Genomic DNA, 72,089 nt, shown 5'->3' on the forward strand with positions numbered 1-72,089 from the left:
TATTTACATAATAGAATACTACTCAGCAGTAAAAAACAATAACATCTTGAAATTTGCATGCAAATGGATTGAACTATCAGAAACCATCCTGAGTGAGATTACCCGGACCCAGATAGATAAACATGGTATGTACTCACTCATAAGATGATATTAAATATAAAGCAAAAGATAACTAGCCTATAGTCCATGATCCCAGAGGAGTTAGGTAACAAGGAAAAACCTAACAGAGATCTACATGGATCCCACTGTAAAGGGTAAACAGACACAAATCTCCTGAAAATATTGGGAGTATGGAAGTAGGAGAAGGGAGGGTGGAAGGAGAGGAAATAAGAGAACATAAGAGAATGAGATTCCCAAGAAGAGGGAAGGACAGAGAGGGAGAGAGAGGAAAGAAATATCTTGATTGAGAGAGCCATCAAAGGCCTAGCAAGAACCATGGCACCAGGAAAATTGTCAGGAATCTACAAGCATGACCCCAGCTAAGACTCTAAGGGACAGTGGCAAGGGCGCCTAAACTGGCCTCCCCTTGTAATCAGATTGATGACTACTATAATAATTATCATAGAACCTTCATCCAGCAACTGGTGGAAGCACATGCAGAGATCTATAGCAAAGTGTAGGGCCCGGGTCTGCCCTTGTTCCTGGGGCTCATCTTGAGGACAGTTTCTGGTCAGATGACTAAGCATCCTGTTTGTTCCTGTGCTCCCTCTGCCCCGCCTGGTGATTTGCTGTAGGGCATTGTTGACTCTATTGTTGGTATGGTAATTTCCCACCTGCCTAGGTGGAAGTCCTTGTGCAGCAGTTAGATATGGTAATTTCCCACCTGCCTGGGTGGAATTCCTTGGGCAGGAGTAGGGTATATAAGATTTTCCCCAAGGCTAAATAAACCGCATTCTGCTGATCTCCTTCCGAATGACCCAGGTCTCTTTGTGTGTTCTTTCAATCTCCAGGCCCTTGTCCGACTCCTGTAAGGTACAGTGGCGCGCGAACTGTACCGAGGGGGTAACACAGAATCGGGTGTTACAGCAAAGTACTTGGCTGAGCTTCCAGAGACCAGCCCCAAAAGATGGAGGAGTGAAAGACCATGGTGGTGATACACACAGAAACAGCTAGTGAGAGCTCACTGACTCTGGCCTGGTAACAAGGGAATCTGCATAGGACAAACCTAGGACCATTGAATGCTAGGGACAGTTGTGAAGCTTGGACACTCTGTGGGGCTACTGTCAATGGAGCCAGAATTTATCCCTAGTACTTGAACTGGTGTCTGAGAGCACATTCTCTTTGGAAGAATACTTTGCTCAGCCTAGATATAGGGGGAAGAGTGTGGTTTTGCCTCGAAGTGAAGTGTCAGGCTTTGTTGACTCCCCATAGGAAGCCTTACCCTTCCTGAGGAGTGAATGGGGGTAGGGGAAAGGGCAGAGAGCAAGGGTGTGAGGAAGTGGGAACAAGGATAGCTATGTAAAATGAGAAAAGAGTATACTAAAAAAATTTCTTGATAAAAAAGTTTTATGCTTTTCTCTCCCCATCTCCCCTTGGCCCCGTCCCACCCCACCCCCAAGTTCCCAATTTTTGCCCAGCTATCTCGTCTACTTCCAATATCCAGGAGGATTACTATATGTTTTTCTTTGGGTTCACCTTCATATTATCTTCTCAAGGATCCCAAATTATAGGCTTGATGTCCTTTAATTATGGCTAGAAACCGATTATGAGTGAGTACATCTCATGTTCATCTTTTTGGATCTGGGTTACCTCACTCAGAATAGTGTTTTCTATTTCCATCTATTTGCATGCAAAATTCAAGATGTCATTGTTTTTTACCACTGAGTAGTATTCTAACATGTATATATTCCACAGTTTCTTCATCCATTCTTCCACTGAAGGGAATCTAGGGAGATGAGGAGAGAAAAGCGTGAAGGGGAGAATGGGGAGAGCTCGGGGGAATGGGATGCTTGGGATACAAGAAGGGTGGATATGGGAGCAGGGAAGCATATATTTTAATTAAGGGAGCCATCTGAGGGTTGTCAAGAGACTTGACTCTAGAGGGGTTCCCGGGTTTCCAGGGAGATGCTCCCTTTAGTTCCTTGGGCAGCTGAGGAGAGGGAGCCTGAAAAGGCCAGTTCCTATAGCCATACTGATGAATTTCTTGCATATCACCATAGAACCTCCACCTGGCAATGGATGAAGAAAATGACTGAGCCCCACATTGGAGCACCGGACTGAGCTCCCAAGGTCCTGATGAGGAGCAGAAGGAGGGAGAACATGAGAAAGAAAGTCAGGACCGTGAGGGGTACGTTCACCCATGGAGACGGTGGGACAGAACTAACAGGAGATCACCAACTCCAGTTGGAATGGGACTGATGGAACATGCGACCAAACCGGACTCTCTGAATGTGGCCGATGGTGGAGGCTGACTGAAAAGCCAAGGACAATGGAGCTGGGCTTTGATTCTTCTGCATGGATGGGCTCTGTGGGAGCCTTGTCAGCTTGGTTGATCACCTTCCTGGACCTGGGCGGAGTTGGGAGGACCTTGGTCTTAACATAGAGTAGGGAACCCTGATGGCTCCTTGGCCTGGAGAGGGAGGGAGGGGGATATGGGTGGAGGGGACGGGAGGGAAGGGGGAGGAAGAGGGAAGGAGATGGAAATTTTTAAATAAAAAAAAAAATAAACCATGAAAAAAGAAGTTTTAAAAAGAGCCTTAAGGTAGAAGAACTTCTTTTTTTTTTTTTTTTTTTGTTTTTTTTTTTGTTTTGTTTTGTTTTGTTTTTGTTTTTGTTTTTCAAGACAGGGTTTCTCTGTAGCTTTGGAGCCTGTCCTGGAACTAGCTCTTGTAGACCAGGCTGGTCTCGAACTCACAGAGATCCACCTGCCTCTGCCTCCTGAGTGCTGGGATTAAAGGCGTGTGCCACCACCGCCTGGTTATGGTAGAAGAACTTCTTAGCAGAGTTCTATAGAATCTATCTCTACCCTTCATGGCACAGTTTTCAAGATTTCAATCTGCATTTTGTGATCCATTTCCTTTTTCCCCACTAAATTCAGTCTTACCACATGTGCAAGAGTAGAGCCATGGTGCAGTTAGGTGAAAAGAAGTATTCTGTCCATTAATAAAGGCAACACCCGCACTGTGGCCTTGAAGCAGGCGTGTTCTCTGCTGCTTCTTCCCTTGCTTGGGCTCCCAGAGCAGGCAGGTGCATTTTCTCCTTACTTGATCTACAGAATCCAGTCTCCTTTTCCTTAGAGAACGAGTCAACAGGATTAAGACACCCTTGATGCACCTAGGTCAGTTTTCTTTATATTTGGTGGTAACACCTCTCAGATAACAGTAAAAGATTTTCTGTGAGGATGGTTTTGGGGGCTGAAGAATTTCAGTGCTTTTGTGCCTTCTCTCTTTAGAAGTATTTCTGGAAATGTAACTGTACCTTGGAGATGCTGGCCCAGTGCTCTTTTGGGGCTGGACATTGTACAAGATAACGAAATAAACAAACTACATATCTTCAGGGCATTTTTGTTTTCATATAAAGCTGTAACAAAGAAAGGAGACGAGACGGCAGACTCCTGCAGTAATTAAGCTTTGCAAGAAGGCTCTGGCTTTGCACAACTCGCTGCAAACATATTAGAGAGGGTCTGATGCAGAGACAAGTGCCAGGCCCCGTAACTCGAGAGCATATGCATTATCTCAGCCTGGGAAATGAAAATAAAAGCAGCGGCATTAATCAGACCTCTAATCAGTGAGCTACACAATAAGGTTGATCTCACCTTATTCAGTTAGAAAAGCTCACATGGAGGCAATATCCAAGCAGTCACCATATTCATACTGATTATATCAGGAAAAATGAGGGTAATGATTCAGTCTTGGCAGCTGTGGTGTTCTCTTGTAAGAGAAACTAATAAAGGGACAGTAAATCTTGATATACTTATCACATTTGGGCTGTCAGGAGTATATAATCTTCTCCAGAGTTTCTTGGAATGTTCAGTACAGCATATTTCATTGTGCTGGGTCCCTGCTCCCTTTCTTAGAGCATTGCCTAATGGAACAAAACTTCAAATTCACAGAAGAGCAAGAGATCATTGCTGCATAAACAATATATTCATTATAAAGTTTCCAAAGATCCTCAGAGGGTCACACATTCTTGCAGGTATATACTAAAACTCAAATTTAATTGATTTAGAGGAAAAGTATCATATTTATGAAAACACATGTAATGAATTTTATGATGTGCCAAAATATGTTTTTAACTCAAAACCTACCATCCAACACCCTTTCATATGATACTGAGAAAATAGAAGAGGAAAGATTATTCCTATTTAACCAAATGCAGAAAACAAGAAATGTGCTTGTGTTGTATGATATGTGTTTATGTCTGCAAAATGTTGATTTTAAAGGCTGGTACTGCTGCAGATTCAAGTATTATTTGTCACTGCATAGCATGGTGAGGAAGAACAGACATAATTCCTCCTATCAATGTCCTTGAGAGTGATTGGTTGCTAATTATCAGTTTTTCTAAGGATACCAATAAGGTAGAATCAGGAACTGCCTTTTGAGGTGCATTACTTTTCAGTTTCTGCATATCTACTTGCAGAGATTATGTTCTACAGAGCTCAAGTTTTTTTTTTCATATAAAACAATTCTAATTTAATATAATTTGGGGGCATTTAATATCATGTGGTCCAGTCAGAGTACCCTGTGTTCCTTCTCTACCAGATCTCCTCCTCCCTCCTCTCTTTTCCTCCCTCCAGAGCTCAAGTTTTTTCATCACTATTGGTGGTCACTTCTCGATAAGTTTCTCACTAGAGAACTTGGGTCATTTCTCGTTCTGCCTCTTAAGTGCCTACCTGAGCTGTCCTAACCTAACCCTCAAGCTTTATCACTAGGTCCCTCTGTCTCATGCTTTCTAAAATGAGAAGTAAATCATCCAAAGTTATCTTTTCTAAGAAATATATGCTATTTTATTAGGGGTGGGATTATGCTTTCCTTAAGTTTTTAATTTATATTCTATATGACATGTCTTCTCTTTTAAATAATAAATTAGGTAGTACATGTGCTGCGTCTGTGGGCTGCTGTCACAAAAGCAGAGCACTGAAGATGGGGACTACTAGCACTGTCAGGAATCCTCTGAGTTTTAGTTTAATCTTCTGAATAAGAAACGTGCAAGGTCTTGAACCAAGAACTAAACTCCAACTCAATGAATCCCTGTGACTTCAGCAAGGCCCTTAATGGTTTACAAAGAAGAAATAAAGTTTGAAACATATTTCATCGTGTGCAAGTAAAAAAAAAAAAACTGTGATATGTGATACAGCTGAATGCTGCAAACATGAAATTAAATGATGGGATGGAATTTTTTCTATGCAGCAGGCTGTAGGAGTTGATATGAGGCTGTGAACAGGCCTCACTGGTCAGCGTCCTTGGACCTGCTTCTGTTTAAGATGTCCAGGAGACCACCAGAGTACTGAGCAGGGTGACTATTATTATCTACACAGAGTATTCTCACAGATATCCCATCGCTTTCTCTCATCTACATATATTTTTTTCCTGACTGCTCTACCTTCACTAAAGTTTTTTTTTATCCAAAATCAGTTTCTGCCCACTGCCATTCCATGTTTAATTTTATGATTAACAATTGTCATCTCCTTTTATTGTTGTTTTTATTGTTGTTTTTTACCCAATCTAACTGTTCATCTTTCTACTGTCTAATATCCATTCTAAACTATTAAGTTTTATTAAAAAGCATAAGATACATGCATTTCTCTTAAACTAAGTATTTAGTGATATATTTAGATTATAGTCGATTGAGCCTATAATTTGTGATCCTAGAGAAGCTAAATAAGAAGGTGAACCTAAAGAAAAACATAGTTATCTTCCTGGATATTGGAAGTAGACAAGATTGCCAGGCAAAAATTGGGAACTTGGGGGTGGGGTGGAATGGGGGTAAGGGGAGATGGGGAGAGAAAAGTGTGAAGGGGAGGATGGGGAGAGCTTGGGGGAATGGGATGGTTGGGATAAAGGAAGGGTGGATATGGGAGCAGGGAAGTATATATCTTAATTAAGGGAGCCATTTTAGGGTTGGCAAGAGACTTGACTCTAGAGGGGTTCCCAGGTGTCCAGGGAGATGTCACCAGCTAGTTCCTTGGGCAGCTGAGGAGAGGGAGCCTGAAATGGCCCGATCCTATAGCCATACTGATCAATATCTTGCATATTACCATAGAACCTTCATCTGGCAATGGATGGAGATAGAGACAGAGCCCTATATTGGAGCACCAGACTGAGATCCCAACGTCCAAATGAGGAGCAGAAGGAAGGAGAACATGAGCAAGTAAGTCAGGACTGCTAGGGGTGCACCCACCCACTGAGATGGTGGGACTGATCTAATGGGAGCTCACCAAGGCCAGCTGGACTGGGACTGCAAAAACATGGGATAAAACTTGACTCCCAGAACATGGCAGACAATGAGGGCTGTTAAGAAGCCAAGGACAATGGCACTGGGTTTTGATCCTACTGCACTTACTGGCTTTGGGGGGGGAGGGGGCGGAAGGGGCTAGCCTGTTTGGATGCTCACCTTCCTAGACCTGGATGGAGGGGGGAGGACCTTGGACTTCACACAGGGCACTTCGGACTAGAGAGGGAGGAGGAGGGGAGTAGGGGGAGTGGGAGGGAAATGGGAGGCGGGGAGGAGGCAGAATTTTTTTTTGTTTTATTCGAGACAGGGTTTCTTCTGTAGCTTTTGGAGACTGTCCCGGAACTAGCTCTTGTAGCCCAGGTTGTCCTTGAACTCACAGAGATCTGCCTGCCTCTGCCTCCCAAGTGCTGGGATTAAAGGTGTGTGCCACCACAGCCCGGCTGAGGCAGAAATTTTTAATTAAAGATAATAATAATAAATAGAAGTTCACTACAAGTGAACACAAACACACAGAAAAAAAAAGAAATCAAAACCTAATGTTTTGTTCTAGGAAGATGTTTAATTGTATGCTCAGTAGAGTTGACAGATACCACTTATCTGAATGTGCCCCCTTTATGCCAGTGTAGCTTTAAAACTATAGAGGTGTGACCTTACCCCTTTGATAGTCATATCTCCATATATATCTTCGTTGAGCTTATGTTGGCAGAAAGATGTACCTTGTATGAAGAACTTCAGAGAAATGCAAACATATATAGTCTATTTGTTAACAGGTCTATTCAATATTGTAAAATTATATAAGACATTGATTTTTAAAATTCAAGGAGGTCAGTCCTGGCACAGATAATATGAAGTTGTAGTGTCTTCAGCATGTAAGCGCTTCTTAACACTTCCTACTCATGTGCATAGTTGGCTATTCCATGTTGAACATCCCGTCGGGTCCAACAACAACAACAACAAAAAAAACCTACATTATCCCACTAAAATGTAAAGGATGGGTTTCTGCTGTCCTGGTTAGTCTTGGGTGTCTGTTCTCTTTTTACATAAATACAGTCTTAGTATTGATTAATCAAGGTAAAAACTGGTTATGTTCACTCATTCTGAAAAAATTTCAATTGCATACAGGATATGCAGACGAGAAGAGGCTGAGATTCTACGCATTTCAAAATTTCTGAGTATTTGCATAGATTATGGAAACTACAGTAGAAACATTTTCTAGAGTTTAAACTAGAAATGGTAGCTCAAAAAAATAAAGCTAGTGTTCTGCTTTATTAATAGAATCATGTGTCACGTCTAGGCAGAACACTGTCTAGGTAGGTATCCTCAGCCTCTGAGAATTAACACAGATTGGTACAATTCAGGCATAATTGTTTCCATAAGAGCTTCAGAGATATGCCAGGCAAAGTTCAGAATATGTTGGAGAGAGGAATATTTTTCCTCCAACTGCCACTGGCCACAAATATTAACAAGTGTGTATAAAATATTCTATAAAGAGCATCTGACATCTATAAATACGGTATATTTTCTAAAAGCACATACTGCATTATAAGACTAAGTATGAGACCCAATAAGCTTCATAAAATTCCAAATATAGTCATGAACAGTGAGGTTAGAAATCGAGCATATTTGTGTTGATCCACATTTTATGTCATTTTAAATTTCTTATTTTATTCTTTCTTATGACATATTCACATGACACATTTTCTGTATCTAATAGAAAACTGTATTCATTTGATAGCTAAAGAAAAACTACAGATGCAAAAATATATTTTGAGACTTTTCAAAATTTAAGTGAAACAATAATGTTAAATTTTTCTTCATTTTGCAACCATATTTGTTCGTGAGTTATAATTCATCTAATTTTGCCAGTATTGTAAGCTGCTCTGCTTCATTTTACAGGGCATATTTGAGGAGCCTGTTTCTTTCTTTTTTTTTAACACAATTTTGTTTTGTTTGATACTTATGTGTTTAATCATCATTGCTTCTGGCTATTGTTGCTTTTCATGTATTTTAATACTTTAATCAATGGTAATTTTATTGGTACTTGTACCCTGAGGCTATTGAAAGTGGAGGGTGCAATTTTATAAATATACAATTGAATATATAATTGAAAGAAAGAAAACTAAAACAGATGTGCAGGCAGACAACATGGGCAATGAAGGGGAAGATCCTCCAGATCTGGACAAAAGGATACTTTACAGACAAGTGTCCACAGTGTAGTATTGGTTTGAAGTTGATTCAGACTCTGTTCTTTGTTTTTGCACCTAAATTTTATCTCTTGCATCTTGAAAATATCACATCATTCAAATTCAACTGAGGCAATAGCAAAAACTATATTCTCTTGGATATGTCCCCACATATGGTTTATGGATATCTTTTTTTTTCTACTTGTATACTTAATTATATTAAATACAATACCTCAATTTCTATTTGATCATATACCTCTCTGTTTATGACTAAATTTAAAACTTTTTTTCTTTTCTGTATGTTTAATCTTCTTAATCTCAAATATTTCAGAAACTCTTGTGGATTCCTGAACATTTCCTCTAACAGCAGGTTTCTCCCTAACCCCATAATGGCTCCTTCTATCAAGGTATCTCATTCATTGTTCCCCCCTCCATCATTCCCCTTATCAAATTAGTGACTACCCTAATGGTCATCATTGAATCATTGAATCAAGTTTGTATGACAGACCTTGTTAAGTACCCTAGGAAGGCTTTACCCCCTCTGAGGAGTGGATGGGGATGAGGAGAATGGGAGGTGGGGGTAGAAAGGAGAGGGAGGGGGATCTGGGGTTGGTTTGTAAAATGAAAAGTAAATGTTTTCAATAAAAATTATGAAAAAAATGACTCAGAAACTCAAGGGCAGATACAATTTCAGCTTGTTTTTTGATTGATTCCTTGGGAGAACATAGCTTTGCTTCTTAAACTACATGGGAAAATACTGGTGGAACTGACCGGCCACCAATGCATCTTAATATTTCCAAATCTTTAAATGATTTACTTATCACTGTGTTCCATTTTCTTACTCTTTGGCGTCCTGAGTAATTCTAGTGTCTCATATTACTGTTTCATTAATGGGAACTCCAAAGTCACAAGTCACAACAGTCCATGCAAAAGCTTCAGTCACTGAGCTCAGGGATGTCTTAGAATCTAAAAAATAATACCTTACATCTCAAGCATTTTTCTCAGATACTCCCATCTTATTCACTATAGAAGTGTATTTATTATATTATATAAATTATACATGTATGGAGGACTATGAATTTCCGAATTTGCTTATGTTCTTCCCCAACTTCTAGGGACAAAAGAAGACTTCTTGGTAACTCAGGGCTTTCTAACATTTGGGTGATCTGATTTGCTCTAGATGATGAAGCGTGGCGGTCGGGCAGCAATGGGAAATAATGAAAACCAGCCTTATCCGAATTAATCAGCTTTAATAAAGGAAGGAAAATGGGGTAAGCTTACAGAGCCAAGGTTCCAGTGAAGAGCAGGGAAACCAGAAGGGAGGGGCTTACCAAAACCCGGTTCTTTTAAAGGTATTCCCAACCCCCACCCCCACCCCCGCCCTGGAGTGGCCACGCCCCTCAGACAAGGGATTGGTCAGCCTCCCCAACAAAATGATCATGAGTTTGGAAGTAGACTTGTGAACCGTCGGGCAGAAATAACCCGATGAAGATAGAAGGTTCCATCCTCTGCCAATTTGATGAAACTTGTTTTTCTCTTAATGGCTCCACTTAAAGCAGCAGGAAGCAAAGGTTCATCAGAAGCAGGTACTTAGACAAGAATGAGGGTTTGATGCGGACAGCTCTATTAAAACCTCCCTATTGAAACAGAGCTTCCCGGAGCTTAAGAGCCCATTGCTGCAGACGGCAAGACCCATCTCCAAAAGCAACAAACCCTTCAGCTCTTGGAAAAGGGGCTGCATCTAGCAAACCTCCTTAAATAGATGAGCGATCCCTAGCATCTAATGGACAGTTACTTCATTCTTCAGAGTTTTAAGCATCTGATAAATGGAGAAATTAAGGTTTAAAAAAAAACTGAGCAAATCACTGAAGCAGATTACAGTCATGTATTGGTAAATGACTTTGGGTTTTAAACACTTTCAGTAGTACTTACTTTGAATGTTGAAAAATAAATATAAAGCTAACTGCCATATAGTATTTGTTATTTTCACCTTAGTTTCAAGATACATGAAGTATACCAATGTTATGAGTCATCATTTTATTATATACTAGTTTAGTTTATGCAATTTATTGAAATCAAGGAATATGGTACATATATTATTCGAATCAGTGTACCTATATTAACTAGTCCCCCATCTGGGTTGCATCTCAAATAGGGAAGCTGCACAATGCTAAAATAAATTTATATGGAACTTAGGTAAAAATTCAGATGTGACAAATTTTTGAGATGACTTATTTGTCTATCATGTTGTACAATTTAAGAGTCTAGGAAAGACAAATATATAGTTAAAGTGTTACAAGTTCATTTATTATTTTTGATATAATAAATATCAAAGCTGTATAGCAGGGAAACATAGAAAGGTCCTCAAGTCGTCATCTGCCACCTCAGGTTATGGATGACTGAGGAATGCAGACCCATAGCTTAAAGAATTTGAATTTTTACTTTATAGTGAACACAGAAAACACCTGTCTCCATTTGTGTGGTAACACAAATAGAGATGAATTCTCAGTTTTGAGAGTTGATACAAATGAGATCAAATACAGGGCACTTTCAGAACCAATACAATAACAAACTCTAAAAGCACATTCACTCCCCCACCTTATCCTCAATAACCCCCAAGAAGTCAGGATGAGTCTCTCTGTTCCATGTAGACAGGAAATTAAGAAACAGAAGAACAGACATCCCTGAACTAATGTCTGAGAACCTTAGATTTTAACTATAAAAATTCAAGGAGAAACTCCACAAATGTTATAAAACTGTGTATTACTTAAAGATCTATTTGTTTCACTGTCAGTCTTTTTTTTCTTCTTAGTATAAGAACCATTATAACGAAACCAGATCTGTCCCTAAGATTTTTAGATTCTGAGCTAATATAAAATCGTTCTATTAATCCCTCTTCTCAGCGCCATCCCAGAGGTTGGTATTGATGGCAGAGCTCCTGTCTGGATATGGGAATGAACCCCGGAGGACAGTGCCTGTCATTACAAAGTTGCCATCTGTCTTTTTTTGATATCTGCTGTGCTGAAGTCAGCCTCAGCATTTCCCTATCATTTCAATGACAGCTCATGGTAAGATAAACTCACCATGATAAGATAAATGGCAACTTTTTAATGAAAACCACTATGTGTGAACTGCTTGGTTGGGCTACAGTTCTTCAAAGTGCATCTCATACCTTATTCCCTAATATCAAAACCAATGACCTATTCTTCAAAGGATTTTCTTTTCAGTTCTATAGCATACATGATTTAGAAAGCCCTCCCTCTTCATCCTTTAATATCCTCTCAGATGGGATCTTGACTGACCCAACAACCTTAATAACATAGAGCAAATTTCTATTTGCTTGCCCAAAACATTGTTTGCCCAAAACACAAAGATACATTTTTTTGCAGTATCTGAAAAATCATATTTTAAGAGGATGGCAAAGTAAACTAATAACTGATTGTATTTCTGGGGATTATTTTCCTCCTTGCAAGATAAATATGTCCTGAAAAGTGGTAAACTACTCCTAATTAAACACAAATCTATTGTGACTGATGACATCAAGTACCAACCAATCTTTTTTCTCCTACTAGTCAAAAAAAGATGTGTAGTTCAGTTACATTAAAGCAAACCTGTTACCAGTATTGTAACGTTGTTGGGTTAGTGTAAATATGTTTCACTAAAGTCTATCCTAATTGCCATGGGAGAATTTGAATATTTGCATTTGGGAGGTTAAAAATGACCTTGGAGCTAGCCAAAGTAATTGGAGAACAGTTCCTAATTTGTAAGCATTATATCCTGAAACATTAACAAATATAATTATGGTAAGCTCACATTACCAACTGTTTTCACTTGCAGCCATCTGAAATTCTTCTTTCTGAATTCTTAATTATCCTTACTGACTTCAGACAGATCAGAAGATCAAGATCAAATATGTTAGGAATTTCCTAAGGCCTTGGAGTCATGACTATGAGCATAGATTTCAAGAGAAGATGGATAATGTGGATTAAATGACTTTATTAGAGGCATGTTTAACCTTAGATTTAATATTTCCAATATTTTATAAATTTGGAAGTGGATATGGGAGAGAGAAGAAGATGGGAAGGGGAAAGAGGAGTGGAGGAAACCATGGTTAGGATGTATTGTATGAGTCAAGAATTTATATTTAATAACATTTAAAATATATTAGAGATATCTGTTGCTTCTTATTATTGTTTTTCTAAAATTGGCAAGTCTAAGTTACATTGGGCTAATTTACATTTCCACTGAGTCCAGAGCTTTTGTTTTGTTTAAGATTTATTTTGCCATGGTTGTCTCTTTGAGAGAATTCTTTCTGCGTTGGCTGTGTAAGACATAATTATACTCATTGAAGAATAGCTTATTGAGTATCTAACCTATGTAGGCACTGATTTGAGTTAGGAGAATTCAACATATTTGTACTCATGTTAACCACATTTCTTCTTACGATTTGTAAAAATTGAAGGGTCTAGAGAACAGTAATGCCAGAAAACAATAAAGCATTATACAAAAGCTGGAGGTTTGAAATGGAAGTGAATAGCTTCTCTCTACACTCAGAGGTGGTACCACTTTTGTAAAAACTTGATAAAAATGTTCAGATATGGAACTTCCACTAAGAAGAACAACTATATACAAACACTGAGCAACTTCCCAGATGTAAGACAGGAAGGGATTCCTTACAGATACAATATTGTCAATAAAGGTAAAATGTTACCAGACATTACAAATCAGTAGGTAGGACTGAGATTATTCATGCCATGAAGAACATGCAAGAGTTTTAAACTACTTCTTAAAAAGATGCTATGAATTTTAAGCATGGGGTAGTAGATGTTACTTAAATGCCAGATGATGGGTGAAAAGTACACCACACAGGCACAAAAGTAGATATACAAAACAAAAGAAAGGTTTTTTTAAATTGAAATGGTTTTCAGTGATGATTATGATTTTTATAGAAGAAGGATTATCTTAGAAGTAGAGGGAGTCAATAAATATAAAAGACACTGAAGGGTAGGGTTAATTAAATTGGCTGAGAGATAAGATAATTGGCACAGTGATGTAAAGAAAGGCAATAAAGCATGTCTTGTGTATGAGCAAACACTGAGTGAAAAAGTCTACAATTTGGAGGGAATATTTAGAGTAAAAATGCTGTGGGTTTTTTTTTTGTTCTGTTATTTTTTTTACAAAACACCTTTTCTTTGGGCACAACTTCATAACATACCCAAATCTATGGGACACTATGAAAGCAGTGCTAAGAAGAGAGTAGAGAAATTTCATACTATCAACTTAACAGCTTACCTGAAAGCTCTAGAACAAAAAGAAGCAGACTCATCCAAGAGGAGTACATGACAGGAAATAATCAAATTGGGGGCTGAAATTATTAAAATTAAAAGAAAACAGTACAAATAATCAATGAAAAGAGCTGGTTCTTTGAGAAAATTAACAAGACAAACAAACCCTTATCCACACTAATCAAAAGGCATAGAGAGAACATACAAATTAACAAAATAAGAAATGTAAAGGGGGGCATAACAAGAGAAAGGGAAGAAATTCAAAGAATCACTAGGTCATACTATGAAAACTAAACTCCACAAAATTGGGATATGTAAAAGAAATGGACAATTTTCTGGATAAGTACCACAAACCAATATTAAATCAAGAACAGATGAAAAATGTAAATAGACATATAACTTACCAGAAAATAGAAGCAATTATAAAAGTCTCCCAAACAAAAAAAAAAGCCCAGAGCCTGATGGTTTCAGAGCAAAATTCTACTAGATCTTCAAAGAAGACTAATTTGTACACTCTCTCTAACTCTCTATCATCATATTTCTTTCATTGCTGTCTCATTCTATCCCACCCCCATCTCCACCATCCTCCTCCCTCATGTTCTCATCCCCATTATCTCACCTTTACTGCTCCCTCACTCCCAGTTTAGCCTGGAGATCGCATCTATTTCCTATTATGAGTGAGTACATACCATGTTTGTCTTTCTGGGTCTGGGATAATTCACTCAGGATGATTTTTTTTCTAGTTCCATACATTTGCGTGCAAATTTCAAGTTGTCTTTATTTTCAGCACAGTAATACTTTATTGTGTAAATGTATTACATTTTTTTTAAACCATTCTTTGGTTGAGGTTGGTTCCAGGTTCTGGCTATTACAAACAATGTTGGTATAAACATATTTGAGCAAGTATCCTTGTGGTGTGATTGAGCCTCCTTTGAGTATATGCCCAAGAGTGGTAATGTTAGGTCTTGAGGTAGATTGATTCCCAATTTTCTGATAAACCTCCATACCGATTTCCAACCTTCTTTGTCATTGGGAAAATGCAAATCAAAATGACTCTGAGATACCATCTTATGCCTGTCAGAATGGCTAACATGAAAAAAACTAAAGACAACCTACATTGGAAAGGATATGACATAAGAGATGGGAGTGGAAACTTATACAGCCACTTTGAAAATCAGGTGGTTTCTTTGAGAAAAGTTCTTTGTTTCTTTTTAATTTAATTCTGTATGAAATTTTAGATGCATGAATAAATATTGTAGGCAATTGGACATATAAGCATTGAAGGATGAAATTCCACATTAGAAATGTTAACGGAAGATGCATGTTTGCCAGGTAAATGATATAGGATTGTGAAGGCATTCAGATAAAGGCCATTTGAGTTAAGAATGAGAAAGAGACACAAGAGGAACTAAGGAATAGTGGTCAATAAAATGCAAAGAAGAACAAAAGAGTGACTTTGAAAAACTGCAATATTATTTTTCATACCAGGACTTACTCATTATGTCAACTAGAATTAGAAAGTCAATTGAAGGGAGAATGAAAAGTGACCAGCAAGATTTAACCAGTCAATATTTTATTTATGAACAGTCATATACACAACTTGCTCAAACAAATGTCCATGAGTCTACATTCCAGAGCTTGTTGTACAATTTTCAACAGCAAATGGCAAAAATCTTAGTTTTTTTTTATACAACTGATAAACTGAATTCCTTAAGGAATCTTACTATATACCTCATCAATGCATATGTTTATTATTTTCTTTGCCTCAAAATATAACTCCAACCCAACAGCAAATGCTTAAAACTGAAATACCTGTCTTTCAGGAGTGTAACCCTGTTGACTGAGGTTTCTCTTCTGCCTGGTCCTACGGACATTTATCCCTAAAGAAACACACAGAGGTCTACATTAATTATGAACTGATTGGCTTATTAGCTCAGGCTTCTTATTAACTCTTATAATTTATATTAGCACATAATTCTTGGCTGTGTTTGCCATTTGTCTTGGCAGTCACATCTTGCTTCCTTCGTGTCTAGATGATGACTGCAGACTGACCTTCCTCTTCCCACAATTCTCCTGTTCTCATTGTTCTGCCTCTACTTCCTGCCTGGTTGCACTGTCTATACTTTCTTCCTGGCTACTGGCCATTCATCATTTTATTAAACAAGCAAAATAAACAAATCTTTACACGATACAATTATCTTTTAATTAATGGGATCCATAAAAAAGTAATATATATCATTAAAATGGTAAATGAAACAGGAAAAAATAAATCTTTTATTTTTCTCTCCAAATAAAACCAAGGGCTTTTATAGTATTCAACTCAACAATAGCTATGTTTACAAAAGAAGTTAGTAACCCATGTCAGTCTCTAAGATTTTCTTGACAGCAATGGCTTTATAGATGACCTTTTTTATAGTCATCAAATTTGACATTCTTTGCCCATGTACTTTTTTTGTCAATTATGACTCTGGATCTCTGTAGCAAACAAATTCAAAATTCTCACGCAATTGTAATAGAAGTTATTAAAAACTGGCCCACTTTCAAACATTTTCTTTGATTTTGGTGTTTGTTTCATTGGTGAATCTTGAGCAGTGGCATCCATTTTAGTTAATCATTTTTCCCTTTTCATGGGCAGAATAAGAGCTTGATTTTGAATAATTGTAACAAATTGAATTTCACCATCATTATATGGTGCTTCTCATGGCTGTCATGTATCTGTGGTATTAAAGAGTCTTGAGAGTTGCTGGGCCAGCAGATTGAACAAACATTGTATCTTAGAACATGCTATGAGGTATGACAAATTCCTATTTCTCGTTTTTTTTTTTTTCTTCTGGAAGTCAGACACAGTTATCTCAGGAATTCTAGGAGAAAACTAAGGAATTTGTATTTACAAATTTATTTTATTTTCATTATAGCCACTCCTCTGTGTGTTTCTGTCTCTATCTTGCTCTGTCTTTATTCTCTCTCTCTCTCTCTCTCTCTCTCTCTCTCTCTCTCTCTCTCTGTGTGTGTGTGTGTGTGTGTAAGCATCTGTGTCTGCATCTCTCTCTCTAATATATATATATATATATATATATATATATATATATATATATATATACAAGTGCATTTTCCCACTAAGTCCAGATCACAATGTCATATAACCTAGAGCTGTAGTCACAGATTTGGGGATGAGGACTTGACCTGGGTCCTCTGTAGGAGTACTAAGGCCCTTTACTTATCAGTCATCTCTGCAACTCCCAGGGATATACATTTTTCACAATCAGTACAAAGGACAGTTTATCTCAATATAAGTAATTCTGGGTCAATACATTAATATACCACGTTTCACAGAAAATAATATTTCAAATTTTGGAAGGTGAAGAAGGTGAAGTCAACTGTTTTTTAAATAACAAAATTCCCATATTTGACAATAGACCACACAGTAGTATAGAAAACTATTTTATGTATGTATCAATAAAACTTGCAGACAGATACACAAACCTAAATGCTTATTAATACATGGGTTAATATGTATTACTTCACTTTCCACATTATGTGTGTATTATGGCTATCATCTTATTCAATAGTATGACTTCTAACCCCTTGGCACAATACCTTATATTGAGCAGCAATATGGAGAAACAATGTAGATCTTTAAATGTCATCTGTAAGGCTAGATGGATGACTGCAGTGATTGAGAAAATATACTGTTCATTCAGACAACCTGAATTTGCTTTCCAGCATGTTGATCAAGGGGCTCACAACCCTGTCTAACTCTTGCTCTGGGATATCAACAACTTTAGCGACAAAGGGAGCCTACATATTGCGTCCACAAACCTCTATGCATATGCATACACATAATTAAAAGAAATATAAATAAATGTTAAAAATAAAATATAAACATAAAAACATCATGTATCTTTCTCTGTAATTGACTAATATATATTAACAACTATTTTGTACAACTACAGTTAATTATACAAAATATGTATTTTTATATGTTTTTGTTTTAGACGTGGTATTGAGCAACATATCAATAACATAGCTCCTAAATTTTACCACCACAAAAAGGAGAGAATTTCATTTAAGTAAAAATCTTAAAAGATGGTCTATGCCATATTACAGAAGACTATTTAAGCTGAAAAGAAAGACGTTTTAAAACACAGAAACTGGCCATCCTGTGCTTCTGATATTCTTTGTAGATGTTTTTATCTTATTTTCTTCCTTCATCTTTTCTTCCTTCCTTCACAATTTAATTTCTTTCGTTTCAAGTACCACTGTCATTTTAGTTACAGAGGCTGATCTTCTAGCGGAAGTAGAAAGTGAGTAGCAGACGGCTTCATCTAATAACTCCACCTCTACTCCTAAGCTGTGCTTTTCTCTGGAGTCTTCTGAGATCTAGTTCTCTTCTTCTACAATATAACTCTGCCATGGTAAGCTACTCAGTCGTATATATGGGGACATTCATGAGAATAAACCATTATTAAAGTTGTTCCCATAGAGAAATATGTATAATCTTAAATTCTCAACTACTTTCTACCAGGTGCGTAGGAATTTATAGATAGGAATGATGGAAGGTGTCATGTCTTATGACTTCTGAGGATGTGAACAGAAGCAAAAGGGGATGGTCTCAAGAATATAATGTGACTCTTCTTCTCAACACTAATTGTTAGGGTCCAAATGGCTTTCATAAACCATGAGATTTGAAAGCAGTTGTGTTCACATAATGGAAGAACAGACTTACCATTCACATTGATTTATGGGCCTTGTTGTGCTTTTTTGTGGTCAACTGTGACTTTTTCTCGTCTTCCTGGAATACTATAATCACTGTTTCTGACTTCATTTGGCAGTTATTCCGGAAGCATGGCAGGATTAGTTTAAATCAATAGAGAGGTTATTCCCCACCTTGGCCATCATGTAGGCTGCTGCAACCTCTAAGGCATTGCTCTCTAAAGAAAGTTCTTAGGAGGTATTTGTTTCACCTTTGCTTAATTAAGCATGATTCAGTCACAGAATCAAAAGTCTGAGCACTGGATATTGATATGTAAAATTGGAATGTTAACACTGAGTTCTTCTCTCAATTTTTTTTACTGTGATATAAATTTTCCATACTGCCAATATAATCATAGCACATCATAGGAGTTTACTAGATGATGATTAATCATTTAAATTATGTATTAAGTTAAAAGTCAAAGGGAAATTACAATTACCCTAAGAAAAAAGTCAGAATATAAGTTTCATTTAAAACAATGTTTATGACTCTCTTCCATCCCTATGTCCCTTCCAGCAAGGGCAAATACATTATGCAGTTTGACAAGCAACTGGAATCTCTTAAGCAGAAAGGCAATGTGCTTCCTTATTACAAACAACTGTGTTGAGAGAGGAATGCAGTGAAGTCAGAATGATGATTACTGGAAAGAACAATGGCAGCATCTTCTAATTCAGGGTTTAGAATGATTTGTAAAGCTTGGAAATTCTTGACTAAGTGACACACCAGATATCTTCTTAAGCTAACCTGATATTAGTTCACCAGAGGTCTCAAGGTTGTGGCTACTTTGAGGAAGTTTTTGGCAGACCCTACTCCCAAAAATTAGTTTGGAAAATGCACTTCACCTGTGAAAAAGAGAGCTAGAAAAGAGGCCAGGAGAGACAAAATTATATTTTCTTATTAAAGAGACTCTGGTAACTATAGAACTTGTTGAAAAATAATGGTACCAACAATATCAATCATAGCACCGAGTGTTTTTTTCAAGGAAGTCTTCTTAAATAATGTAAGTATGACGTAAACAAGTACTTCTGAAACTCCACTCACAGAGAAATGCAAACGTGGGATGCTCACGTGCAGTTTCTCTTTTCTCCCAGTCAAAGTTGATAGTAGAGCCTCCTCCTCCACGCCACCTCCTTCCTGCTATGGAATAACAAAGCTTCATTTCAGAGACAGCTGATGTTAATAAAATTAGCCAGTCACACACTGAAGCATTTATTGAGAGCCTCCGGTTGTACATTTCCAGATCCCAGTTGAGAAAGGAAACCACCTGTAGACCTATGAAAAGAGCACCAAAACTGCTAGGACAGCACAATTTTTTTTTCTAGCATCATCTCTTCTGGGAAGCATTACCCTCCTGTGCTCTTCCAGACCATTGATTCCATTCTGAACCCATAAAAAAGAGATTATAAATCAAGAGAAGGAGGTACTAGTAAAATATGGGTGGTTTATAAGTTATTTTGTGAACAAAATTGAGACCATTAGGACTCCTGAGAAGCTTTCAACCTCCAATCATTTTCTCCATAACTAATTTTTTGTCTGCTTTAGAGAGTAGCATGACTTTTTACAGCACTGTCATACACTAGAATTCTAAAGCATCATACAGGCTGTGCTTACTTATTGTTTCCTTCCTGGGCATCTTACAAACATGCCACCAGCTTTCTTCTGACATTTCCCCAGGGTGTGTCCTACTCTCTCTCTCTCTCTCTCTCTCTCTCTCTCTCTATATATATATATATATATATATATATATATATACAAAGTGAAGCAATGTAATAAAAAGTGGCATGAGTCTTCACTCAGTATTCCTAGATCCCAATCTTACTTAGATTTCTATTTATTTTTATAGCCTAAGGGTAAAATGGCTTGATGGAGATGAAGCTCAGTTTCCCTGCAATGCTAAGACAAATGTAAAGCAAGCACAGGAGTCTTATGGGATGCTGCACAAAAAAAAAAAATGAGATTGTATAAGCAAAACACTTTAAAACTTGAAACCACTTACTTATGAATGGAAAATCAAAATCTTTGACTTCCCTCTTTTCATTATCTTATGATTTTCATATCTTTTCAGTGGTTTCATAAACCCCATTGTCTTATTCTAAATAATTTCATATAAATTTATGAATATATATAAATGTATCACACACATACAAATACCTATATGTGTGATACATTTATATATTATATTTTTATGTGCTACATATATTGTACATATATACATACAAAATATCGATGTATGTGATATGTGGGTATATATGTGATATATATCCACATATTTACATACACACTCTCTCTCTCTCTCTCTCTCTCTCTCTCTAACACACACACACACACACACACACACACACACACACAGTAGCATTTCCTTATTTCTTGGGTGTTTCAAACATCAGTAGTTTCTCCAGCCTAGCAATCATACTGTTTTCTTTGTACTAGCTCTTGAATTTCTGTCTGGAACCACATCTTTTCATGTCCGTGTAAGTTCTGAAGTCCCCAGAGGTCATTTATAAGTATATCCAGGTGTTTGTGATATGTGTAATTAATATGTGATTAATGTAATCTAAGCCATTCACTTCTGCAATTCTTTTAAGTTTACTCGCTGGTTCAGAGCTTGACGCACAGTAATACATCAGCCGAAAATTTGGAGGCCCTATTGCTGCTTTTGTCCTAGGAATTGTGTGTCCTTGAGAACTTCTGGCACTATGTTCTGACTAAGCTCAATATGAGTGTGATAACTAAGGGCACCAGCTTTTCAGACCCAAAGCATGAAAATAGAATTAGATTTTGAAGAGTGGTTTTCAAACCTTTGCATTTGAGCCTATTTCAGTTAGGGTTTCTATTGCTATGATAAAACACTGACCAAAAGCAAGTTGGTCATCTAATAGTTATATATATATATACTGGGGGAGATCAGGCTAGGAACTCCATGTAAGCACTTAAGCAAAGGCCGCAGATAAACTTTGTTTACTTACTTGCCTCTGATGATTTGCTTGGTTTGGTTTTCTGTACCAAGCAGGACCACCTCCCAGTCCACCCACGGTAGGATGGTCTTTCCTCTATCAGCAATATCAAGGATATGATCAACAGGTATATCTCTAGGCTAACCCACATGCCAATCTTGTGAAAGCATATTCTCAATTCTCATATTTAGGTTTCCTCTTCCTAAGCAATTCTAAGTTGTATAAAATTGTCAAAAAATAGTTTGTATACAACCCTTCCAGTAACATTCTATTTTATCTCAGTTTTAAATGTGGGAGTTATGGTTGTTCAAAATCACACAATATTGAAGGAGGACTGTGTCTCCCAACCCAAAGGCTTAACTTTCTTATAGAGTAAGATCTGTTTCTAAATCCCATTCATGTAAAAGAGGCAAGACGATTACATGAGCAACGTAATTTTTGAATGTCCTTGAATATGTTACACGAGTTCTGCCCTTGATAAGAAAGCTTCACTAAAAAACTGAAAAGAGACCACAGGACAGAAATTAGACTTCTGTGAAGATGGAGATTTCCATAATGGGAAGGAGAGAGAAATTTATCTTGAGCCTACAACACTCAGAGATGGCACTATCTACAACTTGTCCCCAAACAACTTATTTTCAAGGTTTGCTTGCTTTACTAATTTAGCTACCCTACTAAAATTGTCAGAGATTGTAATAATTGCTTATTACAAGCAATTCTTTTATACAGTACTCAGAGGAGGGGCAGAATGGGTGTGACACATTGCCAGCCCTTCACTCTGGCATGTAGATGAAACTCGTAAATCTAGATGAGGAGGGTGTGCATAAACAAAAAACAAAAAACAAAAAACAAAAAACAAACAAACAAAAAAAAACCAAACCAAAAAAAAAAAAAAACCCTGCTAAATACTATTGCCTATAGTTCTGGATTTAGAGGAACTTAAAAATCACCAGGAACTTCAGGTCATTGCATTGAGAAAAGTTTGGCCACTTATTTTCTGAAGGGCACACAATTCGCAATCATAGCTCTGCTCTTCCTATCAAGTAATAAATGTGTGGCTTAGTTCGCCAGGGTTCACTTCTTTGTTCCCAGGTGACTACATATCATCATTCAAAGGAATAGCTTAAGATAACATTGATGTATGAATTATTTTCCCTGGCCCAAAAGGAACTCTTTCCAGTCAGTTGGCACTCAGTCTTCAGTGTCCGACTGCCTTGTAGTTAAACTATTACAAAATGACATTGAAAGTGAGGAAGGATTTTTTTCCCCTTACCCATCTTCTGAGTAACTCTAGTACACAAATAAGAAAAAGAAATGCAGCGGCTTGAGGAATTTCAAATGAACGCTTAACAGGAATATTCATTAAACGTTTAGAATGATTTGCAGTGTCAAATTTTAACTACAATCATAACCATGACTTCAAATTACATATCAATAATAAGTCCTTGTTCATTTTTTTGTTGGAGCTAAAATTAATGCTGCCTTCCTGACAAGAGTGAAGCATTAACTCATGTTTCTGTTCTATCTAGGTTGAATTGCCGCATTGCATTATAGTCTTTCGTTTTCTCAGGGATGAGTCTGGAGATATCTACAGCATCTCTTCAGTTCAATACAAGTGAATGAGGGTGCTCTTGCTGATGGTGAGTTTTAATTTAAAAATTTATGATAAAAAGGGGCAACTGCATTCTTGGAGTTTCAAAGTTTGGAGATTTTGGAGGAAGTAGTTCACTTAGCTACACTTCCTCAATGTAATCATTTCCATGGTAAGATGAGCATGATTAGCAAGCAATGGGTCTAAACAGAACAAAGTACCCAAGTCATAGCCTCCTACGTTCTGAGACTACAGTGCATCAGTGAGCCCCAGTCTCTTTGGCATTAAGTGTGAATCTAAGGGTGTGAGGAGTAGAATACTAGAATACTCCTTCATGTACATTAATTATAGAAGAGTCAGTCAATTTTCAACTGAAAACTTCATTTCATCTTAATTTTCATTTTAAATAGGTAGGGCTCACAAAGGTTTAACTCAGCAAATGCTGCCTTGAGTTCTGAGGTTTTGCCTCTAACTCACCAGTGCTGAGAGTACAAGCTTCTTTTTACCTTTGAAGGACAGTTTTTGATGGTTTTAGAAATACAGACTGACCATACTTTTAGACTTATTTACTTCCATTTAAAATATTTTTCATACTATAAATATGTACTTTAAATATCAGTTGGCTTACATCACCTGTAATATGAAATTTCCATAATTCTTATCCTCTATTCTTTCTGGTTAGTATTTTTTCTAGATCTTTAGCTTCCTTTTTGTGGTTTAGTGGCTTAGGTTTTGGAGAACTAAAGACTGTCTCCTTGCTCTTCAGGCTGCCTGCTTATAGCTTGTTGTTTTCAGAAACTCTCAGAACTCTATCTACAACTAATTTGTATAAATTCTTGGATTCTTCCTACAGATTTTCTGTCCTTTCCATTTCTAGCTGGATCTATGTTTGAATTTTTATGGTGTTACACTTTTTATCTCTGATATTTTCTTGTAATTACTTATATGATTGTATGTGTCATCTTTCCCTAGGAGATTTCAATATACTAATAGGTAGATTAAATATCTAATCATAAAATTCTATAGCAATGTGAATTAGAATGGGTTCCACGAATCAGTGTGGCCTCTTAATGTTGTTTTTCTTGGCTATTTATCTATGCTTTTCTGATATTTGTATGTAACTCCAGCCTTTATTTTATTTGAAGGTCATCTGGTCATTATTTTAATTGGGGTGGAAGTTTCAAAGATTCTGCTTTCACGAGTCAACACCCATGGCTGGGATAAGGCTTATGGTAAAATGGCTCCCCTTGAGTCATTCATTGTATTTTACTCTAACTGGTCCATCAGCTCAGCAAGCTGCGTTGAATAGGAGCATGTTTTAATATGTTGTCGGAACTTCCTCCAGAATAAACAAACAATATTTTATATATCTCTCTCGTACAACACAATCCTTCAGTTTCTTATAATCTTTCCATCTAAAAGAAACATATTTCTAGGTTACTTCTCACAATGATCAGATCCTCTTTTAGCTCACCAAGTGTTAACTCCAAGGGAATCTTGTGATAAGTGTTTCAGGGAGGTTCATATACCCTTTCGTATCTGCCTATGGCTGAAGCTCTATCAAAATGTCCTTCATGGACAACCAATTTTTCCAGCAAACAGCAACTAGTGCTACCTTACAGAAGCTGCAGATACACAGCTCACAAACAGAAAATATAAAAATCTGCACTGAACCTCAGACTACACTTTCTGGAGTGTGCTGTGTCTCAGGAAATAGATCTATGAGACTCTCGAGTCTGTTCACATGTCTTTCCAAGGCCCAACTTGGAGTGATAAAATTCCAGGATATCTATGAGCTGTACAGCACTAGGATTTGAACACAATGAATTTGCGCAGGAATGGAGCTCCTGCAGTACAGCAGTTTGACTGATGGTCCCTGACTAAGGACTTGACACTCACCACCACCTCGCCCCCATTTCTACTTAGCAAACAAAGACTTACTCTTCCACGGGGACTTTAGAGAATTAATATTTACCTTATGATACCTAAAATATCAAATGTTCTTCTGTAGAATTTCAAGGTTGGATTCAAAGGAGGACAGAGCCAGAAGCATTCCATACTTTCCCACCTGATAAGCAATGTGAAGTTGTGAAGCTGTCACTTCTGTTTAGAATCTCCTATGTATGGAAATAAAATTATATAAAAATCATATTTTTCCTAATATGTCAGATTTTGGAAAATATGGATTTTCCATCATGTGCTTTTTAAAACTAAGTCAAAGTAAAATATAAAATATCGATTTGTAACATTTCTGTCTTCTAAATAAAAAAAGAGATGCCCCACCATCATTACCTTTTTGCTACCTTAGTAATAAACCAAGGAGTATACATCTGGTTTACATCTATCAATTTATCATTTTATTAATAATATCTTCTACCAGGTGTGCTTATGTAACAAATATGTTCATTCCAATCATAAAAGTTTTCAAGGACAAATCCCTCCTTTGTTTCAAATTGTAACATTAATCTCTGGGCATGCTGCCAGTATTCTCGGCATGTTTAAATTTTATATTATATATTTGATATAACTTTGTTTTTGAACAAGCTTTGCAAGAACCTTTGTGTCTGAACGGTTTTTATTCAAGAATCAAACCACTTTTGTAAAGTTCTTTGCCTTTACTAATACTAAGAATTTGGGGAATATTTTCCCCAAAATTTTCATGTGACGTTTTTTGCAAAATAGCAACAAAGAAATCAGAGTGTTTTTTAATATTGAAATTTTTATACAAATTATTACTTTTGCTTTTTTTTTGTCCCTGGGATCTTTAACTTTTGCTGAAAAATAATTCACAGTTATATAAGGTAACAAAACAAAACAAAGAAAGTTAATTGTCTCTGTTGAGTCTATCATAGGATTTTAGGTTTATACTTATTATTTCAAAAGCAATTAATCATTTCTCCCTTTATAGATATTACCTTTTCTAAAAGCATATATTTTTAGAAATAATATTTTTGCATATAAAAACCAAAGAGAATACATATTCTACTACTTTTAAAAACTAAAATATCACCCCATGGCTACTGTGACACAAATTTTCAATATCATTAGCATCTGAAAGATGTATTTCAGGCACATCTGAGCTTTAGGTTGGCCTACAGTCACTCACAGAGCATGGATGTGTAAATAATGTAATCATATGTTCAATTTTACATTATATATGAAAATTACTTCTTAAGCAGCAAGCCTATTAGGAATGAAGTTGGATGTATTTTTAATGCTTCTATTTATTCTTTTGAAATGTTCAGCACCATGAAGAGAACAGACAAGAAAATTTAAATGTGGCAAATGTCATCCTCTTCACTGGCTACGTTTGATGGCAAAAAATATAAAACCCTCATGAAGAAAATTACATGTGTACATGTGGTCCAAGGGAGGACTGAACTGAAAATGCCTCCCTGTATGATACAGGGATGAGAAGGGTTGGAAAACCCTGAACCAGGAGTGGAAAGAAGCTCACGATGCTCCAATGCTCCAATGCTGAGAACTCACCTTGACTGGTCTGCGTGTGAGTAGAAGGACACTGTTGAGAGGGAAGTACTGAAATGCACTAAATCGAGAGAAATGGATCCAATAGCTGAGAGAAGCAAACAATTTGTACCACAACACAGCAGACAGAACAGGCATGGAGGAACCTCATGGTAAAGTCAGGCTGTACTTGGAGTTAGTGTCGATCTGGGAAGATAAAGCCTTCATGTGAGGAAGAGCAAGCACAGTTTCTAGAATTGCACACCTTGCATCTACAGATGAAAGGATCCATGGAGGAATCCAGTGCAGCCGTTTTCTCCTCTTCATCCTTTTCCACGGGGACTGTGTTCGGTAATTCCAAGGGGAGAGGGAACAATTTTAATTTAAATATAATATTAAAAATGAGTAAACACGGCAATCAGAAGCTGCATTAGGGAAAGAAAGATGGGTGAGATTATCACAAAATATAGCCATTAAGTGTGTATATGTGTAAAAATAAAATTGCCAACATTAATTTTGTGTATTAATTTTTTAATTACATGGCGCAATCTTAACTATGGAGGAAAGCCAAACTTGAGAGTCTGAGGAAATCAGGAAGGGTGATGCAGAGAACTGAGACTCTGGCCAGGCCAAAGTAAGTCTTACCAAGAGGCTTGTACAACCAAAAGAAGAGAGAAAGTAAAACAAACTGAAGAAAATTCAGGGCCGGTTGAATCAAGGAGGGCCAAATATGAATAATCACAAGAAAAAGGAGGGCCCGCTGGTCAAAGTTTGAACTCTAATTGTAGAAGTGAAAAGGAAAAGCACACTAAAGCAGAAATAGAGGAGTTGTTGAGGCAAACAGCTGGTGGAGAGAGAAAATGGCATCCACTGAACGACTAAGGAGAAGCTGAATGAAAGCAGAAGTATGAAGCAAAAACCGGGTAATTTTGCAATTCAAATAATATTATGTGAGACAAAAGGAACTTTATATCTGTCCACTGAATGTTCCTGAGATACTCCAGGGACAATTGCACTTTAAGTATAAAGATACTATAGGAAGATAAAGAGACTTGCAAGGAAATCTGATACAGCTGTGTATAGATTCTGTGCATTAAGTCGGCACAGAGGCACTCAGTAGTACCTGCAAGGAAGACTGTCCAGGACTGAGAGAGTAAACACAGACTGCAGGGTTTTTACCCAATAAATTGTTGCAACCGTTTCAAGTGTAAAGAGCATGTACAAATACTGCTCATAACTCCAGGTACCCCTAGAAGTGAAGGCCATGTAGTCAGCAGCTGGGAATTGAAATTTGTATGTGAGAATTATTGACTAAATCAAAACATGGGCTAATTATCTGCAAGGGGACAAATGACACAGAAGGCAAAAGTGAAGAAAGAATAATGTAGAATAAGTATTTTCATTGTCTCTTATGCAAGAGGATGACATTGAAGATGTCACCAAAAACGGAGATTAAAGAGATAACTTATAATAATATTTATAATTATTGTCCTATGCCACGTATCAATGTCTGCTTCAAGAGAGATGGTACACTCATTGCATTCTGTAAGCTTATCAGTCTTGGATGCAGGGTGTCTGCTCAAATTCTAGTGAATACATTCAGTGATATTTATTCAAGGACAGGAATGTAGCTACTCAGAATTACTCAGAATGTATCCTGTTAGTGTGCAAGGGGTCTGTTCAAGAGTTAGGACTAAGATCCCTCAGGTGATGGAGAGTTCAGCTTGAGTTGCTCATTCGGAGGAAGAGATAGGTTGCTGCCAATAGAAACAACAACAACACAAATTATATTGGGAGACTCTCAAGATGTAAACAAAAAAGATAAAAAAATCTTTCTAAATCTCATAATGGTCAGAATGGTGAAAGAGCAGTAATAAGATACATCTCATTATCCAATACATACATGTGATAAAACAATACATGTAGAACAGAAAGAACCCTAAAATCTGATGTCAAATTGAAAAGAATAAAAATTCATGTAAGTTATTTGTTGGTATAACAAAGAAAAAGCCTGTCTTTTAGAGCAAAATATGTATCCAGAATAAAATTATTAAGAAAGTATACATTGTTTCAAACAGCCTCTCCACTATTGCTAGGAGTCTTAGCTAGAGTCCTCCTTGTGGATTCCTGAGAATTTCTCTAAGGACAAATTTCTTCCTAACCCCACAGTGGCTCCCTCAATCAACCCATCTCTTTCTTTTCTCTCCCTCTCTGTTCCTCCCCCAATTCTTGATCCCTGACATTGTCATCCCCAATCCCCTCCCTTTCACCTCCCTTCCCAGTTTACCCAGAAGATCTTAGCTATTTTCCAGTAACTGATGGAAGCAGATATAGTAACCCATATCCAAGCACTGGGCTGAGCTCATGAAGTTCAGTTGAAGAGAGGGAGGAGGGATCATATGATCAAGGGAGGGGAGTCAAAAGATGATAGGGAAAACCACAGAGACAGCTGACCTGAGCTAGTTGGAGCTCATGGACTATGGATTGACAGCTGGGGACCCTGCATGATACTGAACTAAACCTTCTGAATGTGGATTCCAGTTATGTGGTTTGATGTGTTTGGGGGTGCAGGTGTTGTGGGCACCGGCAGTTACACCAGGACCTATCCCTAGTGCATGTACTGGCTTTTTGGATTTCCCATGCTCAGCCTTGACATGGGAGGGAGGGGCTTCCTCTTGTCTCAAGTTGGTATCTCAGACATTTTTTACTCCCCAAAGAAGGCCTTACCCCCTCTGAGGAGAGGATGGGGATTAAAAGGAGAGGTTTGAAGAGGAGAACAGGAAGGAAGGGTAACTGGGGTTGGTATGTAAAATGAAAAGTAAATTATTAATAAAAGAAAAGAAAAAATGCAGATCATAATTAAGAATTTGAAAACAAAGACATAACAAATGTTTCACAAGTTAAATACAAAGAATTTAAAGGAAGGACCTTTAAATTTTCAAATTAGATGATCTAAAATGTATAAGAAATTAGAGAGAAATAAGGAAGAATGAAAATGCAGATTACCAGATTTACAGAGTTCATAAAGAAAACAAGAAAGCTGAGATGTTCAAGAAAAGAGAAACAAACAAACAAATGTAAACAAAGAAAAATTGTAGCCCAAATCAGAATATATAAAGTGGAAAAAATATATAGGAGTATAAAATTCCAAGTAAGATTATGGTTGATTTGGTCAATGCATCTGTAAACCATGAATTATCACAGCAGAGAACTCACTTTCCCTTCACATTAGAACATTCATATAATGAAACTTTAGTTTTGGTTAAAATACGTATTTATGAACATACATATGTTATATATGAACATATGTATGTGATAACACAGAATGACAAATACCAGAAGTATGAAAGAGAATGAGGAAAGGTTTGTGACAGGTTTGGAGTGGGGCAAGAGAAAGGAAAATAATGCAATTATGTTATAACTGAAGAAAAGAAACCGCTAATAGAAATTGATGAAAAAAAGATCATATGAAGTAAAATGGATGGAATTTAGGCAAAAATAATTTATAATGAGGAAAATGTTAAAACAAATGACTGTGTTCTTTATAGGGAAAAATAATAATTTGTTTGTATTTTTTGTTTATATGAAATTTTCAGTTGTACTTTTTGGATGAGTTATATTCATGTATATTATGGTACCCTGAGTGGAATAGGTTTATTGGAAATATACTACCAAATTCTTAATGGTAGATGATAGAAATAATAAAAATCTACATAATAAAGCACTATATTCCAAGTAGATATTCTTGCATTACAAGGAATTAATTCCAAGGAATGGTGGTGGGAGATGTGCACTTTATTATTGATAAAGAAACTTGGCTCAGGATAAAACATAATCCTCTGTTATCTAAAGTGCATGCACTTTTTTTTGAGTTAGGGTCTCACTGTGTAGTCCCAGCTTTCTTTGAACTCATGAGCCTACTGCCTCTACAGCCTCAGAGGTGAGATTATAACTCTATGGCACCATTCGAATAAAGCACATTTTAATATAAAAAGGGAAAAAGTTACTTCTAAAGCACATTTTAATAAAAAAGGGAAAAAGTTACTTCGCTGACATTTATACTATTCATAACTACATAAAAGTATGAGTTTAAAAAAAGACTGATGACATAATTAATTTTAGAAGTATTTCAAATTTTAATGGTGTTTTATATTAATCACAATAATCCACAAAGTGAGTATATATATTTACCTATGTTAATATAAGAAAATTAAACAACTGAATTGATGTTATTCACACAACACTCATGAAAGGTGATAATATGTACTTAAATGTGTAGATCATTATTTAAACAAATTTGACTTTACATAGATTATGATCATAATGTTACTTCAGTGAGATGATGTAATAGGGACGTCGGTACAGGTGACAAAACGAGCACCCACTATTTCCACTTTAAATCTTTTCGCTGCAGATTTCAGGAACGTTTCCGTATCGAGTCTGTGCATAGGGCACTGTGGGAACTTTCTGTTGCTATGACAGACTTTCACTTTGTCCCATTAGGTCACATTTCTGAAGATGAACGGAGATGGTGCAAAGTTAACCTGGATTCCCACACCCATGCATTTTAGCTTTGTCTCTTCGAAGTGGGCCGTAAATTGTCATGTGGAAGACAGTCTGAAAGGAAGCGTGTTTCAGTGGATGGAATTAAACATGGTAATGACAAGCACATGAATCATGCTTCCAATGTACTCACTTACTTTCTGTTCAACTTTGAAAAAGTAATTTAACTTATGTGTTTCAGGTCCCATTAAATTGACGGTAATAATCTTTTTTTGTTAACAAAGTGCTTTGAAATCACCGTGTGACAAGCAATATATTACCAGAAAGTATTCTTATTTCACCCTGCACTGTAACCTCTCAGGAAAGGGGTCTATGCATCATTGTGAGTATTTCAATGTGCAACGTTGGCCAAAGAAAAAAAAGAGGAAATGATTGAGAATGGCATGGAAATACAATAATGTTCTCCGTAAGTCAGTGCTGTGAGCTCACCTTGAGTATTGAATTGACTAATTATGATTTGCATCAATAGAATGATAAATGTAAGAAACTGAAAAAAAAACAGTGATTTTTTTTCAAAAAAAAATTTTTTCTTGTTTTCAAAGAAGTTAGAGAAATCTAGACCACAGTACATGAATGTAGATAATGCTTCATGCAAAGCAACAGAATTGCCAGAAATCCTTGTATAGAAATAGGAAGGACTATATTATATAGTCTAATATTAAATTAACTGCATTTACTATGTGTGGCTATTGCATGTATGTGCATGGGCAGCTGTGGACAGAGGTCATGGGTCAACTGAAAGAGTTTGGTTATCTCCTACCATATGTGTCACTCAGATTGAATTCATGTCATCAAGCCCAATAGCAAGTATCTTGAGGTGCTGAGTCATCTCAACAGCCCAAGAAGTCCTATTTCTATGCCATGAACAGGCAAAATTTGATTAAGGACATTCAATGTCAACAAATGGTGGTAGGATTTTATCAGGATAGCACCCAGGCTGTTGAAACATTAATTATCTAAGCAGTGGCAGACAGGAGATATATAAATGATTTTGAGAAATATGAAACATAGGAGGTCTTACCATTTCTATGTATACATACTTGGGGTGTACATCCTTGAGTTCAGCAACTAATTATCTAGTAAACTAGGCTTCTTTTGGATGTGAATGGCCATGACATGAAGTCAAGCTGTTATCTGTCAGTGGTTGTTCTGATGCCTGCCTCATAGAGAATGCTTGTCTGTACTCCATAAAACCATGAAGCTACATAGATATTTCCCAAGTTCATCATATATTCTTGGTGTTTCAGTTTAATGGGGAAACAAATGAATGACTAAAGCAAAAGTATTTATTATATATAATGGCATAGAATCACCAAGATAAGATAATTATCTGATATGGTTTTGTAAACTCTCATAGTCTATGTGGCTCTTTTTTACATTCTCATATCTTCCCTCTTGAAAACCAAAGGATCATTGGTTTTGTGAATTTGTGTTCTCTGTTAATAAAGGTGAAGTCATAGTCATGAATCTGTCTTGCTGGGTCCTCATAGGCTAAAGTTTAAGAAACTACATTCCTTTCCCCTTTGTTTGTAGATACCATATTGAATGGGTGATATAGGTTTATAGGGGTCTTAGAGTATAGAAAGAATAGATTTGTGTCTGTGGATGTCATATGTGGTGGAAAGAATAGGGTTTATGACTGTCTTACAACATGGAAGGCATAGGTTTATGGCTAATGTAAGATTGTGTAGGGCATGAATCTGTGGATGTTGTAGAGGGTGGAAGGCATAGGTCTGTGGATATCCTACAGTGTGGAATGCATAGCTTTGTGTGTTTACTACAGCATGGAAGGGATTGATCTGTGAGTGTCTTACAGTGTGTAAGACACAGTTGTGTGTGTACTGCAGTTTTGAAGGCATAGTGTGTGGTGTGTGTGTGTGTGTGTGTGTGTGTGTGTGTGTGTGTGTGTGTGTGTCCTACAGGGTGGAATGCACAGGGAAGCGAATTGAAATGAATTTGGTCTTGGAGTCAACTTGTGCTTACTAGTGACTAAGTGCAGATTATTTTTTATGCCAACCATGAGGTAGCATAAGAAAAGATAGCTCACGCATTTTATATGATTATTTGGGAGATGGAAGCAGAATGATCTGGACTTCAAGTTCATCTCAGCTTCACAAAGTCAGTCTGAGGCCAGGTTGAGCTACCTGAGTTCTTATCTCAAAACTAACAAGCACTGGGTAAGTAACAAATAGAACCCATAACCAACCAAGAGAGGTAAATGTGAGGTGGCCTACAGAAAGTCTAGTGACAAAAGACAGTTAAGTTCAGCCAATAAGTGGCGTGTCCAGCACCAAAAAGAAGATTGGGTGTTATCTTTATCATACCTCGAGTGCTAGTAAGTAAATGTTAAGAATCAGTGCAATTGTCTTTATGTGTCACTGAAATGACCACAGTTACTTCTTTCTGCTGTTGAGAAAACTACTGCGCATAGCTCCAAGAACATCGTCCACCTTTTTCTCCTGTCCCCCACACGTTTCACTAGTTGTTAGGTTAAAATACAACAGCACCGCATTGACCATTTAGAGGTTGATTTAGTCACCAAGTACTTAAATGCTCAATCTGCTCTGGTTATTTTAATGATTGAAATAATAAGACTTAGCAATTTCACACAAGTGAATCATATGAGCCATTTAATGCTAATATTGGCCTTAGTTTCAACTTCTAAATAATGAGTTGCATTAAACTCAACATTTTTCCAAGATTCGATTCTACCCTTTATGTTTCTATGGTAGAAAGTTTTAAATAATATTGGGATAAAATTAAATGGAACCATTAGAATTTTGTTTAAACCATGGACAAAGTTAACTATTAGCTTGTCTACTGCACACAGAGCTAATTATGAAAAGACGAAGCTATCTAAAGCATATTTGGGCTATCTATAGAAGAAAGAGTTTCTTTTTCCATACATCATCAATATGATAATGGCAGATGTTGCATTTTGATCCCAGAAATGTCTTCTGGCTCATCTGATTGCAAACTACAGGCTTAATTGTTTTGGACTAGAAATTACATTTCAAAATAGATAAACAGGGCCTGCAGAGATGGCTCAACTGATAAAGCACATACTATGCAAACATCAGGGCTGGAACTTGGATAATTAGAACCCATATGAAAGGCCATCAGATGTGGAGAACTCCCGTGGCTTTGTCACTTGGGAAGCAAGGATGGATAACTGAGTCAATCTGGCTTACTAGACTACCTGACATTTCCGAGATCAGGGTTCAATGAGAGACAGGCTACAATCAATAACGTGGAGAATGACTGAGGAAGATTCCTAACTTCATCTTGATCCTGTACATAGTTATACCAGTACACAGATGCACACACATACAAACATATACACATATGTACACACATATACAAACACACCTGCAAATGTACATGTGAACACAAATGCACATCAAAGACACATATATGAAAAAATATGTAAGTAAAAAAAAGCAATAAAAAGGTAAACTGAAGGAATGCATTTGTTCTAATCCCTGCATAGTTAAGAAGAAAGCCTCTGTGTTCCTTAAGCATATCTTACACACAAGCAGAGTCCATGACAGAGGAAAGGGACAAGTGGATACTCTAGTTTAAATAAGACCATTAGAATTATAAAAACATACAAGATAATTAAAAAATACAGAAGAGAGTTTTCTGCTTTCACCATACACAATCATGCCATTTACACAAGACTGATTTCAATGAATCCAAATTATATTGACATGAGCTGCAATCCACCCATGCTTCCCTGGAGTTTTGTTTCCTAGATTTATTTACATCCCTTCCCTTTCAATTGTGAACACTTCTCTACTCATCAGATGGATACTCAGTACAAATAACTTTGTTTGGAAATGAGTGAAAGAGAGCAAAAGAGACGTATTTTAACATCCTCAAAATTGTTTCTTAGGACCAAAGTGTTTGAGCAGAAAAATTAGAATAAGTTAATACCAATATAGTTTCATTTCACTGAGAATAAATATTTTCTCAATAAAAGAGCATTGCTGAATAAAATTCTATTGAGCCTGGTGGTGCAAGCCTGTGATTCCAGCTGTTTGAGAGGCTAAGACAGGACAAGTACTTATTCTATATGCATGATACAGAGGTCATAAGGAATATACAAGTTATGTGGTCAGTTGTACAAGGGTGCATTTGCCTTTCCACGGGTTCTTTTTTTTTTTAATAATTTTCCACGAGCATTCTCAAAAGTAAGAGAATTACCGGATTTGGACTCTGGAAATTTAAATAACTAAAAGAAAGTCACACTGAGGAGCAGAACATGGTGAAATGTGGTGACTCTGAGCATCTGCTGCTGCCCTGCCTCCTTGGGGGGCATCATATTCCTAGCACATATACCCTGATGTGGGAGAGTCTTCTGTTTGAGTTGATTTCATTGGCTAATAAAGAAACTGCCTGGCCCATTTGATAGACCGCCCCTTAGGTGGGTGGAGTAGACAGAACAGGAAGAGGAAGTGAGGTAGAAGGATCAGTAAGATGCTACGCCTCTCCTAAGTTAGAGAGACCGCCGTGCCTCTCCTCAGAGAGAGAAGCCAGATGCGATGAAGCTCCAGCCCAAGATGGACGTGTGCTAGAAACTAAACGGTAAGGCACCACTTCATGGTGCTACACAGATTATTAGATATGGGTTAATCAAGATGTGAGTAAGAGGCTGAAAATAATGGGCCAGGCAGTGTTTAAAAGAATACAGTTTGTGTGTTGTTATTTTGGGGCAGAAGCTAGCAGATGGCCGAGAGCAGGGTGGCAGGAAGCCGCCCGCAGCTACACTACAGAATGGCGCCCAACGTGGGGCACGAACCCACGACCCTGAGAGAGAAGCCAGATGCGATGAAGCTCCAGCCCAAGATGGACGTGTGCTAGAAACTAAACGGTAAGGCACCACTTCATGGTGCTACACAGATTATTAGATATGGGTTAATCAAGATGTGAGTAAGAGGCTGAAAATAATGGGCCAGGCAGTGTTTAAAAGAATACAGTTTGTGTGTTGTTATTTTGGGGCAAAAGCTAGCAGATGGCCGAGAGCAGGGTGGCAGGAAGCCGCCTGCAGCTACACTACAATACCCAATCCTCAACTCTCCTGTTCTCTAAACCCCAAATGCTGCTGTGAATTGTCATCTTTTTCCCATTATAAACTTGAAGTTTATCAAATCGTCGGCCACTTCAGGTAAATCTCAATCCTGAACTCCGCTCTGCCGATGAGGACTGAGACTGATCCAACCATTGTTCTACTTAGGTTTCTAGAGCACCATGACCAAAAAGGGGGGTATATTTGAACTTTAGAGTTTATAATCCATCATGAATAGAAGTAAGAACAGGATCTGGAGGCAGAAACTCAAGAAGAACCATAAAGGAACACTACTTACTGACTTGTTTTCTATGACTTGCTCAGCTTGCTCTTTTAAACAACCCAGAGCCATCTTCCCAAGAGTGGTGCTACCCACAGTATTCTAGTATTTCCCATATCAATCATTAATCAAGAAGAACTAAAGGAATCATTTTTATAGTGGAGTTTACCTCTTCACAGATGACTCTAGCTTGCATCAAGTTGAAAAAAAAAAACTAAGCTAATACAACCTTCAAACACGGATTGCTTCTTCATGAGACACATCATTAGCAGAAATTCAAGTGTTCCTGCCTCTCAGAAGTTTATAGATCTTTAGGGTCTCTGTTAGTATCCAGGAGCAAACACTTATTATTGTACAAGATACCTGTACCAGTCCTGCTTCTCGGGAGCTTTAAAGGTCTTTGAAGATCCATTATGAATTAGGAATCCATGAGAAAGAATACATATAAATTCATCATTTCTTGCTCAACAATCAGAGTGTGGACTGGTGAACCTCAATGAATCTGAGGGCTGTGACTTCAGCTTTTGGTGACAAATGTCTGATGAACTAGCCTCTGAGTAGTGGCATTCCCTTGACTCTTTTTAGAAAGTAAACAGCTGTAGTCACAGCTAAAAATACATAAAGAATAAGCAGAAAGAAATATATTTTAAATTAATATTCAAATGATTTTGAAACATTCAAGTTGAGCATCAGTAATTACACCAAAAAATGAGAAAACGCTATAATTATAACTGCAGTAAAAATTATGCAGCCCTTTCAGGAAGGAGAGTTGTACAGAATACTGATCAGCAGGCAGGGGACTTCTCTTCAGGACAGGAGAGACATGGAGAAACCTTCATTTTACTTCTATTATGTGTGTTCTAGTGGTTGAACAAAAGAACTATGCAAGTAGCAACTCTGTGGTTACTGGTCCTACTGTTTACTTCATAGGTAATCATTTCTATGTGAAAGCTTTTTTAGATTATACCATAGAAATTAAAAGCGACCCCCCAATACTTCACAATTCAAACTACTAGACTTTGGAAGTTTGGGTGAGGATTACTGTTTTCAGCTATGAGCCCCAACACAATTCTAAAATCATGTTAATCATGTTGCCTACCCTATGGCTAGGAAGGTAAATGCAGCTTTGAAATAGTCATAGGGGTAAAAGCTGCCTCTGGTGTCTGGCTTCTGGCATCTGTGCTCTTCGTTCCACAGATGATTATTTTGTGAATCCCCAGATGTGTCTCAGTGAACCTAGAATTTGTCCCAGACATAGTCAAGCTGACTTCTGGTTTTCTCTGCTCTTTGGTTTACGTGAAGTTCCCAGTCTTGCAGTCTAGGTTCTCCTAAATTGGAGCCGTAGAAACATGCAAAGATTTTCCTAACATTCCTTCTACTATTATTAAGAGTTCTCAAAGTACTGCTTTTGTATCCTCCATTCCTCTCCAATAAAACAGAAATTATTCCTTTAAATTTCACAAATATACTACAGAGTCTAGGATAGCCATGCATTTGAACAAGCTATTCTTTATGAAAACTTGGTGCATGTGTGAGCTTCATTCTATTGTATATACCATTTTCTTATCTGATCTGTTAAATCCATCTTGTTATTCTAGCTTGGAGCTTGGATTTTAGGTTCGTTAGGAAAAAAAATGTTTCACAGGCACTCTCGAGTCCCTAAACTACCTACAAAGTGCAGTATGAGTAACGTTGAATACATATCTATTGTGTGAACAAATGGGAAAGTGTGCTTTTGAATTACTATGTCACAGTACAGCAGAGGACTGGTGGATTCCTGGAAATTTAAATATCGAATAACAAACATTGACAGATCAAGAAAATTTGCTTTCTATATTTCACAATTGGTTTGCTTAATTAATACAGCCTAACTGTAATGTTTACTCTTGTTCTTTAGAATTCTAGTGGTTCTTAATATCTAGGGAAAGAAAGGAGAAAATATATAAGTAAACACTCAAGTAAAAATATTTAAGATTTTTAGATATATCTTATATATGTTATGTGTCACTGGTTTATTGATAATTCTGAATTATGTAGTAAAATATGAAAAATAATCTCTAGCTGCTGGTTTCAATAATGTTAGGCTAAATCTTTATTTTCCCATGCCTTTAATGGCATCTTGTGCAAAAAACATAATTTTCCCATTGACTCAGCTACAAAATCTTAATCCAGTTTAAAACTTTAAACTTGAACTATGTTTATATAATTTTTCTTTTCTCTTTCCAGTCCAATTGCAATCAGAATCCATGATTGAAGCACGGAGAGAAAAAATAACTATTATCTTGATTTTGTTAAAGTTCAGCCCATTCTACTGAGGCTACTTCAACCAGGTACAAGTTCTTTAAGCAGGTTATGGACCTATGTGGGGTATCTTTCCATAAAATACACCCTGCCTCTAAAATTTCCTCTTCCTTACCCAGTGACAAAGTCCAATTCTTCCCTGGGTCTTGCAGTTTCTTTCCAATTCTCTATTCAGCTAAGATGGGCACAGAGGGAGGTCTCACTGTAATGCCTACAAAGACCTCTATGTGGTGGGAATGAAAGAACAAATATTTGCCCCTTTCTTTTTGACTTTGGCATTCTCCACCCTTTGGAGAAACTTAGTGACTGCCTCTCATCCAGAGCACCACTCTCTTGTAGCCTCACCTTGATTATCTCCTTTATATTTTTGACTACTCAGAACATTGAGAAGTCAAAATTTTGTCCTGTTAAAGTTCATTCATATCATTCCAGTCTTTGGACTGGAATGTCTTTGATCTTCTTGGAGACACTTTCTCAGGTGCTTTGGGCTATAGCCTTCAACAACAATGACCATACGTAAAATCCCATGCAGTAACAACTGTAATATTTTCCTTTGCCTCTATTTCTTAGAAGAGTGCATAGTCTATGCAATTTCAGATCTGATAAGAGCTATAAGATGACCTTTGGCTATAATATTTGATTGCTCTCCTGGCTTCACAAGTTACATTAAGGGAGACGAAATCATTTCATTTATCACACCTTGAGAATGCACTTCATCCTAACATGCATTTATGGTAATGAAATAAAGTTTTCAAAACCCCTAAGGACAGCACAATGGCTGTCAGTTGAATCTAATATGTTGGTAGGCTGCTGCTAAACTCCTCTGTGGAGCTAACCTTGCTACCTATTGTCTCCAGGGAACTAGAAGTTCTGAATATTAAGTTAACTCTCAATAACCCATAATTTAATAAATTTCCTATATAAGGAATTCTTTATAAGAACAAACAAATAATAACCCAGTAAATCTGTTTGTAGATATTCCAGTCAGATAAGAAGTGATGGTGTTCAGAGGGAGTTGCCCTGGGGAGGCTGTGGAAACTGCACACCCACTTCCATTTACCATGTTATGTACAGTCTTTTATTCTTTACAATAAGCTAGTAGCTATAAAGCAGCATGTTTTTCTTAATTTTACAAAGTACTCTAGAAAATTTTTTAGCTCTGTGAAGAGGATCGTGGGAACCCTTATTTCATAGTTGGACAGAATTACACAGAGTCCAGATTACAATTGTCATTCAAAGTGGGAAGAATCGTGAGGGGCTGGAGTCTTTCCTTGGAAATTTGATGTTATTTTCAGCCAGTAACTTGTCACAACTGAATGTTATTGACATTAGTTGAGTTTAGTTGAATTAAATTCAACTAAATTTCAAAATACCCAGTAGGTATTTAGAGTGCTGACATAAGCTTGATACAGAAAAAAAATTAGCAGTAATATGAATGTATAAAGATTCTTCTCCTTTTAAAAAATTTTAATTAAAATATATTACTACCACCTTCCTTTCCTTTATTGCAACCATTCATTCATCATCTTCCTTTGACCCCCACGTCCTGCTCTTCAGTCTGCTTCTAAACCTACGTCTGTGGTGGTTTGAATAAAAGTAACAACTACACTGTTTGCCGAAGGAACATGGAAGATTCTGAGGCACTGGACTGGAAAAGTGGTTGGACGCTTACAGCAGGGCATAATGGACCATCTTAGTAGCACATAGGAGACAATGCTGAATGAAGCTGAACTCTGGGGTACCAGCTCAAGGAGTTTCAAAGGGAAAGAATATGGGTAAATGGCTTTGAGATTCTTCTTGCAATAGTTTGGTAAAGGATGTGACTCAATTTTCCTCTTTTCCTAAAAATCTTTTCTGAAGTTAAATTGAGAAGTTGTGGATAATGGCATTGCCAGAAGAGATTTCAAGAGAGCCTCGTATTGACTCTGATGTGTGGTTTTCAGTAATCACTCTTAATGCAAATCTGTAATGAAAATGGGGAAGTTAGACTAAGAGAAATACAAAATGTAAGGTTTGAAGAGAAAAGAAGCATCAGGACGTCTAATAGATCTAAGTTGGGTGGTTAAGGAAAAAATGCTTAAGAAAAGCTTGATGTAGCTAAGTGGTGGTGATGCACGCTTTTAATCCTAGCACTAGGGAGGCAGAAGCAGGTGGATCTCTGTGAGTTCAAGAAGTCTGGTCTGCAAGAGCAAGTTCCAGGACAAGCTCCGAAGCTACAGAGAAACACAATCTTGGAAGAAAAAAGAAAAGAAAAAGAGAAGCTTGGTGCTAAGTGGCATAAAGGGAATGCTAACCTCAGTGAAACAATGCAACCAAGCTTCTGCTTGTGAAAAGGAGTCAAATATTCAGCAGCAAAAGTAACCATCCACAACAGAAGCTGAGAGAAATATAATTGAAAGAGGATGCCAACCATCAGAACTTGATAGCAGTTGACATATTTTGGCCTTAGAGTCAAGGACACAAGACAGGGGTTGAAAGTCTCCCTCTAAAGTTAAAGAAATCTCCTGAGGCCAGGCATGTGTCAAGCATGTTCCTTCGTGGAGGCCCAGAGAAACTATGTGTGAAGCTGTAACGGTGAAGCCTGACTTGTGTTGTAAACCTCAAGATTTCTGAGAAAACAGAGTTCTAGATATCTGCAGAGAAAAACTTCAGACCATGCATGGAACCAGTTCAAGAGAATATGTTGCAGTCAATAAAGCTAGGAGTTGGAGTTCTAAAAGGCTTTTAGACATTGGATATAAAGTTGAAAAATGTGGAATATTCCATATTTGGTTTGGTCTTATTTTGGTACAGCTTTTCCTCACTATGTTTCCTTTCCTTTTTTTTTTGGAATATAAATTTATATTCCATGCCATTGTATGTAATGGCAATCCTGAAGACTAGAAGTATGCAATCTGCCTTTTGATTTTGATTTTACAGGAGGTTACAACTGAGACATTCCCTTGAGTCTCAGAGACATTGAACTTACATAGTATTAAGGCTGTGACGGATTATGGGAACATTTGAAGGTGGACTGAATTCATTTTTGCATTATGACATAGCTACAAGCCTCTGGGGACCAGGGAGTTGAATGTGATGGTTTGAATAGGAATGACTCCCATAGACTCACATATTTGTATGGTTAGTCACCAGGAAGTAGAACTCTTTGATAATATTAGATATATTAGGAGGTGTGGTTTTGTTGGAGAAAGCGTGTCAATGGGAATGGGCTTTTAGATTTTAAAGGCCCATGTCCAGTCCAGTCTCTCCACTGCCTGAGGACCAAGATACAGCTCTCAGTAACTTCTTCAGCACTTGTGCCTGCTGCCATGATCCCTGTCATGACAATAATGAACTAAGCCTCTGAAAGTCTAAGCAAGTCTCCAATTAAATGTTTAATTTCTAAGAATTGCCTTGGCCATAGTGTCTCCTCACAGCAACAGACCAGTGACCCCTTCCTATATTGTCTCTATGAATAGTTGTTTTTAGTGATTTTTATTTGCATGGTTGTCACCATGGAGATATAATGCATGACAATAGATGTCAACAAGGGAACACAATGGTAAGATCACACATGCAAGAAGACTTTTAAAAAGTTTTCAGCCTCGGTTCTGATATCCCCTAAATCCATGAATGAATTACTCTCCAGCTAGATCTTGATAAGGAGTTAGGATCCTTGGATAACCTTTTCATTTTCTTGCATGCTCTTTGTAAACAATTGTGGGCAAGGCATCTGATCAATACCTTACCCAAGTAATCCAGAGTTATCACAATGCAGCTGAGCTTGTTATAATTCTGTCCTAGTCAGATTTTCCTGCTCCTACACCCAAGCCCTGCCTCCAGGCTGTCAGAGGAGTCTAAGTGTACTGGGTATTACAGTTAGATTTGCAATTGGTTCACGAAAAATACATTATTCCTGGCACATAAGTGAAAACAATGAGATTTTTATAGTGGTGACAGTCCATGTAAAATGCCATTTTCAGGACTCCCTGAGACTGTTTCACTAAAAGAAAAGATGGATTCTGTTCTATTTTGTTTTCTAGAAGTAAGAGCCAGGCAAGAGAACAAGATAGTTGGTATTTGGGGTTTTGTTTGTTTGTTTCACTATTGTTGTTGGTTTGTTCTTAGGACTCCTCTTTTCTTCCCGGGCCTAGCTTTCCCAAGACAGTTCATGAGAAAAATAACGCCAACGGGGAGTAAATTGCAATATTAGTTACAGGTATGGTAGCTACGAACTGAAATGATACAGTGAATAAAATTGTTTCTTATCAGCTGCATGCACAATTAAAGTAAAATAAAATACATGTAACAAACATCCATGACAATGACAAATGTACAAAATGACATTAAATGCTTTCCTTATTAATAGACTAGCAAGTACATTAAACAACCGAAATCCCTGACTACAAAGAAAAGCAGAAAGAAGATAACATCAGAGAAAATATAGACTTGGACTTCGTGATGTCCACTTGAAAATATTTTGAAAGTAATATATAGTCAAGTAATAATTGCATAAGAGGTATACATGCTATCAAAATGAAACATTTTTACATATTTTATTAATTCTTTGAGATCTCAAACAATGCATTTTCAACATATCCACACCAAACTCTTCTCCCTCATTACCCCAAGAACTCCCTACGCTTCCTACATTCCCAAATTTCAAGCTTTTCTTTTCCTGATGTGCTTCTAACCCATCAATTCCAGTTTGCTAAGTCTACATACTCAAGGGTATGGTACCATCCATACTCCAGCCACACCCTTTTATTATTTCTCACATTTCAATAAATGGCTGCCATTCTTTTGACATTATACTTTGAAAGGAAGGAAAAAAGCATTAACTAATTTACTAATCATAATTACTGTGAACTATATAAAATATTTATATAAACCTGGAAAACCAAGTAGTGAGTTACTGAAAAAAAATGTTGTGGTGTATAGACTAGATTGAGCGGCAAAGAAACATAGAATGGCTAAAAACTGGCTTAGAATGGCTGGAGTCATTGTCAATAGATTTCTGCATGGGAGCCAAGTCCCAGTCATACTCTAATCTGCTTGCTTATGAACTCTGAGCTATAGAGTCTAAAGTTTAAGCTCTAGTCAACCATGTGACAATGGGCAACTGGGGGAGGGGAACTTCTTTGTCTGTACACTATTAATTCAGAGGATTTGGAAGGGAAGTTGAACAAAACATAGACAAAAGAGGCATTGAGAATTATGCTTAGCTCATGCAAAGCTTTGAGCTGCTTGTAGCTATTAGCCATAGCAGAAGAATGCCCGACACAAGAGAAGTAATACATAATATAAGGGGGTCAGTATAGAAAAATCATCTCTTTTGTTCTAAGGCTAGAAAAACAGATTCTCCACTATAAATATGCAAATAATTTTGCTGAGTAAATATAGATTGACTTCGCTCTTGACTATACATTGGTGATTCTAAGCATGCCCTGTGCTGGGAAGTAGTAAAACCAAATTACCTAATTTTCCTGAAACAAAAGCTACTGGAAAACAGCCAAGACATGTTAGTAAATATCACATCGAACCATAAAATCTAGTTTCTTCAACTTAAGATTCGAGGAACATCAAAAAGTCATGAATTCACCATGCGAATCATCACATTATAAGCAAACACTCCCACCATGTAGACAGAGTACCTGAAGAAGTGGCTTACTTTTATACTAGAAAATAATAAATTTATTATGCCTTAAAAAACAGAAAAGCCATTACAAAAGGTAATAGTTACAGACTGTATTGTGCCTTTCAAATTATTTTAATTTTTATTATCCTGAATAGAAGCAAATTTTTAGATGAAACTTTTTCTACAAACAAGAACACATTTGCAGCCCCAATAGTTGACCATCCAAAAATTATGAATTTCATACATTTGCAAGACAATACACAAAAATTTATAGCCATAGAATCTTGTCAAGTAAATGTAGTGTATTGATAGCTGTGAGAATCACAGGTAGGCAGTCAGATTTATAGTAATGCTTCTGTCTTTGATTAGTAGTTTTAGCCTTTGCTCCTGTAGTTTCCTGTCCCTATAAGCACAAGCCAATACCACAAAAAAGAAGCATGCACCATGCTTTAATTTCGAACAAAACTTTACCAGACTTGCCCTTGTATGATTACTGAGGTTGATTGTTACAAAATCCTACTTTAGTTCAGTTAGTTAATTATGCTAAGACAAATATTTAAAGACATAAAAACACCATATTTGCATAATTTTTAACTCTAAAGCAGAAATTCATTTACTCTGTGGTAGAGGGATACTAATGGGCACTGCCAAGGGATACTCCTCCACCAAATTCCTTAACTCCCCACTGGAAGCCCACAATTACAACATTCTATTTATTTTCCATGAACCTAACCTTCACTGCAGAACAATATGAAATTCTTAGATGGTTTTCTGCAGAGTGGAACAAGGAATGGCACAGTCCACATTCCCTATAAAGGAGGTGAAGAGCAATATAAGGGGGAAGCCTCTTGCTCTTGAGTAAGGCTACTGTGGGTGTCCTGTTGTTGAGTGACCCATGAACAGTGGATGAATGTGTTGACAAGCTTCAGCAATTTTAGCTCCTCAGATTCTAGGGAAAATAAACTCTATCCTTCAAGTATAATCATGAGGCTTTGAGCTAATTTTATGTGTTTGGGGAAAGAGTTGAAATTACATCCAGCTACTCTCTTCCACTCAATGACTGTTGTGTGTAGGGAAGGGATAGTGAACAATAAATTGCATGACTTAAAGGTGTAGCCTAAGTTAGCTTCGGTGCAGCTGGGTCAGTAGAATACACACATAACAGTTTCTCACTGCACACTTCATTCATAGTCATATATTGTTCAGTATGGTGAGAGAAATGGAGGACCAGGATCTAAAACAGAAGAAGGAATTGAAGTAGAGCTGGAACAAGTTACAGCTGAGCCAACAGTAGGTGGAGCAGGGTGCATTTTGTCATCTCCTCTGAAATCCAAGTGTTTCTGGCTTTAATCACACTTGGTGTCATATCCCAGAAAGGTGAGCACCAGCAGAGGTTCAAGAATATGATAAGCATTTTATTTCTGCTTTTTGCAGTAATTGGGAATAGATGGGTGATATCTCCTAGGCATCACCCTGCGGATTGTGATTTAGCTTGAGTTTTGAAAGTAGAGTTGTCTGTCTGTTTGCACTGATTTGATGTTTCCCACAAGAATGATGGGTAGCCAATATGGGTTTGTGGCCTGGGTGCTGCTAAAGTATTTCTTCAGGCATAGATAGCTTCAGACAGTCATTGGCACAGGTAGCATTAATAGCAGCGGACGACAGCAGTTCAAACTGCTGTGTGTATATCCCAACAATGGCTCCCTGAAGCAGTGTCGAGTTTACCCTGATCCACTCAACATAAGCATCCAAACATTTGATATTGGATTTTTAGTTTTAAGTTGGAAACAACATTCGAGACAATTAAGGAACTGTTCTTTATATAAAAAATGTACATTTAATACACCAAAACATATTTATAGATCATTTACCATTTTTATTGTGTGATTACTTTAAAAAGTTTATCAAGAACTTTGCGTAATACAGTCTGTTCAGGGATTATATTATTATATATATCATATAAATATAGAGACAGTGATCTTATATTTTAATAATTCGATTTAGAAAAAGGCCTAAAGTAATTAAAATGTTTCTTATTTTCTAAGATATTCCATAAAATGTTTATTTAATTTTTGTACTTTTATGACACTTAAAATTTTTGGTCTTCTTTTTACATAAATGTCTCTAAATTAAATGCATTTTCTTCTGTTTTTTGATATTGGCTAATTTTCAATCTGTTTTATTTCATTTATTTATAGCTTTAATATTCCTTTCCCCAAAGTGTTTATTAATATCCTTTTATGAATGACAATGAATTACTAAATTCCCTGCATTCACTCACTCAAATTCCAAAATTAGCATTCTGAGGAATTACATGGAGTTTATGGGCACCCATGAAAAATAATTTAAAGATTTTTAAACGTGCCCTTTGAAAATATCCATATGCTTCTGTGAGATTCATTTATCAGAAACGATACTAACAACTATTGATATTTCAGGCAACGGCTTAGGACAGAGTCATATTTACCATTCTTTTAGTGCTTTCTCCTTCAACCTTCACTATTACTGAGAAAGGTATTTTTATTAAATATTTTAGTTTCAGTGTTTATAGTTTTTAATGGTATAAATCTTTGGTTTCTGTTATAGAGCTTTACAAACTCATTGGCTCTTAAACATCGAAACAGAGGTTTTAACACGGACTCTGACAACCTGTTATGGTTTACACTGAAATATGAAGTAGTCTGCTCTCTTTAAAACATAGTACTTGAAGATTTGTTATGGATCAGAAGAAAAATTATGTGTCCCATATTAATCTGAGTAATGCAAAATTGTGATTGAAAATTTGAGGCAAGAAAATATTGCTTCCTTTTGAAAGGCCAGGAAAGATTCCATTTCTGTGCTGGGCACTTTTGGGACTTTGAATTGTTTCACAGCCCCCAAGATAAGCTGAAGGCCACAGAAAAGCTGAAGGCCGTTCCCCCAGGCCCCTTGAAGCAACTGAAGGCTGCAGGACCCCTCTTTAGAGGAAGTATTAGTTAATAGAGACACAAAGTTGCTGACGGCAGCAAATTTTCTCCACCTGCAGACATACAGAGAATGTTGACCACCCAACTTCCTCTTTCAGCTAGGTAATACATCAAACAACCCCTACAGTTAGCAAAAGGTCAGCAGATTTCTGGAGGTCATAACAAGGTGTGTGGGGGGGGACTGTTGCTATCCCCCATAGATAATAATAATCTATCAGGAACTAACAGCTGAGCTTTACCTAATCTTTAGCCAATTGTGATATAGGATAAGTAATTTTGTATTTTGAGACTGTTATCCTTGTGTGTTTTGTGGTTTTTGTCTTTATATACCCTTTACAATAAAAAATGGAGTCCTTCTCTCTCCATCTGCTGTGTCAGAATGTGAGGCAGAGGATCCATGCTAGCCCATACTTAATAAACAAAACCTTGCTTTTGCATTTGAAAGTGCTCTGTGGTGGTCTTCTTGGTGGTCCTAGGACTCAGACACAACACTAATTGGGAAACCACAATAAGTTTTAAATGGCATATACAGGCAAACACACATAGGCATTCCCAAATCTCAATATGTTAAGTAAATTATCAAAAAAGAAGTGATCACAAGGTTGTATGGTATGTATGAATATGTACACATATACATATGTCACGCAAATGTATATGAGAAGAAAGTTACCAGATTGTTTCTCACATACAAGATTCACACACATGCACACTTTCATAAACAAACACACCTTGGAAGGCATGAGTTGAAATAAGATAGGACCAGGATGTCATTCAATGTTTTCAGGTAGCTGCTTATTCATACTGCTGCTTTGAAATGGACTGGGAAAAAAATCTCCTAATTTCTCTCCTTCTTTTTCGATAAAACTTCTTAATCTAAATCTTGTTGCTTAAATATAAGACACACCCACCGATTATGAGCCTTCCTGTTCAGGCTAAAAATAAAATATGAAAAATATATGTAGGATTCTGCATGCAATTACCTGTGAATATTGTTCCATAAGAGCCCTAGAGCCCTTATTCTTACTTGGATCATCTTGAATTGAAGTCATCATTTCATAGACATTTTATGAACATTACAATTTCATATTTCCATCTGTGTATGTATGTAGCTTTGTGTGGGCAGGTCCTGGAAAGAGGTTGATATCTACACAAACAAAGATGATGGTAAATAGAGAGTGCCCTCTTTGTCAGTCAATGACAAAGCCAGGTCACTAAGAAGTTTCTCCATAATGCCAAGTCTCTTTGACTCCTTGCTGCAATAATAGGCACAGATGGGAAATGTATTACATTAGTGCAGCTGATCTTTCTCCTGCAATCACTCTATGCAAAGTTTGCTGTTAGAAACCTATAGGCATTGGCCAAGTTACTCCTGGCCTCTTCTGTTAAATATAGAGCTCTAACTCCAGTGACCATGATGGTTGTTTTGAGAATGTTCTGCTAAGTCCATATATATACACACACATAGTCCTGGAACTGGTTATGGTAGACCAGACTGGCATCAAACTCACAGATCCGCTCATGTCGGCCTCTGGAGTGCTGTAATTAAAAGCTTGACCCGCCATTTCAAAATCTCTTTAAAGAAATCAACTATCTTAATATTTACTAGTATAGTTCATTTCTGTCATCTATGAGGTATAGTATCTGTGTTATTTTAAATCTAGGGGCAAAATACAAAAGGTACTTGAAAATATTTTATTTTTAATATGATAAAATTTAAGGATGAACTGAAGACAGTTATTTGTTAAATAATTCAATTTGTTTACATAAAGATAAAGCTATAAGAAAGTGGAAATAGAATGTTCTGACAAATAAACATCATCTAAAATGTCAGTGGTTCCCAAAAGCATTTGAAAAATATCAGAAAATGCAAGATATTGTAATTGTTTTAAAGACTTTTAAAATTATTTGAAAATTTCTTACATGTGCACCATGTCGTTTTGTCCTATCCACCCTCACTACCTTCCTTCAGCTTCCCCTGCCCCAAGCAAATCTCTTTCTCCATTTTATATACTATTGCTTTATAACTTACTTAGTATAATTAGTACTGTCCCAAGCTCATTAGCAAATATACTTATTTGTTGACAAAATTATTCAAAAAATGTTTCTGAAATTTAAACCAACGTTTAGAAAATGTCATCTTCCAATTCCTATGTTTCACGGAGTGCTAATGGCAGAGGTGCTCACTGAAGTGAATATGAATTGTAACTGCCAAGTGTTCATGCATACATGAGGTACTACACTCAAAGTATATAAAAATCAGATTGGAGATAAAATACGATTAGCATATCCTGAACTTGGTGGGACTGTCTGAAAATAGCCAAGCAGCTTCAGTAGCTAAATTATTTCACAGTGGCAAGGACTGTGAACATTTCCTTTGGATTACAGTCAGCATAACGCCCATGGAAGGGTGTCTCCAGGATCTCAGAGACACCAGAATACAGGTGTTTTCTACATCCCATACTCATGAACCCATTATTTTAAATTAGAATATTTATAAGGTAAATGCTTAGCCAGCAGTTATTAAATATAACATTTATAAATCATAAAAAGACATGAATGCTTGTATTTATTTAGTCTACACACCTTTTTATTTAACAATATTTGAACAAAATTTGGCTTCATTTGGGATCATCGAGTCCCTGTGTAGGTGGAGTTGATACAGCAGAGTCTGATCCAGTCAGGTCTGTACAGATATCAGCAAATGGTGGGTTTTTGTCCTTTTTACATTGCTTTGGACTAGACAAAGGGAGTAGAAAGTACAGAGATGTGGCCTATTTCTGAAGTAATTGTGATGTGGAATACAGTTAATAATCTGGACTAAAGTATAATTCATTCTTAGTAGAAAGCTAAAGGTGAAGGGATCTATTTAGTTTGTTCAGCTTGATGTGCATTCTAACAACTTTTTATTAGGATGGAAGGCATTGAACAAACTATTACTGGCATGGTTAAGCCTGGACAATAGAAATTTAGAGCATAGTCTTGGGGAAAATGATAGTTAAATCTTCTGTCTGAGCCTCATTCTAGAACTGTTCTTAAGTGTAAAAAATCATGAGTATTGAGCTTTCTTATTCACAGGTTTAGGATGTGAGGTCATGTTAATTCTACTCCGTGTGATTACAAGAGCTCTTTTAGATATCATACCATCAATACATCTGGTTATTTGATCCACAAATTTCCGTTTAAATCCATTTGATTCCTTCTCTAGTAAATCACAATTCCTTGTCCCTACACAGAGAGAATCTGTGTTTCAGGAAGAGCTTCTGAGGTGCATGTTGCTACTGTAAGTCTCTTGCTTCTGGTGAACAAGAGGCAGAGAAAGCAGTGACTAATATCAGCACGGATGACGAGTGAAGATATGTTTTATTCATGAACTTCGCACCTCCAGTGAAATTAAAAGCAAAGTGAAGGGTCGGAGCTGTGAACCCTTTTTCCTGGAGCCTGTAAACCAATAAAGGCTTTATATTAGCTATCGATAGCTATCTCTGAGTTGCCTTAATAACATCTTATTCCCTGTTTTCACCAGCCATCAATAATATTTCTGCCTGCCCGCTCAGGCCCCTATCTCTGCGTGCAATTGCATTATAAGGGTCTATAAGCCCAATTTGCTTCACATTCTTATTTTTTGGAAAAGGCTCGCTGGCTTTTGTAATGAGAGCAGCTGCCAAGAAGGCTTGACGGAATCCGTGGCCCATCTGGCTTATAATCTTCACTCAATATCACAGAGGCCTAAACTCTGAGACCTGATGATAAGCCCGAGCATCCGGGCAAGCGGTGGTGGCCTTCTCTGTGATTTCTCATTAAGGAAAGGGACATCTCTTTGGGAATCTCTCATATCCTGGATATCACATAATTCCTTTTTTCATTTTCTAATAAGTACAAGAAAGTGTGTTTCTTTCTTTTTCTTTTTTTTTATACTGTCCTATCTTCATGTACTCAGATATTGGGTGACATTTGGAAATTTTGACATTTGAAGTCTTTAACTTTCTAAAATACAATTTGTTATTTGAAAGGAAATGAGGTAAAAATAATTTCATGAAGCAAGTAGTAATTACTGAACAATCATCATTTTAAAAAGTTACTCTGTTTAGAAATCATTCTTTTTCTGCTATGCATTTATTGTTAGTATCTATGGGATATATGGTTTATGACAGACAGTCAGATGCTCCACCATATTTCTGACTTAGACATCACAGGCCAGCCTCTTTAAGGACAAAGATGAGGGACAAGAGGAGGGGCTTAAGGAGACTGCATGAACAACCTCAGCATTCCCTACCACTGGCTTAGCAAGAATACATTTTAAAACAATGTATAGTTCTTTTCAATCCTCTGCCCTACCTATTTTTTTTTCTGATTTCTTACATGCGTTTATTATCTTTAATGATGGACTTTTAATTGTTAGGAGATAAAGGAAATATAGTCTTTCCTCAGGAATGGATGATTATTGTGTCTGAATTTGTTAATACTTACAGTATTGTTGTGGAATCTGTTATCTCTTCCAGCAGGGATAGAGAAGAGAGTCTGCATTCAGTGTATTGGTATCCATCCACCCCTCTCAGTTGTGAAGACTACGCACACCTTAGTTGCTATGCTATTTATCTCTTTTCCTCTTATTGGAGCAGTACTGCCACATTCCCTACGCTTTATATGCAGTCTTTTGATAAACTTGAGATAGACATAACAATATTTTGAAGAGATGGGAAGAAAGCTCTCATGGGAAGAATCTGAGCAATAAGTTATCAAAAGGAAATATTGGCAATGTACAGAGCTGGTTACTTGTAAGACAGAAGGATGGATCGTTCTGGGAGTCAAGACATGTAAGTCAATTTTTCATATCAATTATTCAGCAAGCATTGATTAGATACAGACTCCAAATCAGGTGCTATAATTACCCTTACAGAATGAAGGTTTGTATAAGGTTTAAAAAAATAATAATAACTTGCTTTGGCAAAAAGAGATAAAAGACCAAAATGTAAACATTGCTATTGAGCAGAAAGAAAGTATTCTTGATAGTCACTGAAGGTAATATACCAAATAAAGAAAGCCACTTTTGAATAAAGGACAGTCTGCTCTGTCCTATGGAGTTCAAAGGATTCCACTGTGAAGCAGTGCCTGGTGTTACAGGCACGCATTCTTCAGAATTATGGGTCTGAGAGAGAATGAACACTTTAGTCTAAGGCCTACCTGGACAACTTAGTCAAGTCCTTTTTAAAATAAAATATAAAATAAAATAAAGTATTTGAGACATAGTTAGATGGTACAAACTTTGTGCAGGTGCACAAGAAACAAAGAAAGACAAATGTAAAAGAATGCTCTTTGACTCAAGTATTCATAAGTTAATATCTGATAAACTATGAAGAGAATAATTCAGAGAGTATGTAGGCACACCATAATGCCAAGACAAGCTCTGGAAGAAAAAGAACTTTCATCATCTTGGCAGATGACTGAAGGCACCACATTTACCCTGCTTTACATCTTAGTACAATAGGGATTGAGGATCATCTAGCTGCTGAGATACAAAAGCCTTGGTGTCTTTAATTAGGAGTTAATAGGCCTATAACCTTTAAAATCATAGACAATAGCAAACAGTTTTTGACTTTGGTGTGCCTCTGACTTCATACCCCTCTTAATATTACTTACCAAGAGTAATATCAAGAAATATCATGAACAAAACGCTGTCGTAGATTCACTACACAATGATCAGTTGTGGGTCTCTTATCACTAACATCTAATACTATTAAAGGCCTCTAGAATGAGAGTTAGGAGATGAACCTGTATATGGGTATGGGTAATCAATGGATGCTGATAGAGAGAATACATCTTCTCGAGTGATTCTGCCACTGAGAAACTACCCTTGTTCTAGTAGACATCCCTACAACCAGTGCTGAGTAGGCTCCATGGGAAGAGGACATAAATAAAATAAAGAAACATATGAAGATCTGTAAAAAAGAGTTGTATGGGGGAGAATGGAGAAGGAATTAGATCAGAGGGAATTGAGGGGCAGACAAGATCAAAATGAATTCTATACACGCATGAAATTCTCAAAAATAAAAATGAATTATTACAAAGTTTGACAAACTAAAAACAAAATGGAGCTTCTACATTAACCAACCGCTATGATGGCTCAGGGAGCAGTACAGAAAAGGAGAAGATAATGGAAAAGCCACATGAAAATGAGAGTGTTATGAAATGCTGTCACCTGGAGATGGCATAGCTGCTGTAATGATGATCTCATAGCACTTACTAAGAAACTCCTGGCAGTGGACAGTTTCTGGTAAGGGAACCATTCTTTTTTGAATGTGTGGTCATTGACAGGTTTTCCATGCACCAGCCATAGACTCCACACCTACACACAGAGAGTAATGCAAACAACAAGAAGAGTTGGAGGGAGGGAGAGAGGGAAGAGGAGGAAGAGGAAGAGTAAAAGAATAAAAGGAGGAAGTATAAAAGGAAGAGGAAGGAGAAGAAAGGAAGTTTGGGGATGTGGAGGGAGTTGAATGGAGTAAATGCGGGTAGTTATGATCATATTTCATTCTCCCCTCCACCTTTAACTTTTGCTACCACTGTTAGATTATTGTAGTGCTTTGAATAGATATGACCCCCACAAGCTTTTGTGTTCAAATGCTTGGCCCATAGGCAGTGGAGTGGCACTTTACAGAGGTTGGAAGAAAAGTGTTATGTGGGAATGGGCTTTGAAGTATCATATATTCTCAATCTACTCCCAGTACACAGTTCTCCTTCTGTTGCCTGCAGTTCAAGATGCAGAACTCTCAACTCCCTCTCCAGCACCATGTCTGCCTGCATGCTGCCACGTTCCTTCCATGAAAATAATGGACTAAACCTCTAAACTGTAAGCCAGACCCAATTAAATGTTTTTCTTCATAAGAGTGGCTGTGGTCATGGTGTCTCTTCACAGCAATGAAAACTGTAATTAAGGCAACTATCTTCTGGGGTATGAAATTCAGTACACTCCATTTAGGAGATATTCTGGATGCAAACTCCAAGTGTCTGGCTTTTATTGCATATTAAACAAATGCAGACTGTTCTGTTCCTAGAGCTTTGGACCTATCAGTTATGAGGTTGGAGGAAAGAGAGTCCCAGGACTCTTATTTTCAAAGTGTGGTGTTTCCATAACATGATCTTATGCAGTTACTGGAGCCTGGACAGGCAGAACATTTTAAAACAGGATGATCAGAAGTGGTTTGTGAGGCTAACATTTGACATGGGGGTCAATTGGCAGCATAGCCATAGAGTATTCCAGACTGTTTTCTGATACAGACAATCACAATAAAGAAAGGTTTCAATAGAAGAAAACACGCAGAGAGGTTGGGGTGGACAGCCTGTGTGGGGGAGCTCAGTCCTCCTCCACAGGATTGGCATCCCTCAGACTTTGCCTGTCATGTCTCATACTTGAACTTTAATTTCACACCATATTTTCCCAAAATAGAAGACATCTGATTAACTTTTTAACCATTGGTTTTGAAACTTTATTTCTACTTCACGCCTGATGAGCTGGGAAACTGCTAATAGAGGCTTCCCAGGGACATGTCTAGGAAAGAGTGACAGAATTTATAAACACGGGGGTCGAGCTTATGATCTTCCTGCTCTTGTTTGTGAAAGATTATTGCAGGTAAAATCATCTCAGTTAGGATCAAAGTCAGCTATTATTTTCTACAATGATGTAAATATTCTTACGGCTCAAGCATGTCAGAGGTAAGGAGGATTTATTTCAGAGTCATCAGTTGATCACAAGATAGCAATCAAAATAGTTTTTGAGAAGTCTTCTTGAACCTCTGAGATCCAGCCTGCAAACAAGACAAAGTTAAAATAGAGATATACTCTGATACTCCCCATGTTCGTACTATGTTCAATCATATTCTTATTGGCCGAGTATAGAAATTGCCAGTTTTGTATTCACAGAGTCCAACATCACCTCACATAGAAACCCATGTCAATCATTCCCCAGCTTTCTAATTAGAAAAAAAAAAAGGTTTACTCAACATGTGAATTTCAGAAAATTACAGAATAAAGTGAGTAACTTATGAGACAGGACCCATAAAAAGTATTTTAGAAATCAAGTTCATCTGAAAAAAAAAGAGTAAACCAAATAACAGAGTTTCATGAGGGTTGTTTATAAATATTCCAAGATTGGTCCATTTTTCTTCTAGATTGATATCAAGTTTTAGTTCCCACAAACAACTGAAGGTGGCAGACACAGGATTTGTATCTCCCCACTGAAGTCACATTGGGCAGAACCCATGTGAGCCCATGCACACATTACTGTTTATGTCTCCTGCATCAGCTTTGGTGGCTTCATCTTCTTTCAGCTGGGTCCTTGCGTAAACATCGTGCACACAGCCTGGCTTGTACAATGAACAATAATCATTGTATATTAACAGAATGAGCCTTTAGAGCTGATGCTATGCAAACAGGAAAGGAGATGGCCTTTAATGTGTGGTTCTCTTATTCATTACTGGGAGATGATGAATGATCTCTCGATGCCACATGTTTCACCCATAGTATGGCCAAAAGAGTGTTTTACTTCTTTGAGTCTCCATATTTAACAAGATAATTATAAATCCTTCAGCTAGAGGGCCTACACTGATAGTGTTTCTGGAGCAGCTTCATCACCATTAACATCACCATCCTCATCATCATGGTAGAATCCTACAGGGCTGATAATAAAGATGAAATTTCGGTTACTTAAAGGCCAAGGATCATCTATAATTCTAGCCATGGGATAAAAGGGCAAGAAAAGTATGACTCTTGAACATCACAGAGATCACCTGCATGAGAAAGACTTCATTATCAACAAATGACAGACTAGCACAGCTGATTAGAATCAGAAAAAGAGACAGTGACACTCGATGGGTAAAACAAAATGGAGATATCAAAAATTATTTGTGCAATACTGAATTAAATTACATGTTGAAAGAAGATTTCTTCTAAAAGGTGGCATAGGTAATAAATGCTGAAAGATACTTTTGGCATTTTCTTTCTGTGCAGCTTCAGAGTCTTAGAAACGATGTGAAGTTGCCTTGGTTGGATGAATTGAAGAAAACATCTAGGAGGGTTGAATCTTTGTTTGACTTCATGAAACACTAATGTAAGAAGATGGTACTAAAACAAAAACAATAACAACATCATCAACATATGAGTGCCCTGCAATTGAATGTCAGAGATTTTTCAAAGAGTTCTTAGCAGGAGGCCCCATGCTGCGAAGCACAGCCTGAAATCACTTCCCTGGAGAGTGGCTTTGAGAACCTGGATGTGCTCTGAACAGGTGTTCTAACAAGTATTGCCAACTGCATCCTTCAAGAGGGAGAAAAAAAACTCAGCAATTATTCCAAAGGCTTTTTAAAATGAGGCCTTTATTTGGGAGCCAGAGGATAGCATATAGAGAAAGAGAAAACAGAATGAGTTTTTTGTACACTAGCATGATATGTAGGCATGTTCTCAGTGGATATGCTATTGGCATCATTGCAATCCACGTTTCCAAATGTTTCCTTTCTTTAGCTTTTTAACTGTCAGGTTTGTTGCATGCAATAATTACAATCAATCAGGTGGCCTTCAAGACTAGCAAATTTTTCTACAATACTAAAACATTTCATCCATTAAGTAACTTCACTGTTTTCAGAAAACAAAATTCATAGCCCATTTAATTTGTTTCCAAAAACTTTTTTTTTCATGGTTTATTTTTTTATATTTAAAAATTTCCATCTCCTCCCCTCCTCCTCCCCCTTCCCTCCCCTCCTCCTCCCCCTTTCTTCCCCTCCTTCTCCCCCTTCCCTCCCTTCCCCTCCACCCATACCTCCCCTCCCTCCCTCTCAAGGCCAAGGAGCCATCAGGGTTCCCCACTCTATGCTAAGACCAAGGTCCTCCCAACTCCCCCCAGGTCCAGGAAGGTGATCGACCAAGCTGAAAAGGCTCCCACAGAGCCCGTCCATGCAGAAGAATCAGAGCCCAGAGCCATTGTCCTTTGCTTCTCAGTCAGCCCCCACTGTTGGCCACATTCAGAGAGAAGGGTTTGGTCGCATGATCCATCAGTCCCATTCCAACTGGAGTTGGTGATCTCCCATTAGTTCTGTCCCACTGTCTCCATGAGTGAACGCACCCCTCACGTTCCTGACTTTCTTTCTCATGTTCTCTCTCCTTCTGCTCCTCATCAGGACCTTGGGAGCTCAGTCCAGTGCTCCAATGTGGGGCTCAGTCATTTTCTTCATCTATCGCCAGGTGGAGGTTCCCTCACGGTCCTGACTTTCTTTCTCATGTTCTCTCTCCTTCTGCTCCTCATCAGGACCTTGGGAGCTCAGTCCGGTGCTCCAATGTGGGGCTCTGTCATTTTCTTCATCTATCGTCAGGTGGAGGTTCTATGGTGATATGCAAGAAATTCATCAGTATGGCTATAGGAACTGGCCTTTTCAGGCTCCCTCTCCTCAGCTGCCCAAGGAACTAACTGGGGGCGTCTCCCTGGAAACCTGGGAACCCCTCTAGGGTCAAGTCTCTTGACAACCCTCAGGTAGCTCCTTAAATTAAGATATATGCTTCCCTGCTCCCATATCCACCCTTCCTGTATCCCAAGCATCCCATTCCTCCGAGCTCCCCCCATTCTCCCCTTCACACTTTTCTCTCCCCATCTATCCTTGGCCCAGTCTCGCCCAACCCTCAAGTTCCCAATTTTTGAGTTTTGATAAGAACACTAAGAAGAAAACAATGCTGCTGACTTGCATAGAGGCTGGTAATCTATGTCTATTCTATAGTCACATTTTTTTTTCAGATTGCTAAACCATCTTGCTGTTCCTTTCCCTTATGTAAAATATAAAATTTCTATCTGTTGGGTCTACTTTTAAGTTTGGTTGAAGAAATAAAATGAAACAATATTTAAGAACTACTCTTTAAAGCCCCATAACAATAAATAAGTGCCAGGAAGGATGATTTTCAACACAGTCTTGGAATAAATGAAATGATATTTAAAATTACTACCTTTCCTATGTTGTGTTTGTCCCTCTACTCTCTCTTCTATTTTGGTCTATACTGTACAACTGTCAAATTTTATTTTCAATATAATTTTTACAGTGGTCTCTTGCCCTTGGATAAGGAGAATAATACCTTTTATTTATATGTGAATGGGGTGAGTGTTTGTGTGTGTGTGTGTGTGTGTGTATGTGTTATAGTTTAATGTTCAGCGTAGAGCTACATCTAGAATCACCATGAAAATAGGAATCTAGGTGTTTCTGTGAGGATGCTCTCAGAAAGGTTTCACTAAGGAAGGGAAGCGCTAACCTAAAAGTGAGCAGCATGTGATCTAGGGAGGGTTCATCAGCTGAGTAAAAAAGGGGAAGGGAACTGGACAGTTGGGCTTATTTCTGCATTCTGACTGTGATTCCAATTGACCAACTGCTTCTGCCCTGAGTTTCTTCCCCCCCAAGTTAATTTCTTTTGATCTACAATCTGAGAAATTTCCTTTTTTCCCTTTATAAATTTTATTTATTTATGTATTCATTTATATTACATCCCAGCTGTAGTTCCCCTCCCTCATGTTCTTCCAGTCCCTCCCCAAAATCCCCTCTCTGTTCCCAACCCCACATCCACTCCTCCTCCATTCTGTTTAAGAAATGTTAGGTCTCCCATGAGTACCAACAAAACATGGCATATCAAGTTGCAGTAAGACTAAGTAACTCCCCATGTATCAATAAGACTCCACAAGGTGACCCACTGTCAGGAGTAGGGTCCCAAAAGCCAGTAAAAGAGTCAGAGACAGTCCCTGTTCCTGCTGTTAAGAGTCCCACAAGAGGACAAATCTACATAACTGTAGTATTAAGGCAGAATGCCTAAATCAATACCGCGAAAGCTCCCAAGTTGTCCATATAGTCTCTGTGAGCCCCTATGAGCCCAGTTTATTTGATTCTGTGAGATTTTTGTGGTGTCCTTAACCCTGCTGAATCTTATAATCCTCCCCCCTGCCCTTCTGCAAGATTCCCCAAACTCTGCCTAATATTTGACTGTGGGTCTACATCTGTTTCCATCAGTTGCTGGATGATGCCTCTCTGAAAACAATTGGGCTAAGCACCAATTTAGTCACAGGAGATTGACAGTTCATGCCACATATCTGTTATGTTGGAAGTTTTAACTGGAATCATCATTGTAGATTCTTGGGAGACTCTCTTGCACAGGGATTTTACCTGAAAAGCACACCATTTCCAAAGGTCTCGTTCAGTACACCCCCTCTATGCCCCTAACCTGCTCACTTATATTACCATTCCCATTCAACCTCAGTCTACTCACAAAATCACTTTTAAATTGCTTTTCAAAAGGATTTTGTTAAAGCAATGAGAAAGTGATTAATATAATATCTGTACACACATAAGTAAATATTCTTTCCTACTTTATACAGACAAACCTGTACAGGCTCTACTTTTATGTGGCTCCATTTATATTTATTTGTTAATACCAAATAATCAGATGATACCCTTGGCTACTTTCAAGTTCTAATTAAGAATGTTAAAATGTGAATACAGACATGATAAAATGTTTCAGAAAATATAGCAACTGCCTCTGATGCAAATCTACTTTTGAGTTCACAGCTGCTCCTTTCACTGCTGCCTCCTTTCACTGATAGAAAACGAAAGTGTAAGTAGCCAAGGATCTCTTTGGTATACACATATATCAAATATCCATAAAGCAAGTAATATACTGTGTGCACCATGTAAAAGGCACACCTTTTCTGGAAACCAAGACACAGGAAGAACAAGCCTTTGTTCTTCCTTCCTCAATTGCAGCACCCATATACAAGAGAAGAAAGCCCTGTGTAATGTGTCCTTGATAGTCATCCCCCATTGTGAAATATTCCTTTAAACTGTGTAAAGATGTGTCACTGTGGTTGGTTTATTATAGTGTTACATACCATTAGGTAGGGACAGAGGAAACTCATAGTGGAAGAAACGTAGAGTTGCCAGCCAGTCAGAGGGGAAGCAGGATGGGTAGTACAGAGTAAAGCTAACCAAGCCGCATTAAAGAAGATAGATTTTAAAATATGGGTCAATTTAAGTTATAGGAGCTAGTTGGAAACAAGCCTAAGCTAAAGCCAAGCTTTCATGATTAATAAGAGGTCTCTGTGCCAATTTTGTAAGCTAGTTGCCCCTCTACACACAAAAAGAAAGATCCATCTATACACGATGCCCAACGTCTGTCTATGCATGTCCACATAAGGCCTGAGAAAGCTTTTAAAAAGTTAGGAACATGGAATCAAAATGGTTTCCTGGTGACTGCTAGGCTCAACAGAATACAAAGATGTGGCTACCAAGTGCTGCCAGTGGGCTGGAGAAAGCTGCTAGGGCTCCTGCATCAGTACCATGTGTTAGACTGAGCCACACTGGCAGCTTAAGATTTGTGTCATGGGATCCTAGAAAGCTGCAGGTGCTCAGTAAAGTCAGATAGAGACAGCAAATTCTTGAAAGAGGTTGTAGTTTGCTTAAAAATGTACATAGGCTTAAAAAAGAAAAGATAATAGATATAGACAGTTATTTAAAAATAGTTTAGAAATGACATAAAAAGGACATTAAAGAGAAGATAAAATAATATTGTAAAAGCCACATAAAGTAGGAAAATACTCAGAGTCTGGATCCTATATATTGTTTTGTCGCTTTTGAATTTTTTGAATGCTAATGAACAGTGAATGACAGTTGATGAGAAATGTTGTATTGTTTAAGGGACTGCTGAATTAAACCAATCTTTATACTTTGAGAATGCCTTACCTTTAAAATGGAAGTCAGAAAATATATGACATTAGGAAAGAGGTTATGCTTTTATTTTCACAGGAAAGAAAAGGCTATGGATTCATTCAAGGGTAAAGAGTGTCAGATTTGATCAGTAAAGACTCCTGAAAAATCCTGGTTACAAACATAAAAATAAAAATAAACCTAGAAAAACTATAAGACAGGCAATGTATGCTTTATCTGCTCAAGCATAAAACAAAAAAATCATCTTTCCCTTGCTTGTATACAACACAGAATTCATACTTGTATTAATACAGATATGTATGTTAAGTTTGTGTATTTTTAGATCAAATAATGATGAAAGCAGCTGGCCCAGGTGACTCAGCCACTCAGAGCGCCTCTACTTCACTTTACACAGAGTTCTACATCCAGAACAGTTTCAAGGATTCAGACTGAGATGTTTCAACCTCCCAAGCTACTCCAGTCAGGAATACATATAAGCTTTATGTTTTCCTACCAGACAACAATTTTATGGCTATATTTTTGATAGCATTAATTCCATTTTCTCAGGGTCCCCAAAGGTCATCAGCCCCCAGACAACAGGAAGCGGAAGCATCCTAGAAAGCATGATGCCCACATTCCCAAGAGGTGGGGTGGATTTTTTGGGGAGGTCATCTGAAGGATTATGGATCTTTTTCATCCTTTAGAGTAGTTGATTACAAGTTGTTATTGATCATGGTCAGGGAGAAAACTAAACAAAGGAGATCAGATTCTGTGATCTCTTTATGAAAAGAAAATGGAGGATATAGTAGACAAATGAGATAAAAGGGTGGATTGTTGATTTAATTTTTTGACAATGACTAATCTTAAATATTTTATATTGATATGGTATGAATTTTTATGAATTGATACAAATTTAAGTATATATTTGTTATAGTGTACATATATTTCTGTATATAATATGTATATGTATACATGCACATGCATATATTATTGTTTAAACTAATGTAACCATTTAGATAATTTTAAAATGTAATGTAAAGATTTAGTCCTTAAAAGTTATTTAGAATAGTAGTAAAATACAGGTTAATAGTCATCTATGAAAATCAAACTTATAATCATGTTAGGTATGTTTTCAAGTTTATATGGAGATATATTTAAGATATAAATGATCTTCAGATACTTCAAACATCTACAGAAGATGGCATTTAGAACATTTTCATAACAAAAGGCTTTTTATGACAGCGAGTCTGCACCTAGCAGTACCAATTTGTTTAAAAAAAAATAACATTTAAGGGCATCAAAGAACCTTCATATAGAGTTTTACTTTTATTGTAGCAAATTTATCCACTGGGCAAGGATCATTCCTTGCCTCAAATGCTGACAGTATGCTATCAGATGCTGGACAAGTATGACACAAGAGAAAGTGATCGGCAAACTGTGTTAAGACAGGGTAGGACAGTCCTTCAAAAATTCCTTCTTCAGAGAAAAATTTGTCAGATATCTAGGGCCATAGCTCAAAGTTTGATGCCTCAGTACTACAGAGGAATCTGATTGTTCAGGCAGTCAGATATCTCTACCATTTCTATAGTTCTGGAAGTTACTTTCTCTGTACTTCTTGTTTACTCAAGTGATATTTTGGTCTCTGATGGCATTTGAAGATTACATAGCTACACTTTTCCTTATTACCAAATTAAAAAAAAAAACTTAGGTAAAAGATGTAAAGTTTATAAGGTTGAAAAACATAAAAGCTTAAGTTTTTTATATAAAACATGCTTTAAGGTATAAAATATTTTTAGGATATTAATGTAAGTTATGAGAAAATAAATGGTTTAGGTATAAACTTTGGACTAAGATAGTATAGATAATGGAGTATCTTCTCTAAATATGCCAAATACAAATGAACTAGACATTGTAAATGTAATTCTTACCTGTTCTTATTGTCTAAAGTTTTATTATGTTATAGTTAAAACCTTTCATTTTTTATTTAGACAAAAGAGGTAAATGTTGTTGATGTGGGAGAGTCTTCTGTTTGAGTTGATTTCATTGGCTAATAAAGAAACTGCCTGGCCCATTTGATAGACCGCCCCTTAGGTGGGTGGAGTAGACAGAACAGGAAGAGGAAGTGAGGTAGAAGGATCAGTAAGATGCCACACCTCTCCTAAGTTAGGCAGACGGCCATGCCTCTCCTCAGGGAGAGAGATGCGACGAAGCTCCAGCCCAAGATGGACGTACACTAGAATCCTTCCCCGGTAAGACACCACTTTGTGGTGCAACACAGATTACATATGGGTTAGTCAAGATGTGAGTAATAGGCCAGGCAGTGTTTAAAAGAATACAGTTTGTGTGTAATTATTTCGGGACATAAGCTAGCTGGTGGCGGAAAGCCGGCCCGTACCTCTTCACTACAGAATGGCACCCACGTGGATAACTGGATCCACAGAAAGCTTGAGAAAGCTTGGGAAAGAATAGAGTAAAGCTCTATTTTTCGGGTCTGGCAAGCAAGCGCTCTCATCTAAGAGAGGCTTCCTGACTCAGCTTCAGCTGCAAAACATTGCCGCTCTTTTAAGAGGTCCTGCTACGAAACACTTAAATGATGTTGATAAAAGCTGACTGCATGCTTGTTTGTTTTCAGCCATAGCAGGAAAAAAGTTGTGCTGTTTTAAAATGCTGGCGTTCTGGTCTGTACTGCCAGGACAAACTCTGACTCTTTCAAGCAGGCGGTCCTGATTGTTGTTTGACACTGTTGCAGCTTGCTTGCTGGCAGGGACCTTGAAATGCCATAGAGTTGTGGCGATAAACATGGCTCCTGCGCGTACCTCCGCCATGAGGCTAGAAAGCTAAGGCATGGGCTGGATCCAGCCGCCAAAGTTATGGCTTTAGTTCTACCGATTTTGGTGGGTAAATTAAAGACTTATGTGGTCACAAAAAGAGAGATATACAGTAAAAGAAAGATTCAAAGTTGAAGAAAATGTCTAAATGGTTTACAATGTATTAAAAGTATATGCAGGCTAGTTAAAGTTCTTAAAAGTAAAAAAGAAAAAGAAAAAAGGAAGTAGTTTGTTGTGGTGGTACACACCTTTAATCCCAACACTTGGGAGGCAAGGTAGATTGACCTCTGTTATTTCAAGGTGTGGTAGCACACACCTTTAATCCGATTGCCTAGGAGGCAGAGACAGACAGATCTCTGTGAGTTCAAGGTGCTTCTCCTTTGAGACAGATGTGATGGAGTCAGATATGCTAAATCTTTCCCGGTAAGACACCACTCGTGGTGAAAAGGAAGTAGTTTGTTGTGGTGGTACACACCTTTAATCCCAACACTTGGGAGGCAAGGTAGATTGACCTCTGTTACTTCAAGGTGTGGTGGCGCACGCCTTTAATCCTAGCACTCGGGAGGCAGAGGCAGGCAGATCTCTGAGTTCGAGGCCAGCCTGGTCTACAAGAGCTAGTTCCAGGACAGGCTCTAGAAACTACACGGAAACCCTGTCTCGAAAAACCAAAAAAAAAAAAAAAAACCATAAAAAAATGGGTGCAGGGTGTGGTAGCGCAACCTTTCAGGAGGGCGTGGTCTATCATACCATATTGGGATAGATGCAATCCCTAGGTGTTGTAGAATATTCCATTAAACTGTGTAAAGATGTGTCACCATGTCTTGTTTAATAATGACCATTTTCTGAGCAGGAAGTGGTTAGGCAGAACTTCTGGGAATAGAGGCGGCTCAGAGAAGAAGAAAGGCAGAATTGCCAGCCAATTGGACAGGAACCAGGATGGGGAATACAAAGTAAAGGTAATTGAGTTACATAAAAGAATACAGCTTAAAAATATGGGTTAATTTAATTTATATGAACTATTTGAAACATGTCTAAGCTAAGGCTGAGATTTCATAGCTAACAATAGGTCCCTGTGCTATTTTTTTGTAAACTGGTGCCCCCCAAAGAAATATCCATCTACAGTCCACCAACAATGTAAGATAAACAATCAAGTTGGTATGATTCTGAATTTTATCTCTCATGGTGCTATGAACAGGGAATATCTAACAATTCTCATTTTGAATAGTATTTTTAAAGATGCATTCTGGATTGGTTCTTGTTTTTAGAAAGGAAGGACATTCTGACTTACTTAACAGAAGAGAAAAAAACAGGTATAAATTAAGGGTTACCAAGTACAAACAGAGCCCTTTAAAACTGCTACCAGGTATATTATTAATATACCTAGTGATAGTAATAGACACAAGGTATCGGAGACATTAATGCCAATGCAGTTAAAACAAAACATTCATTCCAACGATAGCATATACCATCCATGGCATGGAAGGTGTGTCTATAATGCCTATTCACTGTATCATTATCTGTGATCAGAAAATTTACTAGGTTAAGATACATTTGTAAGTATCCAGAAATCTATTGGGCACCACATGTTCCATAAAAAGAGCTTGTATAATTGTAAAGCATGTACCAACTTAATTTACTTGATGTTAGTAAAGGAGAAGACTTCCAATCTGGGCATTGCTATGGTCTATAGCCATGCTCAAATTATGAATGAAAAGAAACAAATGTTGCATTACAATATAGTAGACAGAAAGTTGGATACAGAGTGAGTTTCATTGTTCTAATTTAAACTGTCATTTTAAATGGTGATTTAATTGAGCTAGTTGGCTTGCCAAGCTGTTACAAAATTCTATGGCATGGACATCTTATAAAACAGACATTCCTGTTATACAGGTTGGGAGACTGAATTACGAAACCAAGGTATCAGAATGCTTCACTTACAATAATGACACTCTTCCTCATTTTAGATGTGATTTGTCTCTGTGTCCACTCATTTAAAGGCCTCATCCTACCATGAGGGTTCTACCTTTGCACTTTCTTATAATCTTCATTAGTTCCCAAAGAATCCATCGCTACTTACCTAGACTGGGTTAGGGATTCAACAGGAATTCTGAGAGTACATAAACATACAGTTCAAGAAATTCGGTATTATTTTAAGTAAAAATATAATGAAATTTCAAAATCACATTAAGTTCTACTCAGTTTGTACATTTAAATTAAATGTATAGCTATATATTAAGTAGCTCTCCAAATTTCTAACTTTACATAATCAAGAAGAACTCAATCATTCTATAGTTTAAAATAAGAGTTAGTATTAGTCATGCAAAAGCTGGGAGTCTTTCAAAACCACATTGGAAGCTGTGTCCCGAGACATCCCCAGGAAGGCTCCCTGCTAGGGAGGTGTCATCTCAATTATGATCAGCATTGTTTATGCCTTTGTGAGACAAGTGTGAAACTCTTGCTTTCTATTGCTACAGCCAAATGTATGTGCCCCACTCACACAGGTGACCATGTATTGGCTGCTAGAATCATATGTCCTTTTAACTATTACACATAGTAACTGGAAAAATGCTGAGAGAGACACAATGTGTATTCCAGTGTGTTTGTGAGTATCTGCATATCTTCATACAGTTGGGCTAAGTGAAAGTGCCAAGTCTACATCAAGTTTTCCTTTAGATCTTATTCACCCAATTCCACACAAGTTTTGAGGAATACATTTTTTGAGCTCTTACCATATGTAAGCAATTTTACACTCAGGATTTTAAAGATGAACAAGATAATCTCAGGAGAGAAAACTAAAATATTAATCTTCATTTTACAGCTAAAAAAATTGATTGTCCCTCAGTTTGATTGGTTACATGCAAATCAATATCCAGGTCACATTTTGCCCAAGGGACGTTTTCTACTATTTTATTTATGTTAAAGAAACTTTATGCCATGACAGAACTTTTATTCACCTACCAAGTCAGAGAAAATGAGATTCTTCACTTTCCCAAGCCTCCTTTCTTCCTTCTTTCTCCTTCCCTGGTGTTTCTTACTTACACTCCCTATCGACAACTGCTGCGAAAGCTAAAATGTTGTGATCTGTTTTTCTCTGGCTATTAATTGTCACTACTAACAAGAAATAATAACTTTTATTTTTCTAAAATTTTATATATTTAATTCAGTTTCCACTCTCTTCTCTCCTCTCTCCTCCCAGTACTTCCCCACCACCTCCCTTCCCCCTACCCCACATCCACTCCTCCTTTGTTTCTGTTCAGTAAAGTTCAGGTTTCCCATGGATATTGACAAACATGGCATATCAAGTTGTAGTAAGACTAAGAACTTCAGCTTAGATTAAGACTTGGTAGGGCAATCTAGTATAAGGATTAGGGTCCCAAAAGTCAGTTAAAGAGTCAGAGACAGCCCTTTCTCCCATGGTTAGGAGTGCCATAAGAAGACCAAACTGCACAACTGTAGCATACAAGCCAGGGGTCTATGTCAATACCATGAAGGCTCCCTGATTGTTGGTTCAGTCTCTGTGAGCACCTATGAGTTAGAAGGTTTTGTGGGTTTTCTTGTGATATACTTGACCCCTCTGGCTCCTACATTTCTTCCATCAGCAAGATTCCCTAAGTTTGGCCTAAGCACTAATGGTTGACTGTGGGTTTTTGAATCTGGTTCCACCAGTTGCTAGGTGAAGCCTCTCTGATGAATATTGGGATGTGTAGTAGGACAGGCGCAGGCCGTGTCTCACCACCTGGCTAGCTTAACCCCCCAAAATAACCACACAGAAATTGTATAATTAAATTACTGCCTGGCCCATTAGTTCTAGCCTCTTATTGGCTAACTCTCCCATATCAGTTTAACCCATTTCTAATAATCTATATATCACCACAAAGTCATGGCTTACCAGGAAAGATTCTAACCAGTGTCTGTCTCAGAGAGGAGAATCATGGCATCTGCACGACTCTGCTCTTCCTCCCAGCATCCAGCTCTGTCTTTCCCGCCTACCTAAGTTTCTGCCCTATCAAAAGGCCAAGACAGTCTCTTTATTCAACCAATAAAAGCAACGTATCCTACACCATTTCACCTTTTCTGTTTAAACAAAAAGGAAGGCTTTAACATAGTAAAATTACATATAACAGGTATCAAGCAAGAATTACAATCACAATATTTATATCTATTTTATCTTTTATCATAACAATGGAAAACTATAACTATCTATCTATTTTTCAACTCCACCAAAGATTCCAGAAGGATATAATATTACCTAACTAAACAGGAAGTACATTGTAAGCAGCTTTCAAAACTCTAGAAATGACAGAGACATCTCGCTGCCTGGACAATCACCCAAAGTTCTTTTGTACTATTGAGGCATCCATCTTTGGCCTTCAGGCCCATATTATCCAGCAGACATTTCCATGAAGCAGGAGATTTTAAAGGCAGTTCAGTCACTTTCTTTTGTCCTGCAGAATGTCTCACAGACTCTTTCATGAAACAGGAACCCTGAAGGATCATCTCACCTCTCTGTGTGGGTTCTTCCTGTCCAGTTTATGCAACAGTCCAGGCAAGAGCAGTTTCTTGCCCAAATGGTTAACAAAATCCATAAGGATCCTCTTCGATGCCTATCTTCTTCTTGAAGTAGACTGGTGCTGACAGGAGCAGACGTGTTTCATTGTCATGAAAAGCCCTAAGTTATTAAAACATTAAATGCCATATTCTGTAGTCTTTGAAAGATATGAAGAATACCTATTTAACTGAAATATATCTCTATATACCTAGAAAATCTAACTAATATGACTACAAGCTTGACTATTATTGATGATTATCCATTAACAACCTATATTTTCTACTTATATATTACATTTTTAAATGAACTACAAAATCACAATACCTTAATCAAGAGCAGAAATACATATAACAAGATTGACCTTAAATTTTTATCAATAAACCAAGATTTATAGCAATGCAAATTATTTATATCTATATCATATCCCCCTTTAAATGTAAAAGAACTTTTATAAACATTATTTGGGAATATGGGTACAGTTTTTTCTCTCTAAACTGCTTCCTGCTATATGGGAGAACAGTTATTCAGGTCTTTCATGGTATAACCTGTCTGCTAAGTTCATCTCAGTCAGGAGTTGAGTTAAGTATTTTTTTGAGGGTATTTACAGCAATCTTTCAAAAGGGCAGAGTCCATGAAACCATATTATTGGTCTGGAAACAATTCACAGGTTCTCATCTTCTGTGAAAACAAAAGAACCTCTTTTCCAAAGCATCATATCTTTAGACCCAAATTCTAAAGTCATAATACCTTTATAAATCCATTCTGATTTAGCTTGGCAGCCCGTATAATGAAACGTCTCTTTGTGGTACCCCGCCAGCAAACAGTAAAAAAGCTGTGTTAAATTATCTCTCTTTTTTAAGCCCTCTCGGGTTTTTAAGTGGATTTAGTCTATCACATTGGGTACCAAGGATGGGTACCTTTGAGTATAGCAGAACATTGGTAGGCATCATTATATTGACATTTTTCCCTCCAGTCATGTTTGGTTCTATCCTAGGTCTCTGGGACATCCAACCTCTGGGTCCTAGCCCTCTAGTCAGTGTAAGATTGAGATCACTCTCAGGGTATGAGTCTCAGGCTGGGCCACTCCCGCAATCTCTGCACCACCTTTATCCCAGCACATCTTAAAGGCAGGACAAGGAGAACATCAAAGGTTATGAGACTGGAATGTTTGCCCACTCCCTGCCCTTGAAGCTTTGCCTGGTCACAGGAATGGTGAAAACACAATAAGATAGGACAGGGAGAAGGGAAACATATTTGCTGCTTTAAGAATCCAAATGTACAGCAATTAACATACTTGTACCCAGGCATGTGATTGAAGCTGCTAATTCCAGATAAACACTCTTTTCTGTCCCAAACTCAGGCCCTAACTTTCACATCTGCAGCACAGATCAACTGTAATAATTATTCTAAAATATTAACTGATTAACTGATTAATACCTATTTACTGTCTAATGCATCTGGACTAGGTCCTTTCAAGACGTTCAGTTTACCCTGCTCACTCTCTATGCATCTCTCTGTCCCTTGTTCATGGCTTTCTATCCTCAGTACACACTGTTGGTGAGAAACTCAAGTCATTTCCTTTCTGCCTCCACTTCCGTCCTTGATGTTACAATATTTGCAACTAACTTCTATAAGCTTAATATAAATCTTTATTTTACTCCATAATTAACTCATAGGTCAGTGTCAGTTTTTAGCCCTCTAATTCAACACCCCTTGGCCTGAACATTTTCTATGAAATAGCTTGTCCTTAACACCAAGATGCACTTCTTTCTTCTCATACTTTGTTTTTGCTAAGTTCTTAAAGCCATACTGATGAATTTCTTGCATATCACCATAGAACCTCCACCTGGCGATAGATGAAGAAAATGGCTGAGCCCCACATTGGAGCACCGGACTGAGCTCCCAAGGTTCTGATGAAGAGAACATGAAAAAGAAAGTCAGGACTGTGAGGGGTGCATTCACCCATGGAGACGGTGAGACAGAACTAATGGGAGATCACCAACTCCAGTTGGAATGGGACTGATGGAACATGAGACCAAACCAGACTCTCTGAATGTGGCCTACGGTGGAGGCTGACTGAGAAGCCAAGGACAATGGCACTGGGCTTTGATTCTTCTGCATGGACGGGCTTTGTGGGAGCCTTCTCAGCTTGGTTGATCACCTTCCTGGACCTGGGCGGAGTTGGGAGGACCTTGGTCTTAACATAGAGTAGGGAACCCCTATGGCTCCTTGGCCTGGAGAGGGAGGGAGGAGGGGTATGGGTGGAGGAGAGGGGTGGGAAGGGGGAGGAGGAGGGGAGGAGATGGAAAGTTTTAAATATAAAAAAATAAACCATAAAAAACATTTTCCCTTCTTGCTCCTTGATGTTTCCATTTAAACTGTGTAGACCCTCCCTCTTTTCTTGTACCATTGTAATTTTGGGTTCCTATAATAGAATTATCGAGTGGGCTCCATTACCAAGATATTATAATTTAAATCAAGAATGAATGAATGAATTCAAGGTAAATATCAGAATACAGAAAACCAATATAGGTGTCTCTTGCTCTAATTTGTGTCTATTTCTGCAAAAATAGGTTTTGCTACTTATTTTACGGGTAAATATTATCATTTGACTTTTTCTGTGTTGCTCTTTTTGAGAATGACTAACTAGTTATTTCTATTGATGTGTAAAATTCTTATACAATGAGATATAGTATTAACAAAGTCATTCATTACCTTTGTGTTTGTTTTACCACTTTTTAAAAAAGAAGCTTATACCACTGATACTTGACAAATCAAATTTTATTGTTGACACTGCTGCCTTCTCAGTCATGGCTAACACTGAAGGATGAGCCTCAGTACTCTAATGTTGCTGTGGGACAATGGTCTGTACCCTGTCACTTGTATTTTAAATAAACACTGATTAGCCAGTAGCCAGGCAGGAAGTATAGACACTATGACCTGGCAGGAAGTAGAGGTGAGGCAAAAAGAACAAGAGAATTCTGGGAGGTAGAAAGACTTAGTCTGAAGTCATCACCCAGACACAGAGAAAGCCAGACATGGAGCATGCAAGATGTGACTGCCTCACCAAAAAAGGTACCAATCTACATGGCTAACACTGACAAGTATTATGAGCTAATATAAGCTATAAAAGCTAATAAGAAGCCTGAGCTAATAGACGCTCAATTTATGATTAATGCAGACCTCTGTGTGATTTCTTTAGGACTTAATGACTGTGGGAACCGGGTGGGACAGAAACCTCAGTCAACATATTGCAATCAAGGGAAAGAAAACCACAACATCCAAAGCCACCTTGGTAACATAGCATCTTACTCTTCTTCTCAGGTATGTGGCAGAGGAGAAACTTGAAAGATTCACTTACTTCATCCTACGAGATACAATAGACCAACTAGGCTGTAAATTCTTTTTCTCTATGTCAGGTGACTTATCAAGAGTATCTACCAATCCACTGGGCCTGCTCTCACAAAAGTTGCAAATGTGTTCACCTATGCTCAAACCGTGGTGGTTTATAATCAATTGCAAAATAATACTAGGGATAATGGTGACATAATTATTCAACAGTGACCCTGCTTTTAGTT

Source organism: Arvicola amphibius, chromosome 5 (genome assembly GCF_903992535.2).
Source record: "Arvicola amphibius chromosome 5, mArvAmp1.2, whole genome shotgun sequence".
In the NCBI taxonomy this organism is placed as follows: Eukaryota; Metazoa; Chordata; class Mammalia; order Rodentia; family Cricetidae; genus Arvicola; species Arvicola amphibius.